At 38.3% G+C, this 72,089-nt stretch overlaps 2 protein-coding genes and 2 pseudogenes across 3 annotated transcripts; 2 read left to right on the forward strand and 2 right to left on the reverse strand.

Moving 5' to 3' along the window:
* Positions 1-922: 922 nt before the first annotated feature.
* On the forward strand, positions 923-2,084 carry LOC143887212 (heavy metal-associated isoprenylated plant protein 39-like). Its single transcript, XM_077391319.1, has 3 exons — positions 923-1,057; positions 1,389-1,464; positions 1,558-2,084. Exons 1-3 carry the CDS (start codon positions 1,052-1,054, stop codon positions 1,869-1,871), a joined length of 396 nt encoding a protein of 131 aa, XP_077247434.1. The 5' UTR covers positions 923-1,051; the 3' UTR covers positions 1,872-2,084.
* Positions 2,085-16,864: 14,780 nt separating this feature from the next.
* LOC143887213 (heavy metal-associated isoprenylated plant protein 39-like) lies at positions 16,865-18,714 on the forward strand. Of its 2 annotated transcripts, XM_077391320.1 has the most exons (4): positions 16,869-17,032; positions 17,726-17,812; positions 17,921-17,996; positions 18,091-18,714. In XM_077391320.1, the coding sequence occupies exons 1-4, from the start codon at positions 17,027-17,029 to the stop codon at positions 18,408-18,410; spliced, it is 489 nt and encodes a 162-aa protein (XP_077247435.1). In that variant the 5' UTR covers positions 16,869-17,026; the 3' UTR covers positions 18,411-18,714. The 2 variants fall into 2 exon arrangements, with proteins under 2 accessions (XP_077247436.1, XP_077247435.1); XM_077391321.1 differs by lacking the exon at positions 17,726-17,812 and having other exon boundaries at positions 16,865-17,032.
* A 5,749-nt stretch (positions 18,715-24,463) lies between these two features.
* On the reverse strand, positions 24,464-39,102 carry LOC143888737 (uncharacterized; annotated as a pseudogene).
* A 3,534-nt stretch (positions 39,103-42,636) lies between these two features.
* Positions 42,637-44,267, reverse strand: LOC143888738 (beta-amylase 8 pseudogene; annotated as a pseudogene).
* Between the last annotated feature and the right edge of the window lie 27,822 nt (positions 44,268-72,089).

Below are 72,089 nucleotides of genomic sequence, written 5' to 3' on the forward strand. Positions count from 1 at the left end.
ATGGTAGTGCAATTTTAAGTCCAATCTAATATAACAAATAACTAAAGTAATGTCCAAAATGATCAGCTAAGAAATTAAAATGTCCAATTTCCAATTGAGGTTTTTGTAACAACAAACGGGAGTTCTAACTTCTGAGGACCCAAACTGACAAATTCGAGGGGCTGCCGCAAGTGGGGCTGCTAGATCTCCCGTGTTCTTAGCTTCATCTTACTTAGGTCATCTTTAGCATTTATTAGGGTTTTCCCTTTCTGCTTTTGAGGCTATGAGGCCTGCCATTGGCTTATATATATATCCCTTATCATATATATAACTCTGGAGGTCGGCCTTCATTCGAGTGCCACGTCAGCAGAATATTTTGTTTAGTTGCTAATGTAACATTGAAATCCCTAAAGACTACCAAACAAGTTTCACGTGTGATTATTGCATGTCTCGTGGCATGCCATCTATGTCAAAAAAGGTGGAATTTGGCTCGGTGAATGATGATTTTTCTCTTCCCACTCCCATACGAGGTGTGCAACCAAACACTACTTTCCATCTCGTAAAGTCTTGGTAAATCAAATGTTTGTCTCCTCCCTGTTGACTAGTTTTACCACTAATCTAGAAGGTAACTACCTGCAGCCAAACAGAGCCTTCCGGGTTAAAACAAAACTGAAAAATTGTAGGGAGAAATCAAGTGGGGAAATGATATCAGCACTTCAATGATTTAATATTATTTATTATTTAATGGGCTTGTGAGAGCTTTAGAGTGCTGATATCATTTCCCATCAAGTATTATCAAGATAATATTAGAGGAGGGTAACTATTAAATATTATTTTGCGTCAACAGAGCGATGTTGGCAGATGACGACTTGCAATGCGTCAGTTCCTTCTCACAAACTACTTTCCATTCATTTAAATTCATTCTCCCCCTCTCTCACCAATCTATTATTTCTTCTTCTTCTGCTTCTAAATTTTACTAAGCATTTACTTTCATCCTTCATATTTTCCCACATTTTGCTTGTTGATTTGTTGCTATTGCTTGATTTGATTTCGGAGCAGAGAACCAGAAGAAATGAGGGTTAGATTTACTTTTCCTTTTTTTGTTTGTTTTAGCTAAACCCAATTCAAATTTTCTAAGAAGTACAGTTGTTCATGGGTTTCTCTCTATTTTGAATTTTTTTTAATAGTCTTAAGATATATGACAAAATTTTTTGATTGATTTGGGTTTTTTTTTTTTTTTTTTTCTGTTTTATTAATTTCAGAAGATTGGAGATTGAATTATGTCTTAAGTTTCTTACTTTTCCCACTTCAATGATTTTCAGAAGCTTCTTTAGTGTGGGGTTTTTCTTTTCCTCTGATTTAACTGTCTTCAAATGCTTAATTCTTATGGGTTTTTGTGATTGTTTCAGAAAGTGGTCTTGAAAGTAGATTTATATGACGACAAAGAGAAACAGAAGGCTATGAAAGCTGTCTCTAGCTTCTCCGGTATCTTTGTTTAAGAAGTAGGAATTCATTACCCATAAAACTATATTGAGAATGCAAGTAAATGGCTGTTTTTTTTTTCTTCTAATTTTGTAGGGATTGATTCTATCACCACGGATATGAAAGATAAAAAATTGACAGTGATCGGAGACGTGGATCCCGTCGATGTGGTGAGCAAATTGCGGAAAACTTTTCGTACAGAGATCCTCACCGTCGGGCCCGCTAAAGAGCCTGAGAAGAAGAAGGAAGAACCCAAGAAAGATGCTCCGGCTAAACCCAATGTGAAGAAAGATGAATTAGCCGAGATTACCAAGTTCTACAACACCTATAATCCTCATAATCTCTATAGTACTGCACATTACTATGTCCAGACTGTAGAAGAGAACCCAAGTGCTTGTGTTATACTGTAAGGAGTGTAAGATTTGATGAAGAAGAGATGGAATTTTTGTCATGGTCCCCAAGGCATTCCAAGAACAGAGAAGGTCCTCTGTACAGTGGATATTGGTTTGCTATTCATGTTTATGTTCAAGGGAATGTAAAGAGATAATAAATCTCGACTTAATTGAGATTATGTATGACTAGAAGTTGAAACTGAATTTTTGAGGATAAGCTATAATAAGGCTTGAATACGTTGGAGTCTCATGGGTCACTTGGATTTTCTTGAATGGCATCATCTTTCTGCAGGTTTCAAAGGAGAACAAGGTGAAAGTATAGTAGTTCAGTTAAAAAAAAAGCAGAGAACAAAGCTTTAAATTCTCCGAACTTGTTTCTACTTCCATCATCCATACTCTCTCATCTTGTTAGTTATAATGTCAGTTGTATTAGCAGTCAATTTGTCTTTTTCTTGAAAATGTTTTCATTTCTAAGAAAAGCCAAATAAAAGAGATGAAAATAGAGTTAAGTTTTAAACAGATGTTGAAAATTTTGGAAGGGGCAGTGATATTTCCCCCCCCGCCCCCCCCCCCCCCCCCCCTAAATTTTCAAAGTGATTTGGCATTGAGATCCAGAGAGACCGACCTCTTGAGAATCCAAAACCTAATTGGTTTGTTGTTACAAGAGTTTGGCAAAATCCCAATGCTTGGTTTGTGGCAATTAACAAGATCCAAGGAAATGTAAGTTGGAAGGATAGAAAGATGACCTGACAGAAATTGAAGTACAAAAAGAGTGGTAGACAAGATCTCTAGTGCGTCCAGTTATTTACATTGGGGCTATCCAAATGTCAAATGAATGATTCAGATCCTTGAATAAGGTGGGCCCCACCTGTACTTCATAGAAGCTCTGTTTCTTTAACTTAAAATGGGTATAAAACAAATTTTATGTATATTTTTAAGTGAAAAAATTAATTTTTTTCCACACATCTTATAGATATAATAAGTAAAGCAGAATCCTCTACACCGTGGTGGTGCCACGTGTCACCCCTCTCCATAAATATTTCTCCATTCCGTATATTAAATTCCCCTTATTCCATTTCAAACGTTTTTGTTTGGATTTTATTACTCCTTTAATTTCTTAATTAAACCTTTATTTTAGCAGTTAATTACCCTCAATTAGTAGAGTTTGAATAGAGTAGGAAAAGCTACAAGAATCCCAAACGTTGTTTTCATTTCAAAGAATCACATACCTAAAAACCAGGACTTCCTGTGTGTGTGTGTGTTTGTGTGTGTATATATATATATATATATATATATATATTCCCCCCTATACGTATGGGAAGTTTATCAAAATCTTCTTAATCTCTCTCTCTCCCCCTACGAACTAAAAAAGCACATCTAATGTTCCAGGTTTCTTTCTGTCCTTGGCTTTTTTTTCCTGATTAATATGGTTTTTTTGATGGGTTTATCTTCATAGCTCTGTACAGTAACTCTCTCTCTCTCACCTATTGTTTCTCTCCATGTTCTAGGTTTTTTTCTTCAAGTTTTCACAGCTGATGTTGAAAGTGAGAGTATGACACCGCCCTATTTTTAATTGGATTTGGATGAGGATTCCTAATACCAATAGGTTTTTATCTCTCTTTCTCTTAGGTTTCACTGATTTCTGAGGTTTTCTTAGTGTTTCTACAATTTCACCCTCTATGTTTTCTTGAACAATTTTTTTTAACAGTATATTTTCATGTACGTTGGTCCTTAGAAAACACAAAATAATAAAAAGGATTATTTTTATTATAATAACCTAAAAAAATAAGAAGAGAATTGGAACAGTGAAGAAATACAAAAAAAAGTTTTAATTAGAGGGATATAATTATGAATTGAAGGTCCCCTAATTAAAATTTGAACTGTGATAGTTCACGTTACAAGTTAATCTCTCTCTCTCTCTCTCTCTCTCTCTCTCTACCTTGAAATCTAAATCACCGTTTTCTATTTTTTCTATTTATAAATAGAAAAAATGATGTCTATTTGTTGTCTTGTGGTTTTACTTTTCATTTAGATGGAATTTTATAAATGATACTATTTATTGATTTGTTTTACTCAAAGTTTTACAGATATATAGTCTAATGGTTATGTACATATTTTACTACTCAGCGCTCTATGGAAAACATAGATGTTTGTCAGCCTATACTATGCTTCCAAATAATATTTCACAATCGCATGGATAAGGAATACAACTATAATATTTAATTTCTTTTGCCGCCCCGTGCATCGCACGGGACTGCAACTAGTTTTCAGTCTGAAAAGAAACGGAGCCCACAGATTGATAGTGGGCCATAACTATATATCAATCTTTTGATAAACAGACCAGGAATAGACAATAGTGAATATGTGCATGTGTTTCACGAGTCAATCCAAGTATCTTTTACTCGCTCATTTAGAATTTTACAACTGACATGATGATGCAAGTTACGGTCCTAAATCACATCAGCCAGCCTTGCAAGTTACGGTCAAACTGATTAACAAAGAAATTAAAATGACCAAGATATTTATCGAGGATAGCTAAATTGACCAAGATAATCAAAAGATGTATTTCTTGGATTAATCTCTAGACATCTATGATTAAGTCATTTGACGACAAGGGATGGTATCCAAAAAAGTAAAAATAAAATGAAGGATTTAATTTTTTTTGGTGGGTTGAAGGATTTAATTTGACACCAACTCGGAAGTAAAGTAGCCAAAAAAATTTCTTGGTTTTGCTAAAATTTCCAATTGAGGTTTCTATCATAACAAAGAGTTCTGAGGAACCATATTGATAAATTCAAGTGGCAGCTAGATCTCCCCGATGGTCCTTAGCTTCCTCTTACTACGGTCATCTTTAGCATTTATTCAGGCTTTCCCTTTCTACTTTTCAGGCTTATATATACCTTATCATATATAAAATTTGAAGAAAACTCACAAATTTGAGGGAGAAACTAAGCATTGGTCCATTTAAGATCAAGACCAATTCCGAAAAAGTTGCCAAAAAGGACCCCGGTCGACCAAATAAATTGTAAAGAGAGGGAAAGTACACAACTGGTTAGAAGATTGGTCCATTTAAGATTAAGACCAATTGCAAAAAAGGTTGTTGAAATAAAGTCCAATTCAAAGTGTTGTAGGCTTTTTCTAATAATAATTTTCAAACAATGGACTTTTTCATTGTTATTAGATCGATCACCTCTTCTATAACCATCATTCGGCTTATTATTTTCTGTCACTTCTGCTTGCTATTCACCGCAAGCGCTTCCTCACTCTCTTTCACAGATAATCCGGCCATCTGGCTTGCCAACATCTCTTAAGTAATCAAGAGATTCTCCAACTCCAGTAGAGACGATTGCGTTGGCCAACCACAAATAGCAGTGATAAAACCGCTAAACTCAGGCCATGGATAATCATTCTCCGCATCCCGCTTTCAGTAATCTTAGACTCCTCTTCTAATTGAGATATCTCATTACATAAGTTTTTAACTTTCATAAAATAATCAGAAACGGATAAATTACCTTGTGTTAATGAGCAGATCTCGTTCTCCAATAATTGCAATCGTGCATCGTTCACCCGTGAAGTAAGAAGAGAAGATACTAGTGATAGACATGTCCCAAATTTCTGATGGCACCTGTCTACCTCTAAGTAAGAAGAGAAGATTAATTCTGGATTTTCAGAGAGCACATCCTCGGGCCATGAAGAAGGGGTTTGGCAACTGGTCACGAAAAGAAAAGAAAAGTCTCATTCTCTTCTTTTTCTAGCATCTCCATCATGTCAGATCCCATTTTCCAAGCTGACTAGTGGCCATAGTTGAGGGAGCCCTCAGCCCTCTGTCTTGCTGTGCCTTGTATGGCTTCCCTAGCTTCTTGGCTCTTATGATTTGTAGTTTTTTGGTCTATTTGTCTCCTGTGTTGGGGCAATATATAGCTCTCTTGCACTGTTTGTTTTTCTGTTCTTGTCTTCATTTTTGATAATTTTGTTTTCTTGTTTTATGTTTTGTGGATCTTTTGTTCCCCCATCCAAAGGGTTGTCTTCAAGCTTCATGTATATCTTTCCCACTTCTCTAAATGAAATGAAATCTGGTAGGGGTCTTGCCTAAACCCAGCTTACCCATAAAAAAAATAAAAACATAGACATGTCCCTAACAGCTCTCCCTACTTTGCCATGTGTACAATCACATCTTTAGATTTTGTGCGATCTTCATTTGCTCATCAAATCGGTCCCAACCACATCCACACGGCACACTTGAAGTCCAAATGTGGTCGTTAGAAAAAAAAATATTAACAATGATTTTGAAGCATTCTTCTAATTATAATAATAGATGTGGTCTAAAATACAGCTGCATTTTTTGTTACAAAAAAAAATAAATAAATAAATAAATAAATTGGAAAACCTCTTATTACTACTAGAAGTTTCTAGCCTAGACTACCCTGGAGGAAGCTTCTCGAATAAACTCGGCCTCATTACTTTCTTTTTTTTTTTCAGATTTTCACCGAGGCTACCAATATTGGCACTACTAAGTGATTTGCTAGCGTCCATCGCAAAAGGCATTTCACATATGGTCTCTTGCATGTCAGACCAGCCACCTCGTGAATGAAGACAAAAGCTGCTGAAAAGTGAGAGTGAAGACAAAAGCTGCTGAAAAGAGAACCTGTGTGGCTGGTCTGACATGCAACAGTCCATCTGTGAAATGCCTTTTGTGATGGAAGCTAGCAAATACCACTATGTGATTGCACTAACTCACCTTATCTTTTACTATTTAACCCGCTGTCAAAGGTTATCATTTTTTCCAAAAAAGAGTCTTGGTGGGCTCACTCCACAACGTTCACTCTTCCATCATTGTGTTATATTGTAAGATTTGAAGAAGAAAAGACGTATTTTTTTGTCATGGTTTTGAGTTCTCTGTAATGTCGAAACTGATCCCCTGAGACGCACAAAGAACAGAGAAGGTAATCCGTGCAATGGCTGTTGGATTGATATTCATGTTTCTGTTCAAGGGAATGTACAGAGATAATAAATCTCCTGACTTAATTGTGTCTACGTATGAAGAGAAGTTGAAACGGAAATTTGCATTTGATAAGGCCCTCCGCATGAATAATGGTGTACTTAGTAGTTTATTGATCTTACGGTTTCATCATGAGCTTTGGACGCTATACTTAAATATGTTCTAATAGGTGATTGATTTTTGAAGATTGAACAATATATAAATATTTCTGTAAGAGTGTTTCATGGTAGGCCATATTCATTTATGGGAAAAAATTGATGAATTGAAATAGTGAATTTGCCTCTTAAGATACAATGAAGTCCATTCACTATGACTTATGAGTTATGTCGGTTAGTGTTATGCTTAGAAAACAAACCCGAATACCTTTGGATTTTGGAAATATGTCAAGACACTAGTTTATGTAGAAAACAGGCTACCAAATAGGTAAAGCTAAACAGTAGAGGGTGAGACTATAGAATGTGTTGAAATTAAGGGTGGCAATGGTTCGGTTTCTGTTCGGTTCGACCCCCAAACCGAACCGAACCGAACCGAAATTTGAATCGGTTTCGTTTACCAAACCAAACCGTAACCGAACCGAAACCGAAATTTCGGTTCAGTTTCGGTTTGGTTCCGCCAATTTTGCCAACCCTTACTCATAATAATTGAAAATATTCGGTTTCGGCTCCGTTCCAGTTCGGTTCGACCAATTTTGCCACCCCTAGTTGAAATCCCTTGAAAACCCTTTTTATTTGTATTTATTTCCACTAGTTGGGTTTTGGGTCTTTAAATAGACCTATTGGTGACTAGTTGTGTGGATTTAAACTGTGCCTTTTCACAAGTCTGTAACCTAGATCAAACTCAGGTGATTTTATGACCGTCAGATCACACAAGGTCTCTAGCGCACTAAAGTCTATCGCCATGCACCATGTGTGCGTGTTTTGAGTGGAGAGTCTTTATAAATCTTTTTCAACACTTCTAACTTTTTCATGTCGGACTAAATTTTTAAGTTTTCCACAAGCTTTCACAAACCTTTTACAAACAATCATTTTTTAACTAATAATGAGTATCCCTATTAAAAAAATCCTACATATCAGTATGATATCTGCCCATATATGAATCCTATTGTCCAATACAGTTAAAAAAAAACATTTCTTTTTGGTTGAATTTGTGATCTCTACCTGTTTGGACCACAGGAACTTTTTGGAAAAGAAAAACTTTTCCAAAATTTCATGATTTTCCATTGTTTGATTACACAGGAAAAAAGTAGTTTGAACTTTGAACCACCCCAGTCCAAGTTTTATGGACCTTTAATTTATAATGATATGCCTAAAATTTAAAACTTCCCTCTACATTGTGGAAATAAAACAATTTTCCTAGGAAAAAAGATTTCCTCAAGAAATATTTTTCCTACAATACAAACCAGGCCTTAATTTATGACTATGTTTTCTAAGGGTGCAACCCGGGTCGGGTTGGGTCGGAAACCTCAACCTCCAACCCTAACCCAACTCAACCCAACCCGACTCTTAACCCGGTTTGGTTAACCCGACCCAACCCGGATTTGTTTTTCCCGAACCAGAACCCGAACCGACCCGACCCGACCCGACCCAACCCGATTTCCGAAGTCGGGTATGGTTGGGTCGGGTTGACCCGCTGAGCAGATGCTTGTTACCTAGAAAAGCAAAGCAACATATCATTGTTCCACTCTACTGGCACCATACATCATTCATTTTCAAAGTCTATATTTATTTTGTCTCTTTTTTTTACATAATACAATTATCAAATCTGAATATGCGATACAAAATGAATTAATGAATCAATTATAGATTGTGGTTTCCAACTCAGCAACATTCGAGAAACCCCCAAAACAGCAAAACTCATAAAAAAAAGGTGAAATCTCAGTACATATTACTATATTAGTCGGGTTACGGGTTGGGTCGGGTTGCCCGATACCCCAACCCCACCCAACCCGATTTTCGGTCGGGTTGACAATTCCTAACCCGGACCCGAACCCTACCCGGAAAAGTTCAACCCAACACGCGCAAAAAATCGGGTTGAACCCGTCGGGTTCGGGTTGACCCGACCCAAGTTGCACTCCTAATATTTTCTGGGAGGAAACATCATTTATATATTATATTCTCATTCTCTAATAAAAGAAGAATAAAACATCTTAGATTGAAGCTTCAATTGATAATTTTATGTCAAAGTATCCGTTTGAGGTTTTTTTTATTTAGGCATACACTAGAAGTTTCCCTTCATATGTGATTGCCTGCTTTTCATAGACCATATACATGATTCTGAATTTACATATTTTTTGTGAAACCTCTGCTGTTATTACCCTTTCGGGGAAATGATTTCTATACCCCTCTTTTAATCTAATTATAAACTAAAAAGTTCTTGTTCATTTTTATGGTTCAGAGTTTTTTCTATTGCCATTGGGATGTATTTTAAAAAAATTCTTAACATTTTTTAGGTGCTGTTATTTGATTTGTTTTGAACTATACACTTCCCTATTTTCTTTTGCATTAGAAAATAGTCTTTTTTATGAAATTTTCTTAACATTTGTTAGGTGTCTGTTAGTTGAAATGTTTTGTATTATACATTTTGACTCCAATTTTCTCTACGCATGCACTTTGAGAAAGGTTTTAAATTTCGGTTTCGTAAAGCGTTTCGGTCCTCACCCAAACTGAAATTTTCAGCCGGAATTCGGAAATTTTGGGCGAAATCCACGAAACCAATTGAACGGCTATTTTTTATCCTATTTTATTTCGATCGAAATTTTAGCTGAAATTTCGATATAATATTAAATAAATATAAAAAATCCTTATTTTTGGGTGAAATCCCTTAAATTTCGGGATAAATTTCGACCCAATTTCAAAATTTCGTCCGAAATAAACTACTGTTTCTTGTATTTCAAATTTCGTTTTTGTTCTCGACCGAAACCGAAAATTTTGGGCCAAAATTTCGGATTTCTGTCGAAATTTAAAACCTTGACTTTGAGTCCGATAATCAAATTTGGATTCAAAATCAATTCTCAAAATCCCAAACGAACATGCCCGCCTAGTGTAGTTTTCTCATTGATTTTGCAAACAGGGCTGTCATTTCATTTATATATTGTTTAGAGTTTATGTCAATTTAATGAGTTATTCCTTCATAAGGTTTTGATTAATTATGTTGATCTATGAAACTTGAAATTTAATTATTTGCTTGGTTTAAAATGATATGTTCTTTCTTGTCTTTACGAGTTTATGCCAGTTTAATAAGTTATATTGGTAACGATCTAGCAAGAATATATTGGTAAGTAAAAGCCCATCAGGTGGTCCCTACGCGTAGGACCCGTTTATCCTCTTCTCATTTACAAGATAAGAAGAAGTGGATCTATATATATATCTCCACTCAAACTTCCCATCTGGGACTAAAGGTTTTTCACTTTACTTCAGAGATTTGGAGGGAACTCTAAATTTTGGCTATACAAACGTACCACTAAAATATAAAGTACATAAAGTAGTTCAGAAAGAGAGAAAAACATAAGAAGACAAAAAAAAAAATCACCACTTTGTAATTTTGACAACATGAATTTTCCTCAAAGAAAATTCAACAAGGGCAAGGGAAGCCATATATAGAGCCCATATGAAGTTAGGGAAGGATCCTCCCATCATACTTGTTTCCCTTCCTCTTCTCTATTCCGTTTGTTTAAGATTAGGACGACCGATTATTGGACTCAAAATTACGTTTAAATTTGAGTCCAATAATCGGTCTAACACTCACAATCGGTTGTCATAATCTTAAACGAAGAGGGACTAAGTAAATACATTTAATGAATCATGGCCCATATGATCTAGCCCATAAATTGAAATTTGTAATGGCCATCTATTATTGGGATTTTTTTCACAAAGGAGAAGACATTGTATGAAACCCATCATTCAAATTCAAGGGATCTTGCAGCATCCGTCTTCGGTTAAATGGGGTGTCTACATATGTCTAAAAGCCCATCAAGCCTAATAGGTGGTACCTACGCGTAGGACCCCGTTTATCCTCTTCTCATTTACAAGATAAGAAGTAGTATGTATATATATATATATATATATATGCCCATTCATCTCCACTCAAACTTTCCATTTGGGACTAAAGGTTTTTCACTTTACTTCAGAGATTTGGAGAGGGAACTCTAAATTTTGGCTATACAAACGTACCACTAAAATAAAAAGTACATAAAGTAGTTCCGAAAGAGAGAAAAACATAAGAAGACAAAAAAAAAAAAAATCACCACTATGTAATTTTGACAACATGAATTTTTCTCAAAGAAAATTCAACAAGGGAAGGGAAGCCATATATAGACGAAAGTGAAAATTACAAAAATCAAAATCATCAGTCATTTTCACAAGTGGTTCTTGTGGTTAAAATTACAAAAATCAAAATCATCAGTCATTTTCAAAATCATCAACCAAAATTTCCAGACGAAATTGCCCTTCTCACTGTGATTTTAAGCTGTAAAGACACGGCGTCACCAATAGAGAACATGGGGCCACATCATCATGTCAGTTGTAAAAGTCTAAATGAGCGAGTAAAAGAGACTTGGATTGACTCGTGAAACACATGCACATACACCTTAGAAAAATATGGCCCACCAAAGACCTTGCATTTAGGGTTATTGAGTCAATTGATCTAGTGGGCCATAACTAGTTTGACCTATTGGATTTAGTCTAAGTGTAATTGAATGATCCTAGCCATCGAGAGCTCTAATTACCCGATCAGGGATGATCCAAATCCAACCCAACAACAATAATTGGACATATGTCCATCTGCCTGATCAACATTGACTGTCAAACACACGGCGTAGCATTTAGGTTTGACGTATTGGATGTGTTCTCAGTGTGATTGAATGATAGCTGGAATGCACACAGGTGTTAGAGATCTTCACGTCTCTTTAGATTTTGTGCGATCTTCATTCGCTCATCAAATCAGCAGTCCCAATCACATCCACCCTAATCTCCCACAAGAAGATCTAACAGTGAGATCTACACCTAATCCAACCGTTGGATCCCTTGAACTCCATGTTTTGGTAATTGCACTAACTCACCTTCTCTTTAACTATTTATCAAAGGTCTTCATTGATTCTTAAAAAACCGTCTTCCCGGCTCTAGGCTCCACAACTTTCGCTCTTCCATCTTCAGCTTCTCTATTGGGAATTGGGACAATTACCTTATCTATTCTTTCTTAATTTGTTTGTGACAGCTTTTTTAAATCGATGATAACCTTTGAACGCTAGTTGAATAGTAAAAGACAAGGGAAGTTGGTGTAATTATCAAAACATGGTGGTGTGATTAACAGTGTCCATTTCAATGGTACACTTCTTGATAAGAGTGTTTATTTCTTCTTTCTTTCTTTCTTTTTTCATTTTTAAGATGTCTCTACCTTGGTCTTACAAGTAGTTTTCAGGGCAAGGTCACTGGTCAAGTAGGTTATAAATTATGGGCCAAGTGGGCCAAGGTTTGAAATTGGTTTAGGGTCCGAAGAGTCTTCACAAGTGGGAAGTAATATATGCGTAGGGGAGTGAGGGTAGTGGGCCACAGGTAGTGATGTGGACATACCCACATCTAAGCCTCAGGATAAACCCTCCTTCTACTCCACAACTGGTACAACACTACTCCAAACCAGTCTTTCTCTCCAACATGAAAGGTTGGTGGGCCAAACAATTAATTTGTTTAAATCTTTGAGCGAGGTAGGTCCCACTCATGTTTTTCAAAATGAACTGTATGGACCACACCCTAGGATGATCCAAACTGTCCATTTGATGGGCCACATTGTAAATAGGTTGTGTCCCAAAAAATCATTTCCACATGATCATTCTAGCCCTCCGATCTAAAGAGAAACTGCATATTATGGAAATGATTTTAGGGGCACAACATATTTACGCCGTGGCCCATCAAATGAACGGCTCAGACAATCCTATGGTGTGGACCGAACATAAAAATAGGTATCTTCTCGGCAAGGTCATGGACCAAGTAGGTTATAAATTATGGGCTAAGTGGGCCGCATGTTTTAAATTGGCTTAGGATCCTTTGAGTCATGATAAGTGATCAAGTAAGAAATACAGACGGGTACGGATAGTGGGCAACAGGTAGTGATATGGACATACCCACATCTAAGTCCAATCAAATATGACAAATAACTAAAATAAAGTGTATAAATAAAATAAAACAAATATGACCAAAATAAAGTAACTAATAGTAAGGCTAATGCCCTATTCATTTAAGATTTTGACAGCCGATTGTGATACTAATACCGATTATTGGACTTAATTTTGAGTTCAATAATCAGTATCGGTGTCGCAATTGGTTGCAACAATCTAAAATGAATAGGCCCTAAATCACATCAGCCAGCCTTGCAAGTTACGGTCAAACTGATTAACTTAGAAACTAAATTGACCAAGATATTTATCGAGGATAGCTAAATTGACCAAGATAATCAAAAGATGTATTTTTTGGATTAATCTCTAGACATCTATGATTAAGTCATTTGACGACAAGGGATGGTATCCAAAAAAATAAAAATAAAATGAAGGATTTAATTTTTTTTTGGTGGGTTGAAGGATTTAATTTCACACCAACTCAGAAGTAAAGTAGCCAAAAAAATTTCTTGGTTTTGCTAAAATTTCCAATTGAGGTTTCTATCATAACAAAGAGTTCTGAGGAACCATATTGATAAATTCAAGTGGCAGCTAGATCTCCCCGATGGTCCTTAGCTTCCTCTTACTACGGTCATCTTTAGCATTTATTCAGGCTTTCCCTTTCTACTTTTCAGGCTTATATATACCTTATCATATATAAAATTTGAAGAAAACTCACAAATTTGAGGGAGAAACTAAGCATTGGTCCAATTAAGATCAAGACCAATTCCGAAAAAGTTGCCAAAAAGAACCCCGGTACACCAAAGAAATTGTAAAGAGAGAGGGAAAGTACACAACTGGTTAGAAGATTGGTCCATTTAAGATCAAGACCAATTCCAAAAAAGGTTGTTGAAATAAAGTCCATTCAGTACAAAACAAACCTCCCCCTCAAAGTCATATTCAGTAGCAGTCTCTCCCATTGCCACATCACATGCAAAAGAAGCTTGCATGTCCATTCACCATCGTCATCATCATCCTTCTCTTTGGATTCGATGGCAACATTCCCATCATCGGTCTCAATCCTAGCCCGACAATTTCTTCTAAAATGACCAGGCTTACCACATCCATAACAATAAAAATCACATTTTCCATGTGATTTTTCTTTGTTATTAGATAGATCACCTCTTCTATAACCATCATTCGGCTTCTTATTTTTCTGTCACGTCTGCTTGCTATTTACCGCAAGCGCTTCCTCACTCTCTTTCACAGATAATCTGGCCATCTGCCTTGCAAACATCTCTTGATTAATCAAGAGATTCTCCAACTCCAGGAGAGACGGTTGCGTTGGCCAACCACGAATAGCAGTGATAAAACCGCTAAACTCAGGCCACGGATAATCATTCTCTGCATCCCGCTTTCAGTAATCTTAGACTCCTCTTCTATTTGAGATATCTCATTACACAAGTTTTTAACTTTCATAAAATAATCAGAAACGGATAAATTACTTTGTGTTAATGAGCAGATCTCGTTCTCCAATAATTGCAACTGTGCATCGTTCACCCGTGAAAAGAGAGAAGAGACTGCATCCCACGCTTCTTTTGGAGTTTTCGCATCTCTAATATGCTCAATCAACTCCTTCTCTATTGACACCTTCAATATGTACAACGCTTTTCCAGCACGGATCTTCCACTTCCGTAGCGTATCCACTCCTCCCTCTTCTGGTGTTTCGGTGTCGTTGCCATTCACTATCTCCCATAGATCCTGGCCTTGGAGATATGACTCCAAACATGACTTCCAATAGATGTAGTTGGTATTATTGAGCTTTTCGATCCCTGCCAACATACCAACACTTTCCTCCATCTCTTCTTCCAACCTCGATATCACCTCGAAGTAACCAAAGAACAAACCGGTATTCCCACTTCGATATCCCCTCGAAGCAAACTCAAAAACAAACCGGTATTCAGATCGAACACCTTGCTCTGATACCACTTGTAAACCTCCTTTGGTTAATCTTGAAGAATAAACCGTGGAAGATAAAAACTTTATTCACGTCCAATCGTTTTTATACATGAAGTTGCTTGTTCGGTTCTAATAGCCATGGCCCACTCCACATAAAACAAAACTCCTCATCAATACTAATCACCTACAGCCCTATGATATAAAAAACTCTAACTAATAGTTATCTAAAAAAATATACCAAAAACAAGAAAAGGATTCTTGAAGAGTCGGTGGTGTACACACGTTCACAGAAACCATCCGGAAGATTGTGCTTAGGTTCTTGAAGCAAATCATATGTATGGAGGCGGACCGTTCATTTTGCGAAAATGGTCACCGGAGATGCCTATGGAAAAATTACAGCTCACATAAATTCCGGTTTAGATTCATTTACCAGGCCTTCCCCTTGCATTTTGGAATCCAAAAGGCCTAAGTAAAATCGCTAGTGGTCTGGGCAATCCCCTCACACAGGCACACAAACTCCAAAAGCTTCAAGATTCTATTATGCTTGTTTGCGCATTGAAATGGAAGTAGATTCCCACCTCCCATAGTCCATCACTATTCAAACTCCAAATAGACTAGTCAACCAAAAAGTAAGTAGCGGCTTCAACCATTCATCGACAGCTTGCCCAAACAAACAAATAGCGAGAGACAAGAAGTAGTATCATGAATGGTGGCCCTAACTCAAATCTCATGGACAAGCCCCAAAAATAAAGGAAGATGACCAAGAAAAAGGAGGCCCGTCCCAAAAAATCGAAGAATCTCAGGTGATCCACAAAAGCATTCTGAAGACGAACAATTACTCTATCCTTGAAGATATAGAGGATGTCGAAGGAAACCGGAAAGATCAAGACTCCAATGCTTCTTCAAAGAACTCATCTACTGATAGTGGATTAAACCAAAGTCCATTCCAAAATCCCCAATGAACGACTTCGGGATTCTGTTGTCAACTACTCTTCTAAAGACAACAACTTACAAGATGAAGCGTGGCAGGAGGGTGAGAAGAAAGAAGTACACTCCCATTCCTCAATGAGGAATCACCCCTAATAGTGGGTCAAAAGCAAAAGCATTAGAAACGTAGGACAAAATACTAAGAAAAAACCACTAGAAGTCGAGGAAGAGCCAAAGAATCAAGAAGTCGAGTGAGAAGATGATAGGTGTTCTTTAAGCTTAACTTCACTCAAGTTATCTGTCAAGACTGTCATTCATGAAGGATAGCAGGAAGTTGATTTTGATGAACTTTAAATATGTTTCTCCACCATCGGTTTGCTCATAGGTCACTTGTATTTTTCGATCATTTGAACCCTTTGTTTTCCTTGTCTAGTGTACCTCAAGGATAGGGATGATGATTTTCATTACTAAATTTATCATCTTTCTTTTAATTTAATAAAATGGTTAGGGTTCCTGCTGAGCCCCAGCTTACCTACCAAAAAATGAAAATAAAAAAAATAAGGCATACCTACCAAAAAAAATAAAATAAATGAGGCAACGGAACAGATTCTTTTCTGCTTACGGGTGCAACTCAGGTCAATGTTTGGGAATTCGGGCCATACGGACCCAAATTTACTCTTATCAACCCGACCCGACCCAAATTGCACCCTTAATTCTGTTTGGTTGCTACGGAAATAGTATTTCCTAGGAACAAAAAGTAAGGGCGGGCGTGCAGCGCAATGCTTCTCATTCTCTCCTGTAAAATCAAGTGTAAACCGTTGGATGAGAGCTGAATTTTAAAATTCCCGGGAAATAACATTCTTTTTTCTGGTTGATTGTATAAGAATTTACGGTTAGGATGGTTTGCCGTCCTGATTAAAAAAATGGCTTAATTGGAACAATAAAAGACTTGACGCTGACTGGCTGAGTCTTCGTAGATGACGTCGAAGCTTACCGGTTCCTTCTCTCCTTTTCTTACCTTGACTCATTTTCCATTCATTTTAAATACATCATATTTAGTTCTCTCCGTCTCACCACAATCAATCATTCTTCTAAATTTTTCTTCCAATACTCTTTCATCCTTCATATTTTTTTCAGCCTCTGTTTTGCTTGTTGATTTGTTTCCTTTGTTTAATCTGGTTCAGGGAGAGGAAATTAGAATAAATGAAGGTTAGATTTCTTTTTCCTTTCTTCGTTGAGTTAAAAAGAATGGTTCTTTATGGGTTTCTCTCAGTTTTGTTTTCTTTATAGAGATTTAGATGTATGAGTAATCTTTTGGGTTTCTTTTATACCTTTTCTGTCTTTGATTCTGAGGAATCTGATGTATAATTCTTGGTGTATGTTGATTCCTTTCTACTTTTTCCGTTAGTTTTTCCTTTGTTAGAGTTTAAAAGCATGTTTTTGTTTTTCCTCTTCTTTTTTTATTGCTTGTTTTTTGGCTATTCAGAATTTCAGATGCTTGACTGTGGTTGGAGATATTCCCACAAATGCTTGATTGATTTGGGCTCTTTTTTCTCTGCTTTAGTGTTTTTTTTTCTATAGTTTTAGAAGATTAGAGATTGAATTCTCTCTTTAGATTGCAAGAGTTTTTTGGAAAAGTTTGGAAAATAACTTTTTTCAAAATTTCATGATTTTACGTTGTTTGATTACAAATGAAAAAGTGGCTTGAACCACCAAAGTTCAATTTTTATTTACAGGGATCTTTGCTATATAATGATATCCTTACAATTTATCATTTCCCTCTAAATTGTGGAATTAAAAAAAATATTCTTAGGAAATAAATGACCGTTTCGGTTTTAATTGATTTCGGATATACCGGTCAGCCAAACACATGGGATTTTTATTTTACCGGGATACTTTCAGGGAGGTTTTTTTTTTTCCACCAATCTCCCATGCAGTTTTTTGTTCCACAGAAATCCCAAGAACCAAAGAACTTCCGGCAACCAAACGGTAATGATTTTCATAAGCTTGTTTCATGTTGGGTTTTTATTTTCCTCTGATTTAACTGTATTCAAATGCTTAATTCTCATGAGGATTTTGGTGTTGTGACTATTTCAGAAGGTGGTCTTGAAATTAGATTTACATGATGAGAAAGGCAAACAGAAGGCTATGAAGGCTGTCTCTAGCCTCTCAGGTATCTTTGTTTAATAAGTATGAATTCCTTACTAATCAAATTATATTGAGATTGCAAGTAAATGATTGTTACTTTCCTTTTTCTAATTTTGTAGGGATTGATTCCATCTCCATGGACATGAAAGATCAGAAATTGACTGTGATCGGAGACGTCGATCCCGTCAACGTGGTGAGCAAATTGAGGAAAGCCTGGCATACAGATATTGTCTCAGTCGGGCCGGCAAAAGAGCCTGAGAAGAAGAAGGAAGAACCCAAGAAAGAAGAGAAGAAAGAAGAACCCAAGAAGGATGATGATAAGAAGAAAGATGAGATAGCTGAGCTGGTCAAGGCCTATAAGGCCTTTAACCCCCATATGACTACACATTACTATGTCCAAAGTGTAGAAGAGAACCCAAATGCTTGTGTTATATCCTAAATTATTTTTTTGGTAGGTTATATCCTAATAAGATTTGAAGAAGAAAAGATGGCTTTCCTGTCATGGTTTTGAGTTTTATGTAATGTCGAGGCGCTCCAAGAATAGAGAAGGTCCTTTGTTTAGTAGATGTTAGATTGGTATTCAAGAGAATGTACAGTGATTAATAAATCTCGACTTAATTGAGTCTATGTATGAAGAGAAGTTGAAACTGAAATTTGCAGGAAAACTTTTGTAGGTCTTGAATTTTAATTGGAGAGAGTAGTGGAATAATGAAATTTGAAAATTAGAAAGCTGGGTTTATTAATTTTGGGGTTCTAATTCGCATGGTTCACTTGGATTTTCTTGAATGGCACCATCTTTCTGCAGGTTTCAAAGGAGAACAAGGTGAAAGTATATTCGTTCAGGAAAGTAAAAGAAAGAAAAAAAGGAGGTGAAAGGGGGATATAGCATTTCCTTGTAGAAAAAGCATATGGTGCTCTATCTTATTAAGGGCCGAATGGTAATTAAAGAAAATTTTAAGCCCTTGTAAATTTAGGGCCCGTTTGTTCAAGATTATGTTAACCAATTGTGAGTGCTAAACCAATTATTGGACTCGAATTTAAACATGATTTTGACTCCAATAATCAGTTTGGCACTCACAATCGGTTGTCATAATCTTAAATGAACAGGGCCTTAATTGGATGTAGATGTCTCCTTAGTGTTCTGTTTGAGCCATTGGGGATCCAACCTAGGGATATAAGATGGACGTTCTAGATCAACGAATGATGGAACCCACTTTATAGATGTTAGATATACATGTGGCACTATCATATACTTGGCAAGATTAGTGCCTTGATTTGTTTAATTGTCCATGGTGTTATCCTTATTGGCATTACATGTGGTGTAAGCTCTATGTCCTTTTCTTCTTTATTTTATTTCAATTAAACCATTTTTTGTTTTTAGAGCCTAATTAACCATGATCTTAGTTAGATAAGACCGATGTGTTTTTTTGGACATTATCGTGAAATGACGTGATTTCGCCCACAGTTTGTAAGCTAACCCTTGATTTATTCGATCTGGTGGGCTCTACCTTGAATTGACAGCCTCTTGCTTAAGTTCCGGCACATGTATTCTATAAACTGAATATGTTCGAATCTGAATTTTATTGCCTTCTTTAGCCCTTACTTGATACTAAAACTCTGGCTGAATAGGACCTAACGACATATTGGGGGAAGCATTTCGCAGCTCACTTTTTCCGCAAAATACCTTTTGCCATGAACCCTAACAAATCCCTTTTAATGCTATTCACACTAGAGGAATCAGTAGTTTTTCATAATTGATATATTTTTTTTAATAATCAATTTACCTTTGGATCTCTTCAAAACAGATGACCAAGATACTTAACCACTCTCGAGGGTAGAGCATTTCCACTTAATATAGGAATTTTTGTGCCAGAAACAATGGTATGTCTAATTATATATAGTCCTCCTGGGATGTACAATATATCTCAACTCGCCTATGGGACAAAAAGAAAATTTCAGGGTAGTAAACAATATCTAGAATTTCTCTTAGAGTCGAACCATTAGATGATGATGGAACTCGAATAGAGATTTTTTTGTTTCCTAAAGTAAAGGACTTGACGGGGATCTGTTTTGACATGAAATGGATATATCCATATATCTCTGACTTGTTTATGAGATGATAAAACCTATCAATTCAATCTTTTTTCACCGACAAATAATGAGAGCTTAATCCGGGTTCTAATTCTACTGAGATATACCCTAGAGATCTGAAATTGTTGAAGAAACAGCAAGATGTTTATATAGTAAAAGTAAACAACTTTATTTGATAAAAGAACAAATATGTTTCTATAGCAAAAGTAAACAACTTTATTGACATTACATATTTTTTGTCTGGTTGGAAGAGTCCAACAAATATTCTGTTATGATCTTGTATCAGTTTTGATATTGTGGAAAACAAACATAAAAGAGAGGGTCGGCATAAATAGGAATATCGCAAATCGAATAACTAATCTGTGTGTGAATGGCGGGAATTGAACCGTGCATGGATTCACAATCCACTGCCTTGACCCACTTGGCTACATCGCCCCTCCTACAATTAGTTGTTTTGACTAACATATTTGGTTTACGGAAGAAAGAGACCTTGTCTTGCGCATTTCGACTTAGAATGCATCATGTGGCGATCAATACGAACACTACTTAGTATTCCGGGCCACAAAAGGATTCTTAATTCTGTGCCACGTAGGATGGACTTGATGGGGAGCGTGCCCATGCCTATTAAATTGGGTTTACCGAAACATCACTATTAAATTTGTTATAAGGTATTTAATAGCTAAAGTAAAGTTAAGCTACTGGGGGCTAAACATGGGAAAAGAAAAAAAGACATATAATTGTATTGTACATCATTTATTGAAAACTGTTAACATATATCAGATCTATGATCTGACCGTTGATCATATTGGTGGTAGATAAGTTGGTTAGTTGAAGTATGTAGGCCTGCTTATGAATCTTTTCCCATTCTTATCTTTTTCCTTTTTATGTTCATCTGTAAATGCTTATTTAAGCACCTGTTACGAATAATGAAAATGATCCGAAATTAGTGAAATCTCTTCAAATTTATCAAAAACTACACTACAAACTCTATATTCTTTTTTAAAATTTGGTAAGAGATTCATCGGCTCATTAGAAAGAGAACAACTGACTGTCATTGAAACACAACCAAAGCAGCTGATTACCATTGAAACACAAGCTCGGGGTGGCATTTGTTTGGTCAGACAATACAAAATGAGGTCTCTATACTTAGTTACAACAACAATACTTACAATATGCTGCTCTGTATGACTAAACCATATTCGCCCTAGTTCGCACTATCACCATTGGCTCTCTCTCTCTCTCTCTCTCTCTCAACCCTATCTCCCTCCCAGAACCCATGTTTTAATGGAGTACACTTATGGGTTGACCAAAATAGTTTTTGGCTTAAATCTCTAAGTTTATCTTTGAAAACTATACTACTAACTCTATTTTATTTTTTAAAATTAGTTAAGAGATGCTTCAGTCATTTGAAAGAGAACATCTGACTGTCATTGAAACACAACCTGTTAGGTTATGCAATACAAAATGGGGGTCTATACTTAGTTACAGGGCATGTTCGTTCCCCTTTCATTCTTAAGACAGCCCCCACTAGTGTATTTATGTGCCTACTCTTTTACACTAGAAGGGACAGCCCAAGAAAAAAAGGGACGAATATATCATTCCCCTTAGTTACAACAAGAATACTTTCGATTTGCTGCTCTTTGTGACTGAGAACCGTAATATCCTCTGAAATCCCTTTAATACTACACGACAAACACGTGAAGCGCTTGTTTATCGAAACACCTTGGCGCAGATATCATTTCCTTTCCCAAATGGGTTTTGCTAACGAGTGCCCTAAGGGCATGTTAGAGGAATTAGGTCAAGCAAGAGGTTGCTTGAAGCATTACACCCAAGGTATCTAGTTTGGAATACCAAGTTTGTTGCCTCCAGCCCCTATATATATTAGATACACTAGGGTTTTAATAGGTTAGTGGGTTCTAGCTCAAATAGGCCCACTACACCGGTCCATTATCTTATTGGGCTTATATTAGAAGTTATACTATATACCCAATAGGGCACTCGTTACGGAGCATTTAAAGCACCTATTTTCATGTACCCACGCTTTTATCCTCGAAACACATTTATTATTAGAGAACCGTTTCCCTCAATTTCATTTATCTAGGGAAACATTAAATTTCTTGTTTATATGACGGAAATACAATTTCAACATAAGAGGTATGTGCATTGGGGGAGCGTCTGATTTTTACAAAAATACCCCCATTATGAGAAAATAACAAGAATGCCCCTATCTCATAAAAGATAATAGCCAAAGTATCTTAACCCATTTTCCATGAGATTGAAATATTTTATTATTTTATATGAGATAAGTTTATTTTTGTCATTTTTATGAGATAGTGTTGTGGACCCCGATCCGAGAGAGGGGCGGGGGACAAGCCCCACACCGAGTCTCTGTGGATCATCCACGTGAATGGAGAGCTCTACCAAGGAACTCTCGAAAGAAATGCCCCTCACAGCATGTGTGGCGATACAAAGGTGAGATACCTCTCGATTCGGGGACTAGCCCAGATTCGAGGCGTACCTTAAACAAAGAAGAGTCGCCGTCCAAGGAAGTGGGCCAAGGATCCTATACTACGCTCTGTTGCAACAGATAACCAGAGATATAAAAAAAAAGGTTCGTGCCTGGTTACGAATTTGGAAGGTCTGAAATGCACCTCGTCCGCCCAAGTGCAAGCATCTGGTCTCTTATGCCATTTACTTATTGATTTTGAAGAGTTTTGGGCGAAAGTCATATGAAATGGGAACGAATATCTCCGAGAAGACGTCTATCTAATCATGCATGTCTCGGAGATGAATAATAAGCCCACATGAAAGAAATGAAAGAAATGTCGCCTAATAATAGCTAGGTTATGAGTGTCATACCTAATTGGTGTCTGAGTTCTGGTGTGCAAACACATGTATGCTACAACTAAAGGTATAGGATCTGTACATGAAAGTAAGAAAATACAGCAAAACATACAACACAAATGAACTATATATATGACTGGACAAGATGAGTCCTAAAACTCTAATGCGACTTGACTCGGACCAAGATGACCGTCCATCCTAGCTGCTCTACATATCCCGGCCTCGGGAAGAATCGGAGTCAACGTAGTTCGATGCCCTATTCTAAACTACTATGCCTAACCATCTAGAACCACTATCCTAGACTCGATCCACTAGACTCGACTGATTTTTAAAGCTTTTTGCACGATTGCTTAAGTTTATGTGAATTGTAAATTTTAGAACTCTCTATATGCCCTAACTAATGCAAGTTGATTAGCCTTGAGCTAATGCAGATGGGTCCTACATCCTATGTGTAACTAAGCTGTACATCATAAGGAAAACCATGGGCTAACTATATGCTTCCTAGTCTAGCCATCGGTTCAACTAAATGTCTAACCGATCAACTTGAGGCCTCCTAACTCTAGGGACACTCACACGACAGGACACACCATATCAATACAAATCAGGACAGACTCCTAACTCTAAAACACCCCAAACAGCTAAGACAGACTCCTAACTCTAGGGAAAGATCTTTTTGAAAAGGTTTTAAAGTATTTTTATATTTTTGGAAGATTTGAAATGTTTATTTTGAAAGGTTTGGCTGGACTTGGCATATGAATCCCAAGCTGCACTACGTACCTCGTGGAAGAGGATTAAGCCAACGTAGTTCGAAAACATAAATTCCTAACTACTCCTAATGACTCAAGATTTTTGGTTTTTCAGATGTTTTTGATATTTTTGACACAAGAGGACAGAAGCCTATCATCATAAGGGTATAACAGACTCCTGATATCCCGCAAAGGTTGGACAACATCCTATGCTTTGCGGGGGGAAAGAACAGAATCGCAGCTCTGCAAGGGTTGGACAGCATCCTATACCTTGCAAGAGTGGATAAAAATCACATGATTTGACAAGAGGTTGGACAGAATCCTAACTCCTATGATGATAAGACTGACTCCTGAAAGAAGGATTGACTCTCTAGCTAAGGACAGACTCCTATGCTAATAGAAAAAGACTTACTCCTAGCGCATAAACTTAAGAGGGGAGTGCTAATGAGACTAGGTTAGTCTCCTAAAAGAAGAAGAGATAAAGAAGGGTGCTAGTGAGACTGGGCGAATCTATATGAGAATGACCACCTAATGAGACAAAGCATGTCTCCCTAAAAGATATGACGAGAAAAGCAAAAGAGACAAAGCCTGTCTCCTCAAAAAGATGATAACCACTAGGATAAATGAGACAAGGCCTGTCTCCTAAGAAGGGCTCTAGATAGCTCTTTTATTGCCCTTGCAATGATAAGGCTCCTAATGCTTAAGGATATCTAAAAGACTGGATAAGTCTTAAAAATAAACAATGGGACGGCTACTTGGACTGTGCAAGTCCCCTAAGGATGGGCTTGGGCTAGCGCCTTCATCGCCCTTATTCAACAACACTACCGCATCGAATTAGTCTACTTCCCCATGCATGCATTTGACGAAATAATCCAAATCTGAGAAGCAGAGTTCCCTCTGCATTAAAGCTGGAGACGGCTGTTGGTATGCAAAGAAAAATAGGTGGCAACGATCGGGATCCTTTCTTAGCTTTGCTATCTACAGGATTCTTGTGTATCCTTCTCTATCATAACATGGAAGAGCATTCTGACCAGCTACAGTTAGTCCATGATCCCAAGCAGAATTCAAAACCTGCCAACTCAGAGCATCTGAATCAGCCAATGCTTCGTCATTTTTCAGAGCACAGATGGGCAGTCCTGAGCAGACAAACTTAAGAGTCACCGAATACTTCTTAAGCATGTTGAAAACCGGTGAATAGCCGTCCTGATTAGTAGGATTATAATATCCAGCTGTGAGCTCTGCCGCATGGCTACAAGTCTTGTACCACCAATAAACTGCGGGAATCTTTACAACTATTTGTGTCTCCTCAAATGCAAGGTTTGCAAGAGACAGTACATTCTCAGCATGGTCTATTAGTGTTTGGGAATACCAATGGAGGAAAAATCGCCGATAGTAGCTGTCATAATCACCCCGGTCGCAGAAGAATCCAGTTTCATTGGGCCTAGAATTATAGTGACCAGCATTATCAGGCCCCCAGCCCAGAATGAGTGCCCACGCAGTTTCGCTGCTTTTCGCAGACTCTGCTGTGAATACTTGTCATAGCACTGAAACTCACCGATACCAGGGTATCGCCATCCCGTCCTTTCTGCAAACGATGGACCTCTGCAAATAAGTCATCAAATTCCATCCAGAAGCTTCTCATAAAATCAAAATACACCTCTAATTCCAGTTCTTCCTTTTAGTATTCGTTCTTTGTCGATACTCCAGGAAAGACATTCTGTACTTCTCCTCCCTTCACGGTCCGTGAAAAATATATCTTGGTTATTTTTTTCAATCTCAGAATCCACTTGGGAAGGTAGACTGGCATATCATCAGAACCATTTCCTCCACACTCATGAAATGCCATTACAACCTGCAATTTCAGCTTGAACTCTCGGACGATATTAAACAGTTCTCTATAGCCAGACCATAGATATTTCTATGGGCTCCAACCTTCTACAATGCCCCACCAACAATCTACAACCACCCCATCTATATTTAAAGACTTCAAATGCCTTAATTCCTGCCGCACACCTTCTGGATCAACCAATTGGCAGTAATTGTTGATAATGCCATTAGGAAGCATCATGTAAACAGGAATACGAGGAGTTCCTGTAAAATTGTTCTCGAGATCCCCAGTACGAGTATCACGCATAAGCTGATCAGGATCCATACATTCAGGTGAACTGATGGGGCTGGTATTTGCATATTTCTCGCCCTTTGTATCCCTCTCTGCAACTACAACTGAATCAAGCGATACAGGAGACAAGCTCTCATTAATTCGAAGAACAGGTGGTTGGCAGTCTAATGATGTTTTGATGGGGCAATTTTTCAAAGTAGTAGCAGATAGGGGGCTTTCAACAGACCTTACAGGATATGGTGCCAATTGAGGAGGCAGAGCAAGAGGAGGAGAGGGTTGTCCATATACAAATGCGATAGGGGCTGTGCATATCAAATGGGGTATGAGGGCTGTAAGCTTTGGCTTAATGAGAATATGGTCTGTCGGGGGAGCAAGATGGAAATGGTGTTGAGAGAATAATTTTGGGTATTGTGAGGCCACAAGAAAAATGATCCAAATGAGGCCTGTTAGGGTGAAAATGAAGGTGAAGGTAAAGATGATGGTTGCAAATGCAGGGTCTAATGGTATTAACACAAAGAGACAACCTCTAATACACTTCTCTAATATGGAGCTTATAAATTACGCATCATGCAATTGGAATTTCAACTTCAGCAAACAACAAATAGAAAGCATACAAATTATGTGTTTACAGCTCACAATATTATCGTCACTTAACTAAAAAAAAATGCAACAAAGTATCCAAAATTCAGAGCACAAAAGGGGGGGGGTGGATCAAATGTTTGATTCACTATTTTGGATCTACACAAGACTCTCTAAAGATCCATGATATAAAAAAAAATCCTTACTAGAAGCGATAGAAACAGGTTATAAAACATGTACTAGTCCCCACAGCACTATTGATATAATGATTAAAACTAAAAAAAAAGAATTACAAAAAAAAAGTATTCACAGGTATGAGCAAGCTTCCTGAACAAACCATCTCTTAAACTAGAACTTTTGCATTGAAGAAAGAAAAAATGAAACAAAGCTGTAAAATAACAGAATTCCAAGCAAAAAATAAAAAATAAAAATTAAAGATCAACACAAACATCATCTACTTTCAAAGATTTTTGAAATCAAGATTCTGCAAGAGAAAGAATATCTTGAAATCCTAGCATATGCATTTGGTCTAATTCCACGAATTCTCAAAAATAAAAATAAAAATTCACATTATCTAGAAAGAACAACTGATTTTTAATTACTTAGAAGCTCTAAAAATGATCAGCAAATTGAAAAATTAAAATAAAGATACGAAATATCTAACTTGAATTTTTAGTCTCTTTGCTTCCCTTTCAAAACTCTCTACAAAACTCCATTTCCTTTACTTTTCTTCTTCCTTCTCTGCAACTCCTCTAGAATTCTGATCTGCTGAAACAAAATCCATCGGAGTGACTATATCTAGCCGGAGATAGTGATAAACAAGGAAGCTTTGCCGGATTCAATGGAGGTTGACCGGAGTTTTAAAATGAGATAGGATTTGAAATTGAGAAACTAGGGTTTCAAAACGAAATATACAGATCTAGTAAAAAAAGAAGAAGAAAATAATGGCAAGGAAACTAATGGTGATCGGAGACCGGTCGGAGTATCGATCGAATGGCCGGAGAAAATGATCGGATTAAGGTAGGGTTAGGATGAGATCCGAGATTTGAAGATGAGATCTAAGGTTTGAAGTTTTTGCAAAAGCCAGATCTGATGAATTAGCTTATAAATGGAGAAAAATAGCATGAAGAAGAAGCTAAGAGTAAGGACGACCAGAGGAATGGTCGAATTCCGGCTAGATCTACCGATGAAGAAAGGGGAAAACTAGGTAAAAAAAAACCGAAAGAGATAACGTGAAGATCTGTAAAGGTATTGGAGGTGGAGGAAAGTTGACCGGTGGTGCGAATTGGCCAGCCGGAGCTCAAGTTCACCGGAGAATGGAGATCGGAGAAGGAGGAGGAGAGGAAACCCTAGCTCTATCTCTCTCTCTAACAAAGGAAAACGAAAATTTTTTTTTCAAAGCTTATGTTCGTATTTATAGATGATTTTGGGGAACTGATATGGGCACTCCAATTTTTGATATGCGCACGGAAATTTGATGAGCGGGCGAAATTTTGATAGGCGTGCGAAATTACGTGTCCTATTCGGCTCAGATTTGGCACCATTCCAGGATAATTCACTCCCCTTTTCTGAACTTGCACTACGACCTTGCTCGACTCGTTCGTTAGGCAAACGCGCTCGGATTTCGACGAAATTTGGCAGGGACCCTAACCTACCTTGGAGTGAAATTTGGAGTTTTAAAACATTGGTCTGGTTAGGTTTTGCTCAAACATGGGAGGTTTAGGGTACGGTCAAAATGGGGTGTCTACAGATGCCCCTCTTTGGTAGAGCGTGCTTGTCACACCAATGTCAAAGCTGAACAGACAATCCATTTTGGCCGACCCTAAACAGAAAGCAAATCAAATTTTGATTTTTGTTTTTGAAAAATGATATTCACAAAGATAACACGGTGAAATAGCCTTTCAACGGACTCTGACTCTGCAAACGCTGGTGAGATAGCCTCTCTCCAACTCGTAACTCAACAATTGATATATGGGCGAGATAGCCTCTCTTGCAAAATATTAAATGATAGATTTGATTGTAAATGATCTTGAAATTTGGAGAAAAAATGGATTTGAATGCCGTGTAGAAACGGACTTGAATGCCGCGTGGGAACGGACTTTGAATGCCGTGTGAAAATGGACTTGAATGCCGTGTGGAAACGGACTTTGAATGCCATGTGAAAATTGACTTGAATGCCATGTGAAAATGGACTTAAAATGACTTTGAATGTCGTGTGAAAACGGACTTTGAGTGCCATATGAAAATGGACTTGAATGCCATGTGAAAATGGACTTGAATGCCTTTGAATGCCGTGTGAAAACGGACTTTGAGTGCCATGTGAAAATGGACTTGAATGCCATGTGAAAATGGACTTGAAATGACTTTGAATGCTGTGTGAAAACAGACTTTGAGTGCCATGTGAAAATGGACTTGAATGCCATGTGAAAATGGACTCGAAATGACTTTGAATGCCGTGTGAAAACGGACTTTGAGTGCCATGTGAAAATGGACTTGAATGCCATGTGAAAATGGACTTGAATGACTTTGAATGCCTTGTGAAAATGGACTTAGAGTGCCATGTGAAAATGAACTTGAATGCCATGTGAAAATGAACTTGAAATGACTTTGAATGCCGTGTGAAAACGGACTTTGAGTGCCATGTGAAAATGGACTTGAATGCCATGTGAAAATGGACTTGAAATGACTTTGAATGGCGTGTGAAAACGGACTTTGAGTGCCATGTGAAAATGGACTTGAATGCCATGTGAAAATGGACTTGAAATGACTTTGAATGTTGTGTGAAAACGGACTTTGAGTGCCATGTGAAAATGGACTTGAATGCCATGTGAAAATGGACTTGAAATGACTTTGAATGCCGTGTGAAAACGGACTTTGAGTGCCATGTGAAAATGGACTTGAATGCCATGTGAAAATGGACTCGAAATGACTTTGAATGCCGTGTGAAAACGAACTTTGAGTGCCATATGAAAATGGACTTGAAATGACTTTGAATGCCGTGTGAAAACGGACTTTGAGTGCCATGTGAAAATGGACTTGAATGCCGTGTAAAAACAGACTTAAAATGTCATGTGAAAATGGACTTGAAATGACTTGGAAGGCAAAGTGAGAATAAATGCTGTAGAAAGCAAAATGTTGGATGATTAAGAAAATTGGATTGGATTCAAAATTAGAAGAGGATTTTGACTGACTTAACTGGGGATTGATTGATCATCTCTTGCCGAGAAAAATAAAGAGTACGTGTTCCTTGCTGAGGATGAAACACAAGTAACTTGACAGGGGTTTTCGGGTTTTGACCCTTTTTTAACAGGTAAAAAGCATTATGCTGAGGTTTGAAAATTGTGGGAGCAAATTCTAGACTCCACCGAAAAATTGATTTTCTTTGAAAATTGACTCTTTTTAAAAAAATTCTTATAGAAAGAGGGCTCATTTGAAGAGTTCAAAGATTTAGCTTAAGACATGCTCGTATCTCTCTTATCTCAACTTGTTATAAACATTGACACTGATTGCCTTTGTGTAATTGACATCTTTTATGACGTAAGTCATAAAAGATGCCCCTAGTGGATTGTACTTCCATGACAAGAGTCCCAAGAAAAGCAAAACAGGGTAGGTAAGAAAATTTGGGTTTGCATGGGTTCTTTCCTTGGAATAAAGATAGGATGATGGCTGAGCCAGAAAATTTCTCTTTTCATTGACTATTATTTGAGGTTCTTTCCACCACTCACTGATTGAAACTTGACATCGTCGCCATGTCTGAACAGGATATTTCTCGCTTTTCTCTGGTACCTAAACCAGGGTCTATTTTGAGAAAGTTTTTTTTTTTTTTTACTTTGGAAAGTATACACCCATTCTCCCAGTGCCAGACAACTTTGGACCTTGAAAGAAAAATGGATAAGAATGAAGAATAGACTTCCAAGACTCTATAAAAAAAGATGTACATTATTCAAGGAACTTGACTCACTTTTGATTCACCCTTAGACCTGATGTGTATTTTTTAAATGGTAAGGCTAGCCGCTCTCAGAATAATTTAGAAAACCATGTCAAGAGGCACTAATTTCCTCCATCAGGATTTTTGTCATGGTTATTACCCCTTTGGATTGCTCAGTTTCAATGCCCCTAGTTTAGAAAGGTGTCAAAGTAAATCTTACTGACACTATTTGGATTCTAAGATCCTACCCTGTGTAGTGATGGCTTCTTCATCTCTTCGAGTCTCCTCTGGTGGGAACTCATGATTATTGCATTCTAGGTTTCTGGTCTAGCAAACCATTTGCCTCAGCTTTTGCCTGGAATCCTCATACTATTTAAACTTTAAAGTTCTCTATAATCGATGAACTCCTTCCATGTCTTATCAGCTCACTTTTTGGAAAGTCTTTGCCGTTGACTGGATTGCCTCTTCAGTTCTCAATCCATCAGACTGCTACCCCCATTTTGCATAAGCCAGCTCATTTGATTATCGACTTAGCAAACGCATGACTCTAGGCTGCCCTTTCAGGTTTTCAACCTAGTGGGTCTTCAGACTCTCGCTCTTTTCATTTCTTTCTGTTTTTGTTTTCAATTGCCTTGAACCTTTGCTCGTTTCACCAGAAGAACTTTATAGGTAGGCTCGGGTTCAAAAGGGTTAGATATCAAAAGTTCAAACGATTTGGACCGAATCTGGTCTTGCCAGACTACCTACGTACCCCAAAAATGGAGGATCAGATCCGCGCAGTTTGCTTTGGGGTTTAACAAAGAATGGTTTAGCTTTTTAGCTTCAAAATTTTGAAAAGGGGATGATTTAGCATTTATCCCCAAGGTTTTTGACCGAACCTGAATTGATCAGGTTGCCTACGTACCCCTGAAGAGGTGGGGATCAGGTCATGACGTAGTTCAGGTGCATAAAATGCCCCTGGTTTATAATGTGGTTGAAAGAATTGTTTGGTTTTAAAATGTTGGCTCAAAAGGCACACAAAAGGATTTTTTAAATGTTAAGATTTTGGCTATAAAGGCTCAAACGTCCAATGATGGCCTCCTGGTGTTTTGATGTTCAAGCTTTTGAGGAATAAGGTTCAACAACTTTGAATATTTTTTGTCGAGGAGTCTGGCTGTACTCTTGGGCAAGACTTCCATCACGATGCTCCATTTAAACTTGTGCGCTTCTCGAATATCTTGAATTTATACTCAAGGTTATACAACTTTCAATAGTCTCCAAATGTTGGAGACAATTCTGATATTCAATCTATCTCATAGACTCCATCACTTGGGTCTTTGATTTTTCTAAGATGTTGTGTTAGAGACACATTCCCTTCTCTTTCTTGTCTTTCTTTTATATTCTTTTTTTTAGACATTAGGAATGCCCTTACTCTTGAAGTATTCCACCTCGGAATCTCATTGAAAACATGTAGCTCAAATGCTCTTTTTCGGGCTCAAATTGATGACTTCATTTTCTGAAAGTCTTCGCTAAATTTCTCATTAGCTTGATTGGGTGTCTGATGCTTCACTCTCTTGAATTTTGCTTTTTGATTGATATCTAAAGCCGATGGAGTTTTACTTTTCATTACAACAGGACGTTCACTTGGTTTATCCTTATAGGATCAAGCAAGACTATCTCAAACCCTTCTAAATAGGTTTATCAATTCCTCGCTCTCCTCGGGAGATAAAGTTTTGCCAATCCATCTTTCCTGAGTTTCGGATTTCAATACCATTATCAACAGCTTTGATTTCTTCTTTGAGTGGCTATACTCGACGCTCTTCCTCTCGTTTGATCATGTTTCAGATCTCGAGGGGAATTTCGTCTGCATTCTCATCCGAGAAGGGTGTCTTTAGTTATTTTAAACATTAGATCCAAGAGTGAATCATAGAACATCAAAGATATAAAATGAACAACTTTATTGAATTGAAAACTGTATGTACAACGGTAACACTCTTTTTCTCTTTCTTTTCTTTTTTGACTCGCCTCAATGGGCTCTTGTAAGCCCAATGGTTTTTACCTTGGCATTCCCATCTTGTTTTGATGATTCCAATACACAAGTGATCATTTATCACTAATGTGTTTGATTGTCTAAGTTGTAGATCATGATAAAGAAAGATCAAGGATACTTGGATTGAAGGCCAAGAAGCCCACATTAGACCACTAATTGGAAGGCCAAAGTCATCAAGCAAGAAGTCATGAAGACTTGTAGACATGAAGAAATTCATATTGAAGACCATTTCTTGTCTTTTAGAATGTAATTGATCCAAACCTAGATTAGGTTTTTAGAGGCATAATTAAGGTAATCTCACACACCCTAAATAAACAAGTGATTGTATTTGTGGAGTTCCAACACCTTGGAACCCTCATAGCAATCCCATCTTGGTTGAGAACTGGAAGCCCAAAAATAGAATTGAAAATCTGCTCTGCATAGGCTTCTCGGAACTCCGAGAATTATTCTCGGAACTCCGAGAAATGGTCCAGTAGACTTTTTCCAATTTCTGTGTGGCTTCTCGGAACTCCGAGATTTTTTCTCGGAACTCCGAGAATTATTCTCGGAACTCCGAGAACACTCCAACGGTCTGAAAAAGAGCCGTTTGGAATTTTGCTGGAATTACCGTAATGCCACTGAACGGTCATATTTTGTTTTTCCTATAAATATGGGTGTTCTAAACATACAAACCATCAATCCTAACACTCTTAAACTTCATTTGAATATCAAAGAGTGAATCAAGCTTCAATTGTGCCTCTCATCACCAACTCTAGGATTTGGATCATAGGCTCTCAAATTGTACATCTTTTGTAACCCTTGTGAAGGGATCTTTTAGTTCTTTCTTTCATCTTTCAAGATTTGTATTCGGGCGAGTATTCGGAGAAGCGGAGCCCTTTTTTTCTCCGTGGTGAGGATTGCCACCAAGGTTAAAGCAATTGTAATTGGCACCGATCTTCGCCAAGGTTAAGAAGATCAAATAGTGAAGCCATCAACGGGTTTGGTTGGTGGAGTGGAGTAGGCCTCGGGTTTGAGGACCGAACCACTTTAAATCTCGGGTGCACTCTTTCTATCTCTTTGCTCTTTCATTTGCATTGCACCATTAGATTTAACTTGTATGCTTAAATATTGTTTTTGATCTCTTAATCGGTTTAAAGGTTTTCAAATTGGTAAATTCTAGTTTTCTTAAACAACCGTATTCTCCCTCCTCATAGTTGCCATTTCTATTTCAACTTGGGACCCCCTATATCGGATTTTCACTTGGTATCAGAGCCTTGGCTCTTAAAAGATTTTAAAATTTTTGTGAAAGTTATTTCAAAATCTAACTAGGGAAAGATTTTATTTGGCAACTTCTAATTGTGAAATGGCACACCAAATTGGAACTGGACTTCCGGAAGGCCATTCCACAACTAGACCTCCTTTCTTCAATGGGTCAAACTATGGACATTGGAAAACAAGGATGCGCATCTATCTTCTTTCGATAGATGTGGAACTTTGGTACATTGTTGAAAATGGATACAATGTACCTTCCAAACCATTTGAAGAATGGAATGTGGTAGAGAAAAGGCAAGCTAATTTGAACTACAAAGCAATAAATTCTTTGTTTTGTGCCTTAGCTACCGAGGAGTTTAATAGAGTTGCTCTTTTTGATTCCGCCAAGACTATTTGGGATACCCTTGCGACTACCCATGAGGGAACATCACAAGTCAAGGATTCCAAAATAAACTTGTTAAAGAGCAAGTATGAAATGTTTAGAATGAGTCCAAACGAGAGTATTTCGGAAATGTATACTCGTTTTTCTATTATTTCTAACGAACTAGCTAATCTTGGTAAATCTTATCCTAACGATGAGCTTGTGAGTAAGTTACTTAGGTCTCTTCCTCCCCATTGGGATCCAAAAGTGACCGCGATTCAAGAGTCAAAAAATCTCAAGACGCTAACCATAGAGGAGCTTGTAGGATCTCTCATCACCCATGAGATGCTCCTTACTAGCCGACAAGAGGAAAAGAAGCCAAAGGAGAAGGAAAGGGAATTTAGATCCCTAGCACTCAAGGCTTCCAAGGAAGACTCATCAAGTGAAGCGGATAGTGACGAAGAAGAAGCTTTACGAAGATTCAAGAGCTTGTGGAGAAAGAAGCATAAGAAAGATAAGAAAAAGAAAGACGAAAGTGATGTTGATGGAGCCTTAAGATGCTTCAATTGCAAGAAGATTGGACACAAAAGACCGGATTGTCCTCTTCTAAAATCAACTTCCTCTAAGTACAAGGGTAAGAAGGATTGGAAGAAGCATAAGGCTCTTGCCGCCGGTTGGGATGCGTTAAGCACATCGGGCAAAAGCTCAAGTGAAGGGGAAGAAAATAAAAAAGATGATCTTTGCTTCATGACATTCACCCATGAAGTTGAGGTAAACTCTAACCCCTCATATTCTTCATCTAGTAGTAAAAGTGATAGCATACCTTATGATGAATTATGTGAAACCTTGCATACCCAAATTTCCAAAAACAAGGTTCTTAAAAAATCCATTTTAAAATTAGAAAAAGAACTTGATTTTTTGAAAAAAGATTTATCTTCTTCCATATCTCAAGAACAAGTTAATCTTGCAAATCATAAACTTGAGATTGATACCCTTAAGGGTAGTTTGGATGAGAAAACTTGCCAACTTTTAAAATTTCAAAATATGGCAAGCTCCTCCAATTCTTATGAAGATGAAAGAAATGAGCTTTTAGTTCAAACATCCTATCTTCATAATGAAAATGAGAGACTTAGATTATGTTTACATGGATTTTTAAATGGAAATAAAATTATTGACATAATCCTAAGTAAAACTAGTCTTAGACCTCAACATGCTTATCATGATAGGACTAGTGTATCTAACCCTCTTGTTAGATGCCATTTTTGTGGAATGAATGGTCATTACCAATTCCAATGTGCATCCAAGAGTAGGGCTAGATGTGGGATCAAGAAATCTTGGGTTCCCAAAACCCCCATATGATGTTATTCATATTGTGTAGATTAGGGGTTTTTGAACTTAAAATTGAATATATTTCATTTGTATGTTTTTTTTGATAACCCCTCTTGTATTGTAAAATTATTTTAACTAGGGGGAGTTAAAATTAAATTTTTCTTTGAAAAAGGGGGAGCTTTAAAATTGTAAATTTTAAACCCTTTGTTTTTCTTACCCCTTCTTTTTGTTGATGACAAAGGGGGAGAAGAATCTAGAGAAAAGTCTCTAGAGTAAGAAAAATGTGAAAAGAGTATATGCTTTGAATTGTAAATCTCTTGTGCTTGTCATCATCAAAAAGGGGGAGATTGTAAGCCCAATGGTTTTTACCTTGGCATTCCCATCTTGTTTTGATGATTCCAATACACAAGTGATCATTTATCACTAATGTGTTTGATTGTCTAAGTTGTAGATCATGATAAAGAAAGATCAAGGATACTTGGATTGAAGGCCAAGAAGCCCACATTGGACCACTAATTGGAAGGCCAAAGTCATCAAGCAAGAAGTCATGAAGACTTGTAGACATGAAGAAATTCATATTGAAGACCATTTCTTGTCTTTTAGAATGTAATTGATCCAAACCTAGATTAGGTTTTTAGAGGCATAATTAAGGTAATCTCACACACCCTAAATAAACAAGTGATTGTATTTGTGGAGTTCCAACACCTTGGAACCCTCATAGCAATCCCATCTTGGTTGAGAACTGGAAGCCCAAAAACAGAATTGAAAATCTGCTCTGCATAGGCTTCTCGGAGTTCCGAGAATTTTTCTCGGAACTGAAGAATCTAGAGAAAAGTCTCTAGAGTAAGAAAAATGTGAAAAGAGTATATGCTTTGATTTGTAAATCTCTTGTGCTTGTCATCATCAAAAAGGGGGAGATTGTAAGCCCAATGGTTTTTACCTTGGCATTCCCATCTTGTTTTGATGATTCCAATACACAAGTGATCATTTATCACTAATGTGTTTGATTGTCTAAGTTGTAGATCATGATAAAGAAAGATCAAGGATACTTGGATTGAAGGCCAAGAAGCCCACATTGGACCACTAATTGGAAGGCCAAAGTCATCAAGCAAGAAGTCATGAAGACTTGTAGACATGAAGAAATTCATATTGAAGACCATTTCTTGTCTTTTAGAATGTAATTGATCCAAACCTAGATTAGGTTTTTAGAGGCATAATTAAGGTAATCTCACACACCCTAAATAAACAAGTGATTGTATTTGTGGAGTTCCAACACCTTGGAACCCTCATAGCAATCCCATCTTGGTTGAGAACTGGAAGCCCAAAAACAGAATTGAAAATCTGCTCTGCATAGGCTTCTCGGAACTCCGAGAGTTTTTCTCGGAACTCCGAGAATTCTCGGAACTCCGAGATTTTTTCTCGGAACTCCGAGAATTCTCGGAACTCCGAGAATTATTCTCGGAACTCCGAGAATTATTCTCGGAACTCCGAGAATTATTCTCGGAACTCCGAGAACACTCCAACGGTCTGAAAAAGAGCCGTTTGGAATTTTGCTGGAATTACCGTAATGCCACTGAACGGTCATATTTTGTTTTTCCTATAAATATGGGTGTTCTAAACATACAAACCATCAATCCTAACACTCTTAAACTTCATTTGAATATCAAAGAGTGAATCAAGCTTCAATTGTGCCTCTCATCACCAACTCTAGGATTTGGATCATAGGCTCTCAAATTGTACATCTTTTGTAACCCTTGTGAAGGGATCTTTTAGTTCTTTCTTTCATCTTTCAAGATTTGTATTCGGGCGAGTATTCGGAGAAGCGGAGCCCTTTTTTTCTCCGTGGTGAGGATTGCCACCAAGGTTAAAGCAATTGTAATTGGCACCGATCTTCGCCAAGGTTAAGAAGATCAAATAGTGAAGCCATCAACGGGTTTGGTTGGTGGAGTGGAGTAGGCCTCGGGTTTGAGGACCGAACCACTTTAAATCTCGGGTGCACTCTTTCTATCTCTTTGCTCTTTCATTTGCATTGCACCATTAGATTTAACTTGTATGCTTAAATATTGTTTTTGATCTCTTAATCGGTTTAAAGGTTTTCAAATTGGTAAATTCTAGTTTTCTTAAACAACCGTATTCTCCCTCCTCATAGTTGCCATTTCTATTTCAACTTGGGACCCCCTATATCGGATTTTCAGCTCTACATTAGACTTGACAAAGAACGGAAACAACAAACTCTTGAATGAACAAGACTGACAAACATGACACTCTTTTTATTGACACTACAAGACGCACCAACTCTCAACACGAGAGCTAGTATACACTTGACGGAAAATAAATTTTGAAATATGACACTTGACACATGACATTTGAAACATGACACTTGAACTGAGACAAGGAACTAGCACTGATGTTCATGAGTAGCACGCCTTCCTCCATGATAATGACTACTGAGTCCGATCTCGGAGTAAGAATCTCGGAAAGGGTAACCCCACAAAGTCCGGATGACCTGGCTTGTATTGATCTCCACTCTTTGACCTCCCCGAAGTCTCCTTAGTCATGACAGAACTTTCCCGAATCTCAAACACTAACTCTTTTCCTTTCACAGCTAGTTTACCACTCGATATCGGGGTATGAGCAATAACAGTTGGCTTTGCAGACAGCTGAACAGGATCATCATCTTCGATTCCCAGAATATATGGAACATGCTTCGGTTCACTTGACCCTGGAAAGTGGGAGGTAGAAATAAATGGTTTTGCGAGAGGCTGAATGAATCCATCATCCTCATCCAACTTCAAAACATACGCATCCCGTCTCAGAGGTCTCTGATAAGTACTGAGCTCATGTAGAATATGGAGGTCCTCATCTATCAAGTCTTGGATCTTGTGCTTCAATGCAACACAATAATTGGTACTATGGCCAAGCCATTGGTGGTACAAACAATAGCATTTACCATCATTCTGCTTCTCCGAGTTTTTCAACAGATTTGAACACGGCGGTAAGGTTAACTTTCCCATTCTGACCAACTTCTTGAGAGCTGCTGCTTGTGTACAAGGTAATCTGGAAAATTTTCTTTTCAACTCCTTGGCTGGTTTTTCTCTTTGAACAAAAGATCTCTTTAAAGGTTGAAGGGAGGTTCCACTATAATTCATTTCCTTTTCAGCAATAAAGGATTTCATTCCATCTGGTTTCCACTTGAATGACCATTGCTCATAATGGATGATTTCCTCTACATTTCCATAAGAGAACCGATCAAGAAACCTGTCAACTTAATCTTTCAAACTTGTGATATCCCTCAAGTTTAAAGTGAAGAACCATTTCTTAGCTTCACCAGTTAAAGAGAGTGAAAACAACTTGGCTATCTGCTCTGGAGATAGGCCTTTCATTTCTAATACAGGAATATATGACCTTAAATGACTCCTCGGGCATCCCATCCCGTCATACATGTCAAACTTAGGAACTTCAAATTCAGGAGGGAGGATAACATCTGGAAAAAGAACATAGTAATTAAGGTCAAACTTCTTTTTGTTCTGAACCCTCTTATTTTCACCATCGCAATCCGATATCCCAAGCTCTTCTAGTAATGATTTTCCTTTGTCTAACTTGGTCTTACGTTCACAAAATTTCTCCTTGATATGTGGTCCATTATCAACATTATGCACTGATGACTTCTCAGACTGGTCTAGGCTTGTAATCAGATGAGAGTTTACAATAGGCAGATTCTCAAAAATCATGGGTGCCTTCTTCTTTTCTTGAGCCTTCAAACGGGTCAATTCTTCTTTCATATTTGCTACCTGCAGGACGAGAGTCTTCATCATGTCTATTATCTCCATTTGCATTTCATCAGATTCAGCCATTTAGTACGAACCGCGTGGAACATGTGAGGGTTGTATAGAAATAGGTACTGCAAATGAGTGAAGTCAACAAGGTCAGACTCCCGCCATGGAATTGACAAACACTATAGTTCAATATAGGGTAATCAAATGAAAATCTCATATGCAAGTTGAGACAAGAGATGATACGAATATATCCTCCCATGGATAAAATCCGGCAGCATAACATCTATGCAAAGAGATATGGTAAGATAAGCTCATAGAGTTTGTCAACAAGTCTACAGGATAATGACCAAACTCAAGGTATTTGCAGAAAATTCGATAGCATAACGGCAATATAGAGAGGGTCTAAAGCTGCTAATCATAAAGGGTATGCCAACTGGGTTAAGATAAAGTAAGGCTCTCAGCAAGAACACACACTCAAATGAATGTCAGCAAGATAAACTCGCAATCAAACAAGTGGAATATAATCAGATCAGAATCAATCACAGGAGAAGGATATAATAGGCAATACTGAATTTTTCATCCATGATCAGAGATGATCAGTAGATCAGAAAGAAGACCACGACCACAAAATGACAGAAGTAGGTCATAGACCGGGTCTAAATCTTGAAGATTGATCGATAGAATTGATCGAATTAGATAAGAAAACCTCACTGAATAAGAAGGCCCAAATCTAATAATCAATATAAATAGGTATATATACATATATACACACTAACCAGGGGCACCAGCCCTAATTCTAATCTAGTGGAGTCGAGAGAGTCTCGACTCAATGACAAACATGTGAGTATACTAGGACTGCGTCTGTAGCCATATAAAGTAAGCTACCCTAGTCTAAGAATAGGATAAGACTTCTAAATCTAGGCTCCAACATGTATAAGCAACACATGTTCGTCCTTATATGAATGCAATATATATATATATATATATATATATATATCTATATATATATATATAATCACATGCTGATCCTAATTGGGTTTTACTAAATCAACAAGCATATCCAAGTACATAATATATGTAAAAATGAAAGTAGAGCTCTAGACTTAATATATCGGGCACTATGCATATGATCCATACTTTAAGTATATAACACAAGTACACCGAGTGTTATATACAGTATGCTTCATTGCTCACCAGCTGCTGTAAACACAAGTACACCGAATGTTTACGACTGCAGCACTGGCGCATAGCTTGGAAATAAATACAACAACACCAACAGGGTAATGACATCCCATGTGGCACCCATTGTATCTATCCCGTGGAGCCAATAATAATAAAATCAATAAAAGAAAATAAAGAACAAAATGATGCATGTTTGAAGTGTGTGAATCTCTTGTTTTAAACACCAATTTGGTGCCCCTGGATTCTAAGCGATTAAATTTTCATTTCATATGATTTTCGCCCAAATTTCTTCAAAATTAGTAAAAAATTGCATTTTAACAGAGTTAGGCAATATCTCGAAAAAGATCCCCAGCAGAGTTGCCAGCCTGTGGACCCCGATCCGAGAGAGAGGCGGGGGACGGGCCCCACAAGAACAGTCTCAGGATCATCCACGTGAATGGAGAGCTCTACCAAGGAACTCTCGAAAGAAGTGCCCCTCACAGCATGAGTGGCGATACAAAGGTGAGATACCTCTCGATTCGGGGACTAGCCCAGATTCGAGGCGTACCTTAAACAAAGAAGAGTCACCATCCAAGGAAGTGGGCCAAGGATCCCATACTACGCTCTGTTGCAACAGATAACCAGAGATATAAAAAAAAAGGTTCGTGCCTGGTTACGAATTTGGAAGGTCTGAAGAGCACCTCGTCCGCCCAAGTGCAAGCACCTAGTCTCTTATGCCATTTACTTATTGATTTTGAAGAGTTTTGGGCGAAAGTCATATGAAATGGGAACGAATATCTCCGAGAAGACGTCTATCTAATCATGCATGTCTCGGAGATGAATAATAAGCCCACATGAAAGAAATGAAAGAAATGTCGCCTAATAATAGCTAGGTTATGAGTGTCATACCTAATTGGTGTCTGAGTTCTGGTGTGCAAACACATGCATGCTACAACTAAAGGTATAGGATCTGTACATAAAAGTAAGAAAACACAGCAAAACATACAACACAAATGAACTCTATATATGACTGGACAAGATGAGTCCTAAAACTCTAATGCGACTTGACTCGGACCAAGATGACTGTCCATCCTAGCTGCTCTACGTATCCCGGCCTCGGGAAGAATCGGAGTCAACATAGTTCGATGCCCTATTCTAAACTACTATGCCTAACCATCTAGAACCGCTATCCTAGATTCGATCCACTAGACTCGACTGATTTTTAAAGCTTTTTGCATGATTGCTTAAGTTCATGTGAATTGTAAATTTTAGAACTCTCTATATGCCCTAACTAATGCAAGTTGATTAGCCTTGAGCTAATGCAGATGGGTCCTACATCCTATGTGTAACTAAGCTGTGCATCATAAGGAAAACCATGGGCTAACTATATGCTTCCTAGTCTAGCCATCGGTTCAACTAAATGTCTAACCGATCAACTTGAGGCCTCATAACTCTAGGGACACTCACACGACAGGACACACCATATCAATACAAATCAAGACACACTCCTAACTCTAAAACACCCCAAACAGCTAAGACAGACTCCTAACTCTAGGGAAAGATCTTTTTGAAAAGGTTTTGAAGTATTTTTGTATTTTTGGAAGATTTGAAATGTTTATTTTGAAAGGTTTGGCTGGACTTGGGATATGAATCCCAAGCTGCACTACGTACCTCGTGCAAGAGGATCAAGCCAACGTAGTTCGAAAACGAAAATTCCTAACTACTCCTAATGACTCAAGATTTTTGGTTTTTCAGATATTTTTTATGTTTTTGACACAAGAGGACAGAAGCCTATCATCATAAGGGTATAACAGACTCCTGATATCCTGCAAAGGTTGGACAGCATCCTATGCTTTGCGGGGGGAAAGAACAGAATCGCAGCTCTGCAAGGATTGGATAGCATCCTATACCTTGCAAGAGTGAATAAAAATCACATGATTTGACAAGAGGTTGGACAGAATCCTAACTCCTATGATGATAGGACTGACTCCTGAAAGAAGGATTGACTCTCTAGCTAAGGACAGACTCCTATGCTAATAGAAAAAGACTTACTCCTAGCGCATAAACCTAAGAGGGGAGTGCTAATGAGACTAGGCTAGTCTCCTAAAAGAAGAAGAGATAAAAAAGGGTGCTAGTGAGACTGGGCGAATCTATATGAGAATGACCACCTAATGAGACAAAGCATGTCTCCCTAAAAGATATGACGAGAAAAGCAAAAGAGACAAAGTCTGTCTCCTCAAAAAGATGATAACCACTAGGATAAATGAGACAAGGCCTGTCTCCTAAGAAGGGCTCTAGATAGCTCTTTCATTACCCTTGCAATGATAAGGCTCCTAATGCTTAAAGATATCTAAAAGACTGGGCAAGTCTTAAAAATAAACAAGCGGACGGCTACTTGGACTGTGCAAGTCCCCTAAGGATGGGCTTGGGCTAGCGCCTTCATCACCCTTATTCAACAACACTACCGCATCGAATTAGTCTACTTCCCCATGCATGCATTTGACGAAATAATCCAAATCTGAGAAGCAGAGTTCCCTCTGCATTAAAGCTGGAGACGGCTGTTGGTATGCAAAGAAAAATAGGTGGCAACGATCGGGATCCTTTCTTGGCTTTGCTGTCTCCAGGATTCTTGTGTATCTTTCTCTATCATAACATGGAAGAGCATTCTGACCAGCTACAGTTAATCCATGATCCCAAGCAGAATTCAAAACCTGCCAACTCAGAGCATCTGAATCAGCCAATGCTTCGTCATTTTTCAGAGCACAGATGGGCAGTCCTGAGCAGACAAACTTAAGAGTCACCGAATACTTCTTAAGCATGTTGAAAACCGGTGAATAGCCGTCCTGATTAGTAGGATTATAATATCCAGCTGTGAGCTCTGCCGCATGGCTACAAGTCTTGTACCACCAATAAACTGCGGGAATCTTTACAACTATTTGTGTCTCCTCAAATGCAAGGTTTGTAAGAGACAGTACATTCTCAGCATGGTCTATTAGTGTTTGGGAATACCAATGGAGGAAAAATCGCCGATAGTAGCTGTCATAATCACCCCGGTCGTAGAAGAATCCAGTTTCATTGGGCCTAGAATTATAGTGACCAGGATTATCAGGCCCCCTAGCCCAGAATGAGTGCCCACGCAGTTTCTCTGCTTTTCGCAGACTCTGCTGTGAATACTTGTCATAGCACTGAAACTCACCGATACCAGGGTATCACCATCCCGTCCTTTCTACAAACGATGGCCCTCTGCAAATAAGTCATCAAATTCCATGCGAAAGCTTCTCATAAAATCAAAATACACCTCTAATTCCAGTTCTTCCTTTTAGTATTCGTTCTTTGTCGATACTCCAGGAAAGACATTCTGTACTTCTCCTCCCTTCACGGTCCGTGAAAAATATATCTTGGTTATTTTTTTCAATCTCAGAATCCACTTGGGAAGGTAGACTGGCATATCATCAGAACCATTTCCTACACACTCATGAAATGCCATTACAACCTGCAATTTTAGCTTGAACTCTCGGACGATATTAAACAGTTCTCTATAGCCAGACCATAGATATTTCTGTGGGCTCCAACCTTCTACAATGCCCCACCAACAATCTACAACCACCCCATCTATATTTAAAGACCAAATGCCTTAATTCCTGCCGCACACCTTCTGGATCAACCAATTGGCAGAAATTGTTGATAATGCCATTAGGAAGCTTCATGTAAATAGGAATACGAGGAGTTCTTGTAAAATTGTTCTCGAGATCCCCATTACGAGTATCACGCATAAGCTGATCAGGTTCCATACATTCAGGTGAACTGATGGGGCCGGTATTTGCATATTTCTCACTCTTTGTATCCCTCTCTGCAACTACAACTAAATCAAGCGATACAGGAGACAAGTTCTCATTAATTCGAAGAACAGGTGGCTGGCAGTCTAATGATGCTTTGATGGGGCAATTTTTCAAAGTAGTAGCAGATAGGGGGCTTTCAACAGACCTTACAGGATATGGTGCCAATTGAGGAGGCAGAGCAAGAGGAGGAGAGGGCTGTCCATATACAAATGGGATAGGGGTTGTGCATATCAAATGGGGCATGAGGGCTGTAAGCTTTGGCTTAATGAGAATATGGTCTGTCAGGGGAGCAAGATGGAAATGGTGTTGAGAGAATAATTTTGGGTATTGTGAGGCCACAAGAAAAATGATCCAAATGAGGCCTGTTAGGGTGAAAATGAAGGTGAAGGTAAAGATGATGGTTGCAAATGCAGGGTCTAATGGTATTAACACAAAGAGACAACCTCTAATACACTTCTCTAATATGGAGCTTATAAATTACGCATCATGCAATTAGAATTTCAACTTCAGCAAACAACAAATACAAAGCATACAAATTATGTGTTTACAGCTCACAATATTATCATCAGTTAACGAAAAAAAAATGCAACAAAGTATCCAAAATTCAGAGCACAAATTGAACCTGTAGAACACTAAAAATATATTACAAAAGACCCAAAATTCAGGACACAAACTAAACATATTCAACACTTTCTGACTAGGCATTCAAATGTCTGTCAACGAATTTCTCTTTCAATGATCTTCGGGGGGGGGGGGGGGGGGGAGTGGATCAAATGTTTGATTCAATATTCTGGATCTACACAAGACTCTCTAAAGATCCATGATATAAAAAAAAATCCTTACTAGAAGCGATAGAAACAGGTTATAAAACATGTACTAATCCCCACAGCACTATTGATATAATGATTAAAACTAAAAAAAATGAATTACAAAAAAAAAAGTATTCACAGGTATGAGCAAGCTTCCTGAACAAACCATCTCTTAAACTAGAACTTTTGCATTGAAGAAAGAAAAAATAAAACAAAGCTCTAAAATAACAGAATTCCAAGCAGAAAATAAAAAATAAAAATTAAAGATCAACACAAACGTCATCTACTTTCAAAGATTTTTGAAATCAAGATTCTGCAAGAGAAAGAATATCTTGAACTCCTAGCATATGCATTTGGCCTAATTCCACCAATTCTCAAAAAAAAAAAAAATCACATTATCTAGAAAGAACAACTGATTTTTAATTACATAGAAGCTCTAAAAATGATCAGCAAATTGAAAAATTAAAATAAAGATACGAAATATCTAACTTGAATTTTTAGTCTCTTTGCTTCCCTTTCAAAACTTTCTACAAAACTCCATTTCCTTTACTTTTCTTCATCCTTCTCTGCAACTCCTCTAGAATTCTGATCTGCTGAAACAAAATCCATCGGAGGGAGTATATCTAGCCGGAGATAGTGATAAACAAGGAAGCTTTGCCGGATTCAATGGAGGTTGACCGGAGTTTTAAAATGAGATAGGATTTGAAATTGAGAAACTAGGGTTTCAAAACGAAATATACAGATCTAGTAAAAAAAGAAGAAGAAAATAATGGCAAGGAAACTAATGGTGATCGGAGACCGGTCGGAATATCGATCGAATGGCCGGAGAAAATGATCGGATTAAGGTAGGGTTAGGATGAGATCCGAGATTTGAAGATGAGATCTAAGGTTTGAAGTTTTTGCAAAAGCCAGATCTGATGAATTAGCTTATAAATGGAGAAAAATAGCATGAAGAAGAAGCTAAGAGTAAGGACGACCGGAGGAATGGTCGGATTCCGGCTAGATCTACCGATGAAGAAAGAGGAAAACTAGGTAAAAAAAAAACGAAAGAAATAACGTGAAGATCTGTAAAGGTATTGGAGGTGGAGGAAAGTTGACCGGTGGTGCGAATTGGCCAGCCGGAGCTCAAGTTCACCGGAGAATGGAGATCGGAGAAGAAGGAGGAGGAGAGGAAACCCTAGCTCTATCTCTCTCTCTCTAACAAAGGAAAACGAAAATTTTTTTTTCAAAGCTTATGTTCGTATTTACATGATTTTGGGGAACTGATATGGGCACTCCAATTTTTGATATGTGCACGGAAATTTGATGAGCGCGCGAAATTTTGATAGGCGCGCGAAATTACGTGTCCTATTCGGCTCAGATTTGGCACCATTCCAGGATAATTCACCGCCCTTTTCTGAACTTGCACTACGACCTTGCTCGACTCGTTCGCTACCCAAACGAGCTCGGATTTCAACGAAATTTTGCAGGGACCTTGATGGGACCCTAACCTACCTTGGGGTGAAATTTGGAGTTTTAAAACATTGGTTTGGTTAGGTTTTGCTCAAACATGGGAGGTTTAGGGTACGGTCAAAATGGGGTGTCTACAAGTGTATTTTGTCATTTTTATGAGATAGTGTATTTTGTTCATAGGATCGATGATCTTAACCTTCCAATCTCTGCATTTTTTAATATTGTGGTGTCCATTTTAAACTTCCTCAAATCAAAGAGTTAAGATCATTCTATGGAGAAGATTTTATGGGCCCACACTATCTACATTAGGGCCCAACAAATGAATGGTTGGATCACCCAAACAATGTCGGCACTAGTATTTTTTTTATTTGTTGGGGGTTGTAGACACCCCATTTTGACCGGACCCAAGTTCGTTGTGCTCGGGCGAAGCCCCATTTAATCACCAAGCTAGGATCCCGAATTGCATCGCAGGTTAGGTTAGTGTCTCATCAGGGTCCCTGCAAAATTCCGTCTAAATCCGTGGTCGTTTGCCTAACAAGCGAGTGTCGTAGTGTACATATTGGATGTGGAGCAAGGGGAGTGAATCATCTACAAGGGGGCTGTCCAGGGTAGAATAGAGGGGTCAAATTTATCATTTCGTTTTTGATAAAAAACCACCGAAGGAGAGGAGAGGATTTTCGTTGAAAAAAAAGGGGGGAGAAGAAGAAGGAGAAATCTCAAATCTGGATCTGAGATTTTGAGAAAAATCTCAGATCTAGATCTGAGATTTTCATAAATTAAGGGGGTTTTTCCATCTTATTTTCAAGAAGCACGAGCAGATAGAGAAGGAGAAAGGGATTTTTGGGGATTTTCTTCTCGAGGATCATCTCCGGCCGGCCACCTTTGTCACCTCCGCCCATCTCTCCATCCCAAACCCCATTCCATTTCCGCCCAATCCACCACCTCCATCTCCACCTTGCCGCCGATCATCTTCAACCCCAATCGCCACCTTCTTCCTCCGGCTGATCATCTTCCATCTATTCAAACCTCATCTCCATTAAGATCAATCACCACCGCCACCACCACTTCCATCTTCATTCTCTACAAGCTCTAACCCTCACATCTGCAGAGAGAAAAGCCCTAGCCGAAATCAACGGAGAGAGAGGAGAAATTGCAGAGGGAGCTTGAGCTCCACTCACCGGCCAATCCCCTTTTCCTCCACCCATTTTCTGCTTCTATTTCTCCACCTAACCTTCATCTCCTCCACCTCCAAACGGTTCCAACCCCGATTTCCACCCCTACCACCATCGTCTTCTCCAAATCCCCAAACCCATCTCCACCCCTGTTGAAACCCATTTCATCACCCTCTACTTCCAAACCCTCTCCACGACAGTAGCCACCACTCCGGCCGGCCATTGAAACATTATCTTCTGTTTATCTTTTCCGATTAAAATTCTCTTCTCCGGTATATTCTTCGGTGAAATGAAATTCTTCGGCGAGCTCCGATCGGTTTTTTGCAAGAATCTCCTGCACATATTGTTGTTTTTGGCCTTGAGTTTCATTTGAAGTATACCGAGCTGGATCCAAAGGATTTCTAGTTGTTCCTTGTGATCAAGATGGCAAAGGAAGATAATCAGAGATTAAACTTCAGGTTTCAGTTTTTTTTTATATTATGAATAGACTCTAGTTATCTCTGTCCTCATGCATGAATCATGTGGTTGTTGTTGTGTTCCAATGTTGGCATGCTCGAATTGAATCTAGTTTGGCACCATCTTCTGTGGCTTTAAGCTAATACTTCCGGACCTTGAGAATATGAGAACACGAATTGTCTGGGTTTAATGAGATTTGCAATTTATTTTGTTACCATTAAATTCCTGTGTTAATATGCTAGTATTGAGTGATTTTTTTTAAAGTCTTTCTTTCACTACAATTTTTCTCAATAACCATCCACTTTGAGAGGCATTTGAACTGGTTATGGTTGTATCCATTGATTGAAGAGGAATGGAGGAATGGAAAGTTAGTACACGCTTTATTCACAAGGACTTGAGGATGTGTATGCTTTTGATTGGATTTTTATCCTTGTTCCTGGTCCTTAAATTTCAGTGATAATCTGTGAACAACCCTCTTTCTCTAATATTTTCTTCAGGTCTGCTATAACAGTGAACCTTGAGAATATGCATCCTTAGATAATGGGACTTCCCTGTTTTGAATGTTTATATTATGGTTTTACATATGGCAACCCTCATTATAGCCCCTGTTTTGCACAAGTGCAGTTCATGAATATGCTCCCTGTTTTAGCATTTCAGCCATTGGATATGCTCCCAGTTTTAGCACATTTCAGTCCATGAACTAGCTCATGTTTCAACCTCTATTTTGATACAGTTCAGCCCTCACCCCTTGATAATGTCAACCCTCTCATTTGTATAGCAGCTAGCAGCCCTAATTTAGTTATTGTGTCATAGGAATGTCCATAGCAACTTTGTAGAGCGGTCCTTTGACCCCGTTTATTTCATCTCCTCTGTCCTCATCTTTGGCGGCCATGGATTGTACAGGAAACAAAGCTTGAAATGATTAATGCGTTCCCAATCAAATCAGTACTTCCTTAACATTGTAAGCCTTGTATGTCTACTTTTCCATGTTAGTAAGTAGAAATTTGTTGGTGTGTTTTGTAAGAAATGATGCCAATGCAATCATGTTTTGTTGTGTGCAATACTTTAACCTTTGTTTGCTTGATCAATTAGAAGTGGTAATTAATCTTGACATGATCTGTGTCGCAGTTGAGAGTGTTTTAAATGTGTAGGAAGCCCTTGAATCTCGCATCGGCGCCTAAGACTTTTATAAGGTTCTGGTGGCCTTCTCGGGCTTTTGGTTTGTTAGAAGTTTTTAGAGTCACCTCCATATTTCGCAACCTGTTTCGATCCTTTGAAAAAATTTCTTTGCATGTTCTTAGGGATCGTCTTGGAATCTAGAGATTTCATCAGCTTTTAGGGAATTTTCTCTTGCGGAAAGGGCGATGAAGGCGCTAGCCCAAACCCATCTTTAGATGACTCGCTCAATCCAACTAGCGCTCCCCTCTTTTGTTTAGTAGGCCTACCCAACCTTTTGGATTTCTTTTAACTATTTTTTTTTTAAAAGAACCCTTCTCTGGGCAATGATAAGGTCACTTGGAGCCCGTCTTTGTGTTTTATGGCTCACCGTTTTTTGCACTTGAATCTGCACACGTTGATGCCTCCTGTTATGCACCAAAATTTATAAAAATTAGAAATATCATTGCATGTATTTATATAATTTGTTGAAAATTTAAGATTCTTCTTTTATGTTAAGTTTTGAGTTAGGTTCTGAAGATGAATGGACTGTTCAGGTGAGACTATCTTGAAAGCTTATCATAATTAATTTTATTTAAATAAATTGTTTTAAGAAAGAAGGAGATCAGGTAACTACTCTATTCGATATTATCGACATGAGTACTGTCTGATTTCAAGGCGGGATTAAAAATATTATCATGTGTATTATGATATCAGATGATTACTTTAGCATCATCTGATTTCATCCCCATATTGGGGTGGTGTTTGCGTTTGGGCATAGAAGTGTTTGATATTGTTTTTGCTTTATTAGGCTATCCAGCGGCTGGTCTGGACTAATTAATGTTGTTTATCATTTTATGATTGCTACAGGTTGTGCACTCTTTAGTTGTAGATCATATTTTGCTGATATTTGATTTGTTTTTATAATAATTGATTGAAAATTTGAGATTATCTGGTATCCTTTTTCCTCTCTCTTTGGATAGACTAGCGCAGTCTTCTAGACTTCTTTAGATACTAGAACCTGTACTAGGAGGCATATTCTGTCTCATTAGGAAGTCCTCCTTTGGAGGCAAGCCTCATTTTTAGCTTAACCTCAAGGAGGTTGCTTTGATTTTGATAAATGGTGTACCCATAGGAGGCATGCCTTGCCTCATTTAGAGAGCCTTTGAATCATTCGTTTGTGTGATGATGTTATCAGGGGAGTCTGTGACTCATTTGATCTTTATTGTTGTTATTAGGGAGTCATCTGTCTTGGCTTTATAAGTAATTAGCCTTTAGAAGGCCTGCTTGGCCTCATTTGTAGAATCCTCTCTGAGGTTGCACCTCAATTTGTTCCTCTGTTAATTAGAGACCAATTTGGTCAATTAGTTGTCCTAGCCTTGCTTACCCCTTGCAAGGGCAATGATAAGGTTACTTGGAGCCCATCTTTGTGTGTGTTTGGGAGACCCGCCCGGTCTCATTCTCTCGCTAGTTCTCCTCTTTGTGCTTCGTTTGGTTTTGGAAGAACACCCTACTCAGCTTGGCTTCATACCCCTACCCTTATGGGTATTGGGTTGCACATTTGTTGCACCCTAGGGCTAGGTAGCTGTCCGGCCCGGCTGGGTGTTTTACCTTTGCCAAATATGCACAGGGTCTCTTTTTCCTTATTACTTGTGAGCTTCTCCTTATTCGATAGTCCATTCGCATAGGAGTCAGCCATTGATTAGAGAGTCTTTGACTCATTCATCCTTTAGATAGTGTTATTAGAGAGTCTTTGACTCATTCGCCTTTTAGGTGATATTATAGGAGAGTCTTTGACTCATTTGCCTTTTCGGTGGTGTTGTAGGAGAGTCTTTGACTCATTTGTCTTTCAGGTGTTGTTATTAAAGAGTTTTTTTTGACTCAATCTTTCTCTTATTGGTTTTTCTAGAGAGTCATTGACTCATTTATCTTTTTGTTGGTAATAGTGGAGTCTTTGACTCATGTTCATTTTCTTTTAGGGAGTCTTTGACTCGTTTATTCTTTAGTTGGTGTTAGTGGAGTCTTTGACTCGTGTTTCCATTTCTTTTAGAGAGTCTTTGACTCATTTATCCTTTAGTTGGTGTTATTGGAGTCTTTGACTCGTATTTCCATTTCTTTTAGAGAGTCCTTGACTCATTTATCCTTTTAGTTGGTATTGTTAGAGTCTTTGACTAATATTCCTTTTCTTTTAGAGAGTCTTTGACTCACTTGTCCTTTACGGTGTTATTAGAGAGTCTTTGACTCATTTGCTCTTATAATGGTATTATTAGAGCCTAGTTTCCCCTTTTAGCCCTAGGATTTGGCCGTAGGTTATTGTTTTTTGTATTTTCCCTTAGGTCTTTGGCCAAAAGGGTGAAAACTCTCTAAAACTTCAAAAACATTGGAAAAGTTTTAAAATCCAAAAAACATTGAATATTTTAAAACGCAAAAACATTAGAAATTAAAAACATCAAAAAAATACTTGAAAAACCTTAAAGAAGTCTAAAGTGTTGAGTGTTTTAGAATTAGCAATTAGGAGAGTTCGTTTCGAACTACGTTGGCTTGATCCTCTTCCACGAGGTACGTAGTGCAGCTTGGGATACATATCCCAGGTCCAGCCAAACTTTGTAAATAAATGCTTTAACCTTTTTTTTTCAAAATCTTGTTTTCAACAAGATCTTCCTCTAGAGTTAGGAGTTTGTCCTAGATAGAGAGTTTTAGAGTTAGGAGTTTGTCTTGGATTTGTTGTGTGCTTGTTTATGTTTGTTTTAGAGTTAGGGGTTTGTCCTAGAGTTATAGGAGCGCCTCCGTCCGGTCAGTTGGCGATTCACATCGTCGACTGATGACTAGGTCTAGGATGCGTTAGTGATTCCTTGGTTTTCCTTAGGAAATACAACCTAGTTACACATAGGTTGTAGGAACCACCTGCATTAGCTTAGGGCTAATCTGCATTTAGTTAGGGCATATAGGGTGTCCTAAAATCCACAATTCACTGGAATTTAAATAATCGTACAAGAAACTTTAATAACTAGTCCGGTCTTTTAGATCGAGTCTAGGATAGAGGGCTAAGTGTCTTAGGCATCATAGCTTAGAATAGGCGTGAAGAACTACGTTGCCTTGATTCTCGTGGAGGCGGGGATACGTAGGCTTGTTTGGATGAATACCAGACCATCCGAGGACTCGGGCTAATAATTTAGAGTCTTAGGATTTGTTGTGTATTTATTGTATGATTTGATATGTTTTCTTACTTTTTTGTACTGATCCTATACCTTTAGCTATGCTTGCATGTGTTTGCACATCAGAACTTAGACACCCATTAGGCATGTCACTTATAACCTAGCTATGCTTAGGTGGCACATCTTTCATTTTATTTTATGTGTGTTTATTATTTGTATTCTCAGGAAATGCATGCTTAGGTAGACGACTCCTGAGGATTGTTCCCATTTCACATGATTTTTACCCAAACTTCTTTGGAGTTAATAATAAATGGCATAAGAGACCAAGTGCTTGCACTCGGACGAATCGGGGGTGCTCTCAGACCTTCCCCATTCGTAACCAGGCACGAACCCATATATATTTCTGGTTATCCATTGCACAGAGGATTTGATTTTAGGGTTCCATGGCATATCCATGGATGGCGACTCTGAGTTTATTTTAGGTATGTCTCGGTTTTGAACCTCGGTTTCGGATCAAGACATATCTCTTTCTTTTTATATCGCCACTCGTGCTATGCTATGAGGGTGGCATCCGTTTCGAGAGTTCCTTGGTAGAGCTCTCCTTCACATCGTGGATGATCCAGAGGGTGTTACGGACCCGTTCCCTCGTCGCCTATCTCGGATCGGGGTCCACAGGCTGGCGACTCTGCTGGGGTTTTTTTGAAACATTGCCTAACTCTGTTAAAATGCCATTTTTACTAACTTTGGAGGAATTTGGGTTAAAATCATTTTAAATGGGACCTTTTCGCTTAGAATCCAGGGGCACCAGATAGGTGCATAATTAAAACAAGGGTTCACACACCACTTTCATCCATGCATGTATTATCTGTTTTGTGGTTACTTTCTGCTATGGTTTGCTGTGGATATACTATCAGATGACCTATTCGAGATACTATGAGTAGGAGCCGTGAGGGCTATACCCGCCTTCTAGTGCCACCGCACCAGTAGTATACTCAGCACCTGGACACTTCGTGTGTAAAACGGACATAGTTCGTACACTGGACTCTATGTCACAGTGTACAAGTAACTATGCACCCGGCCAGGTGGACCTCGCAGCGGTACCCCTTCTATATATTGCATTGTCAATTTTTTATTTTCTTTCATTGTTTTTCATTGTTTTTCATTATTGGCTCAACGGGATAGATTCAATGCGTACCCGACTGGGATATCTTTACCCTGATGGTACTGTTGAATCTATTTCCAAGCTATGCGCCAGAGCTGCAGTCGTAGACATTGGGCATACTTTTGTCTACAACAGCCGATGAGCAATGAAGCATACTATGTATAACATGGGGCGTACTTGTGTTATACATGTTAAGTATGTTTCATACGCATAGTACCCATTAGATTGAGTCCGGAGCCCTACTTTGTTTTTATATATTATGTATATACTTACTGACCTAGTGAAATCCAACTAGGAAATACCCGTGTTTATATAAGTATATTGTATTCATATAAGATCGAACATGTGTTGCTCACACATGTAGAGCCTAGAGTAGGGAGCTTTGCCCCATTTTTAGACTAGGGTAGCTCATTTTACATGGCTACAGCACGGTCCTAGTACACTTATCAGTTTGTCTTGAGTCGAGATTTTCTTGACTCAGCTAGATTAGAATTAGGGCTGGTGCCCCTGGTTAGGATTTGTGTGTATGTGTATATACCTATATATATTGATTATGTATATTAGGGTTCTCCTCTTAGTCAGAGATTCCTTATTCCTTTCAGTTGGTTATATCTTTTCCATATTCAGATCTAGATCTAGTCAGTGGCTTTTTGCTTGCCATTACCTTGGCCAGGTTTAGTCCTTGATCTGTAGATTATAGGGTTTGACCCGTTGTTGTATATTCTCACCTTTGGTTAGTCCATTAGTTGATCACCTTTCTCTGGTAATCCTTATTCATATACTTTTGATTGAGCTATAGGGATCTCTTGTATAGCTGTTATACTACCGGATTTTATCTGGAATATTTTTTAGCATAACCGCTATTTCTTAGGGTTAGTTAAACCATGAGTTTACCTTACCTTGACTTTCTTGTCTAGTCGTTATGCTGCCGAATTTTTCGCAAAATATTTTGAGCATAACTGCTATCTTCTTAGAGTTAGTTAAACCATGTGTTTACCTTGCCTTGACTTTCTTGTTTAGCCGTTATGCTGCTGAATTTTTTGTAGCACATTTTGAGCATGACGGCTACTCTTTAGAATCAATTTACTTAGTATGGACTTTGACCTCCTCGTATAGCCGTTGTGCTGCTGGATTTTATCCAAAATATTTTGAGCATGATTGCTATCCTTTGGAGTCAGTTTACTTTGTCTTCATTCCCATATATACATTGATCATTAGGATTAGATCCCTACCTGTTTTATCTTGAGATCTGGCCGATAGCTCGTTTGCTGTCCTTATGACCATGGTCTATCATTTCTGATCATATTGATCGTACAGTTGTTGATATCCATCATTTAGATTTTAGATTTGGTCTTTGACCCTACTTTTGTCATTCTTATGGCCATGGTCTATTATCTGAGCCATTGATTTTTCATTGATTCATGTTTACCTATCATATATCTTTTACCCTTGGATCATATCGAAATCATTGATGAAAAAGTTTGATCTTACCGGTATTCTTTGAGTGCATGATCATTGCTGAGATCGAAACTTATTTTGATTAGGGATGTTTATCGTTCCTGACTCTTTCATTCCAAAAAAGAAGAGCAGTTATACTCAAATGAGACTTAAAGGTGTGGATTGAGAATTCATTGAGACACTGTTGATGTAGGTCATATTATCATTGTCTATTTTTCTTTAACCTTCATAGACAGTATTTCTTTGATTTTCAGAATAAAATACCCTTTGGTGTGTTTCAATTGTACTCATATCTCTATTTGTTCAGAATCTTTATCCCATGACTATTGATTTAGTGTGTGTGCTTCCAAGTCAACAGTCTGTGTTTAGCGAAAGACCATTCTTTCAAAAGACTGACCATATCCAAAATCATTTGATCCAGGCAGTCTATTACTTCTCCCACATTGTCAACATTAGCCTTTTGTTGCCCCATTTAACCTAGACATTGTGTAGTTGCCTTTTCTGGGATTCCTACTTCGGGATTGAACTTTACAGTTATCATTATCATGAGGAAAGGTGTATCACCTATAAACTTTTAATGTCAGTTCACTATCTTTGAAGGAGTGTCCTGTGTTTTTAGATTTGTCTTTCATTGAGTGTACATCAACTGTCTTCTCTCTAAGTTGAAAAAAGTTCAGTTATGTAGATGTAAAAAAAAAGAAGAAGAAGAGAGAAGTGTCATATCTGTCAATCTTTCTTATATAGAGTCAGTGTTCTGTTTTCTATCAGAACTGATGAAGATCCCATTGAGGTGTGTCAAAAATCATCAATGTACTTACAGTCTTCAATTCTATAAAGTGGTTGATTTCGTATCTTTGATACTCTATGATTCACTCTTAGATCTAATGTTTAAATAACTAAAGACCCCCCTTCTCGGATGAGAATGCAGACGAAATTCACCTCGAGATCTGAAAGATGGTCGAACGAGAGGAAGAGCGTCGAGCATAGCCACTTAAAGAAGAAATCGAAGCCATTGATAGTGGTATCGAAATTCGAAACTCGGGAAAGATGGAGTGGCGAAACTTTATCTCCCGAGGAGCGCAAAGAATTGATAAACTTGTTTAGAGGGGTTTGAGGTAGTCTTGCTTGATCCTATAAGGATAAACCAGGGGAATGCCCTGTCACTGAGTAAAGCAAGACTTCATCTGCTTTAGACATCCAATTGAAGAGTAAAATTTTAAAGAGATAAGCGTCAGACATCCTGTGGAGCTGATGAAATATTGAGAGAAGATTTTCAGACAAAGTTGTGGTATCTTGAGCATAAATTCAAGATCTTCGAGATGGGAGTGGAGCACAGTGGTTGAAGTTTTGCCAGAAAACCGCCAGACTCCTCGAAAAAAAATTTCAAAGGTTTTGAACCTTAAGCAAAAGAGCTTGTACATCAAATACATCAGGAGGCCATCCTTAATCGTTTGAGCTTTTATAGCCAAAATCCCAACGTTTAAAAATCCTTCTACAAACCCTTTGGGCCAAAAGCAAAATTAAACAATTTCTTTTCAAACACATTATAAACCCGGGGCATTTATGCACCCGAACTACGTCGGACCTGATCCCCATTTCTTCAGGGGTACGTAGGCAACTTGATTAATTCAAGTTTGGTCAAACCTTGGGATAAAATCCCTTTTCAAAATTTTGAAGCTAAATGCTAAACCATTCTTTGAAAAACCCCAAAGCGAACTACGCGGACCTGATCCTCCATTTTTGGGGTACGTAGGAAGTCTGGCAAGACCAGATTCGGTCCAAATCCTTAGAACCTTAGGTATTCAACCCTTTTGAACCCGAGCCCACCTAGAAAGTCCTTCTGGTGAAATAAGCAAAGGTTCGAAGCGAATGAAAAGAAAAACAGAAAGAAAAGAATGAGAGTCTGAAGACCCGCTAGATTGAAAACCCGAAAGGGCGGCCTAGAGAAAGGTGAAAGTTGTTTTTCTTGCTAAGTCAACAAGCAAAGGGATTGACTTATCAGAAAGTAAGGGTAGTGGTATGCTGGATTGAAAACTTGAAGAGACAATCTAGTCAGAGGTAAACACTTCCCATGAAAGAGTTGAATAAAAGCAGAAGGAGTTCATCAGTTACGTAGAATTCCCAAGTTTGAGTACGAGCAAAAGTTGAGATAAGTAGTCTTTTAGACTGAAAGCTTGGAAGGCAAAAGTTGATATAAGTGGTCCTTTAGACTGAAAACTTAGAAGACATTAATTTTGACTTCTTCCGAAAAGAGAAATCAAGGAGACCGAGAAGTAACCTCTACACAGGGCAGGATCTTGGAATCTGAATAGTGTCAACGAGACTTACTTTGACACCTTTTTAAACTAGGGGCATTAAAACCGAGCAATCCGAAGGGGATATAACCATGACGGAAATCCCGATGGAGGAAATTAGGTCATCTTAACATGGTTTTCGAGAGTACTCTAAGAGTGGCTAACCTTACCATAACAAAATAACACATTTTATCTAAGGGTGAATCAAAATTTAGTCAAGTCCCTTGAATATTGTAAGTCTTCTTTGAAAGAGTCCTTAGGAGTCTGTTCCTTGTTTCTCATTGTTTTCTTTTAGAATCAAAAGTGTTTGGCACTGGAGAGAATGGGTGTATACCTTCCAAAGTGAAAAGAAAATTCAAAGTAGATCCTGGTTTAAGAATCAAAGAAGGGCAAGAGATTTGTTATTCAGACCTGCCTGAAACATCAAAGCCTCAAGCACTGAGCAAAATGAAGAATTCTTACGTTCAACCTTTGTGGAGATGGTCTTACCATTATACCAAAGAAAGAACCCATGCAAACTCAAATTTTTCATACTTACCTTGGTTCTGCTTTCTTAAGACCTTGTCATGGAAGCACATCATACTAGGGGCATCTTTTATGACTTATGTCATAAAAGATATTACACAATGATAATTGGGATATCTATTCTTAACAAATAGAAACCAGAGAAGCTTGAACATACTCTTTGAGTTGAATTCCTTAATCAAGTTGTTTCTTTTGGAGTCAGTTTCAGAAACTTCAATTCCCAGCGGAGTATAGAATCTACTCCTGCATCCTTCAAACCTCATCAGAATGCTTTTCACCTGTTAAAGAGAGTCAGCACCTGAAAATCTCATCAATCTATTTGAGTTTTGCTTTCAGCAAAGATCATGCGCTCCCAGTTATTCTTGGTAAGAGATGACTGACCCATTAGTGAAATTGATCAAAGATGGTAAATTTTTCATTCCTTTTGAAGGTTTTTAATAGAGATAGAAATTACCGAACCTGTGTTACACGGTTTGGTCTTTTTGAAAAGTTTTAATAGGGAGAATCACCGAACCTGTGTTACACGGTTTGGTCTTTTCTTCAATCATTCTGAAAAGTTTTAATAGGGGAAAATTTCTGATCCTGTGTTACACGGATTAGTCTTTTTTTCCTTCTCCCGGGTATTTAGTACCCAGATGATTAGTAATGTAATGTCAAGAAGTGACTTACCTAATCATCGTTCCGCAATGTGCAGCTTCCTAACGTGTTAGGAGTCATGCGTATCTGTGAAGAAGTTTGTATGGGACTGTTTAGCAGGACATACAAATTTGGGTTTACTTAGAACTGTTTAGCAGAACCGCGTGATCCGGAGTGATTCGCTACCTTGAAAGAGAGGAGTCAGAATTACTCGGATAGTTAAACAGATTTATTTTCAGCAATGATCTGTATAACTATCGCTGGGCTTGAGACTTAGTCTCGCCTCGGGTATTAGAAGTTTGAGTTTAGCTCGAATATTCGAGTACCCTAATAAGTGGTCGAGTAAGTTTTAGACTGATCGACGAGATAAATTACCGAACTTGCGTTACGTGGTTTGGTCTTTTTGAAAGATTTTAACAGAGTTTGAAATTACCGAAGTTGCGTTACGCGGTTTGGTCTTTTGAAAGATTTTAACAGAGTTTGAAATTACCGAACTTGCGTTACGCGGTTTGGTCTTTTTTTGAAAGATTTTAACAGTTTGAAATTACCGAACCTGTGTCATACGGTTTGGTCGTTTTGAAAGAATTTAATAGAATGAGAAATTACCGAACCTGTGTTACACGGTTTGGTCCTTTTTGAATTTTTTTTTAACAGAGATGGAAATTACCGAACCTGTGTTACACGGTTTGGTCGTTTTTGAAAGATTTTTAACAGAGATAAAAATTACCGAACCTGTGTTGCACGGTTTGGTCTTTTTGAAAGATTTTAATAGAGATGGAAATTACCGAACCTGTGTTACACGGTTTGGTCTTTTTGAAAGGTTTTAATAGGGAAAATATTTCCGATCCTGTGTTACACGGATTTGTCTTTTCTTCCTTTTCCCGGGTATTTAGTACCCAGATGATTAGTAATGTAATGTCAAGAAGTGACTTACCTAATCATCGTTCCGCAATGTGCAACTTCCTAACGTGTTAGGAGTCATGTGTATCTGCGAAGAGGTTTGTATGGGACTGTTTAGCAGGACATACGAATTTGGATTTATGTGGAACTGTTTAGCAGAACCGCATAATCCGGAGTGATTCGCTACCTTGAAAAAAAGGAGTCAGAGTTACTCGGATAGTTAAACAGATTTATTTTCAGCAATGATCTGTATAACTATCGCTAGGCTTGAGACTTAGTCTCGCCTTTGGTATTAGATGTTTGAGTTTAGCTCAAATATTCGAATACCCTAATAAATTGGTCAAGTCTTAGACTGATCCGCATGATATATAAAAAAAAAAAACTCTTTGAGTCTTTGGTTTTGAAGTTGTTTTGGACGAGTTTCAATACATTGGTCTTTGGCCTATTTTTACAGGTTTCTAAAAAGGAAAACTCTTTGAGTGTTTAGATTTGTGCTTGTCTTAGACAAATCGCAACGTGGTTTCTAGAAAAATAAAAAAAAAATGAAAACTCTTTGAGTGATTGAAATGATTTGTTTGTTTGTTTGGTTGGTGCTCTTTGAGCAATTGTTATGTTTACTTTGGCTTAGCCCGAAAAAAAATAAAAATGTGTGTTTGTGTTTTATAACTGTTCGTTCATCTTTGTTAACTAGTTTAGATATTTGATTCATTAGTATTAGGGAGAGACTATCTCTTTGAGATGTCTTAGTCGCCGAGTTAAGAGTCGGTGAGAGGCTATCTCCCTATTGTTGGTAGAGTTTTACCCTTGTAAATTCCGTTCTTAAAAAAAAAAAAAAAAACCAAAAATTTGCTTTGCTTTCGGGTCAGTCAAAATGTGTCGTCTGTTCAGCTTTGCCATTCGCGTGACAAGCACGTTCTACCAAAGAGGGGCATCTGTAGACACCCCATTTTGACCGGACCCAAGTTCGCTGTGCTCGGGCGAAGCCCCATTTAATCACCAAGCTAGGATCCCGAATTGCATCGCAAGTTAGGTTAGTGTCTCATCAGGGTCCCTGTAAAATTGCGTCTAAATCCGTGGTCGTTTGCCTAACAAGCGAGTGTCGTAGTGTACATATTGGATGTGGAGCAAGGGGAGTGAATCATCTACAAGGGGGCTGTCCAGGGTAGAATAGAGGGGTCAAATTTATCATTTCGTTTTTGATAAAAAACCACCGAAGGAGAGGAGAGGATTTTCGTTGAAAAAAAAGGGGGGAGAAGAAGAAGGAGAAATCTCAGATCTGGATCTGAGATTTTGAGAAAAATCTCAGATCTAGATCTGAGATTTTCATAAATTAAGGGGGTTTTTCCATCTTATTTTCAAGAAGCACGAGCAGATAGAGAAGGAGAAAGGGATTTTTGGGGATTTTCTTCTCGAGGATCATCTCCGGCCGGCCACCTTTGTCACCTCCGCCCATCTCTCCATCCCAAACCCCATTCCATTTCCGCCCAATCCACCACCTCCATCTCCACCTTGCCGCCGATCATCTTCAACCCCAATCGCCACCTTCTTCCTCCGGCTGATCATCTTCCATCTATTCAAACCTCATCTCCATTAAGATCAATCACCACCGCCACCACCACTTCCATCTTCAATCTCTACAAGCTCTAACCCTCACATCTACAGAGAGAAAAGCCCTAGCCGAAATCAACGGAGAGAGAGGAGAAATTGCAGAGGGAGCTTGAGCTCCACTCACCGGCCAATCCCCTTTTCCTCCACCCATTTTCTGCTTCTATTTCTCCACCTAACCTTCATCTCCTCCACCTCCAAACGGTTCCAACCCTGATTTCCACCCCTACTACCATCGTCTTCTCCAAATCCCCAAACCCATCTCCACCCCTGTTGAAACCCATTTCATCACCCTCTACTTCCAAACCCTCTCCACGACAGTAGCCACCACTCCGGCCGGCCATTGAAACATTAGCTTGTGTTTATCTTTTCCGATTAAAATTCTCTTCTCCGGTATATTCTCCGGTGAAATGAAATTCTTCGGCGAGCTCCGATCGGTTTTTTGCAAGAATCTCCTGCACATATTGTTGTTTTTGGCCTTGAGTTTCATTTGAAGTATACCGAGCTGGATCCAAAGGATTTCTAGTTGTTCCTTGTGATCAAGATGGCAAAGGAAGATAATCAGAGATTAAACTTCAGGTTTCAGTTTTTTTTTTATATTATGAATAGACTCTAGTTATCTCTGTCCTCATGCATGAATCGTGTGGTTGTTGTTGTGTTCCAATGTTGGCATGCTCGAATTGAATCTAGTTTGGCACCATCTTCTGTGGCTTTAAGCTAATACTTCCGGACCTTGAGAATATGAGAACACGAATTGTCTGGGTTTAATGAGATTTGCAATTTATTTTGTTACCATTAAATTCCTGTGTTAATATGCTAGTATTGAGTGATTTTTTTTAAAGTCTTTCTTTCACTACAATTTTTCTCAATAACCATCCACTTTGAGAGGCATTTGAACTGGTTATGGTTGTATCCATTGATTGAAGAGGAATGGAGGAATGGAAAGTTAGTACACGCTTTATTCACAAGGACTTGAGGATGTGTATGCTTTTGATTGGATTTTTATCCTTGTTCCTGGTCCTTAAATTTCAGTGATAATCTGTGAACAACCCTCTTTCTCTAATATTTTCTTCAGGTCTGCTATAACAGTGAACCTTGAGAATATGCATCCTTAGATAATGGGACTTCCCTGTTTTGAATGTTTATATTATGGTTTTACATATGGCAACCCTCATTATAGCCCCTGTTTTGCACAAGTGCAGTTCATGAATATGCTCCCTGTTTTAGCATTTCAGCCATTGGATATGCTCCCAGTTTTAGCACATTTCAGTCCATGAACTAGCTCATGTTTCAACCTCTATTTTGATACAGTTCAGCCCTCACCCCTTGATAATGTCAACCCTCTCATTTGTATAGCAGCTAGCAGCCCTAATTTAGTTATTGTGTCATAGGAATGTCCATAGCAACTTTGTAGAGCGGTCCTTTGACCCCGTTTATTTCATCTCCTCTGTCCTCATCTTTGGCGGCCATGGATTGTACAGGAAACAAAGCTTGAAATGATTAATGCGTTCCCAATCAAATCAGTACTTCCTTAACATTGTAAGCCTTGTATGTCTACTTTTCCATGTTAGTAAGTAGAAATTTGTTGGTGTGTTTTGTAAGAAATGATGCCAATGCAATCATGTTTTGTTGTGTGCAATACTTTAACCTTTGTTTGCTTGATCAATTAGAAGTGGTAATTAATCTTGACATGATCTGTGTCGCAGTTGAGAGTGTTTTAAATGTGTAGGAAGCCCTTGAATCTCGCATCGGCGCCTAAGACTTTTATAAGGTTCTGGTGGCCTTCTCGGGCTTTTGGTTTGTTAGAAGTTTTTAGAGTCATCTCCATATTTCGCAACCTGTTTCGATCCTTTGAAAAAATTTCTTTGCATGTTCTTAGGGATCGTCTTGGAATCTAGAGATTTCATCAGCTTTTAGGGAGTTTTCTCTTGCGGAAAGGGCGATGAAGGCGCTAGCCCAAACCCATCTTTAGATGACTCGCTCAATCCAACTAGCGCTCCCCTCTTTTGTTTAGTAGGCCTACCCAACCTTTTGGATTTCTTTTAACTATTTTTTTTTTAAAAGAACCCTTCTCTGGGCAATGATAAGGTCACTTGGAGCCCGTCTTTGTGTTTTGTGGCTCACCGTTTTTTGCACTTGAATCTGCACACGTTGATGCCTCCTGTTATGCACCAAAATTTATAAAAATTAGAAATATCATTGCATGTATTTATATAATTTGTTGAAAATTTAAGATTCTTCTTTTATGTTAAGTTTTGAGTTAGGTTCTGAAGATGAATGGACTGTTCAGGTGAGACTATCTTGAAAGCTTATCATAATTAATTTTATTTAAATAAATTGTTTTAAGAAAGAAGGAGATCAGATGACTACTCTATTCGATATTATCGACATGAGTACTGTCTGATTTCAAGGCGGGATTAAAAATATTATCATGTGTATTATGATATCAGATGATTACTTTAGCATCATCTGATTTCATCCCCATATTGGGGTGGTGTTTGCGTTTGGGCATAGAAGTGTTTGATATTGTTTTTGCTTTATTAGGCTATCCAGCGGCTGGTCTGGACTAATTAATGTTGTTTATCATTTTATGATTGCTACAGGTTGTGCACTCTTTAGTTGTAGATCATATTTTGCTGATATTTGATTTGTTTTTATAATAATTGATTGAAAATTTGAGATTATCTGGTATCCTTTTTCCTCTCTCTTTGGATAGACTAGCGCAGTCTTCTAGACTTCTTTAGATACTAGAACCTGTACTAGGAGGCATATTCTGTCTCATTAGGAAGTCCTCCTTTGGAGGCAAGCCTCATTTTTAGCTTAACCTCAAGGAGGTTGCTTTGATTTTGATAAATGGTGTACCCATAGGAGGCATGCCTTGCCTCATTTAGAGAGCCTTTGAATCATTCGTTTGTGTGATGATGTTATCAGGGGAGTCTGTGACTCATTTGATCTTTATTGTTGTTATTAGGGAGTCATCTGTCTTGGCTTTATAAGTAATTAGCCTTTAGAAGGCCTGCTTGGCCTCATTTGTAGAATCCTCTCTGAGGTTGCACCTCAATTTGTTCCTCTGTTAATTAGAGACCAATTTGGTCAATTAGTTGTCCTAGCCTTGCTTACCCCTTGCAAGGGCAATGATAAGGTTACTTGGAGCCCATCTTTGTGTGTGTTTGGGAGACCCGCCCGGTCTCATTCTCTCGCTAGTTCTCCTCTTTGTGCTTCGTTTGGTTTTGGAAGAACACCCTACTCAGCTTGGCTTCATACCCCTACCCTTATGGGTATTGGGTTGCACATTTGTTGCACCCTAGGGCTAGGTAGCTGTCCGGCCCGGCTGGGTGTTTTACCTTTGCCAAATATGCACAGGGTCTCTTTTTCCTTATTACTTGTGAGCTTCTCCTTATTCGATAGTCCATTCGCATAGGAGTCAGCCATTGATTAGAGAGTCTTTGACTCATTCATCCTTTAGATAGTGTTATTAGAGAGTCTTTGACTCATTCGCCTTTTAGGTGATATTATAGGAGAGTCTTTGACTCATTTGCCTTTTCGGTGGTGTTGTAGGAGAGTCTTTGACTCATTTGTCTTTCAGGTGTTGTTATTAAAGAGTTTTTTTTGACTCAATCTTTCTCTTATTGGTTTTTCTAGAGAGTCTTTGACTCATTTATCTTTTAGTTGGTAATAGTGGAGTCTTTGACTCATGTTCATTTTCTTTTAGGGAGTCTTTGACTCGTTTATTCTTTAGTTGGTGTTAGTGGAGTCTTTGACTCGTGTTTCCATTTCTTTTAGAGAGTCTTTGACTCATTTATCCTTTAGTTGGTGTTATTGGAGTCTTTGACTCGTATTTCCATTTCTTTTAGAGAGTCCTTGACTCATTTATCCTTTTAGTTGGTATTGTTAGAGTCTTTGACTCATATTCCTTTTCTTTTAGAGAGTCTTTGACTCACTTGTCCTTTACGGTGTTATTAGAGAGTCTTTGACTCATTTGCTCTTATAATGGTATTATTAGAGCCTAGTTTCCCCTTTTAGCCCTAGGATTTGGCCGTAGGTTATTGTTTTTTGTATTTTCCCTTAGGTCTTTGACCAAAAGGGTGAAAACTCTCTAAAACTTAAAAAACATTGGAAAAGTTTTAAAATCCAAAAAACATTGAATATTTTAAAACGCAAAAACATTAGAGTTAGGAGTTTGTCTTGGATTTGTTGTGTGCTTGTTTATGTTTGTTTTAGAGTTAGGGGTTTGTCCTAGAGTTATAGGAGCGCCTCCGTCCGGTCAGTTGGCGATTCACATCGCCGACTGATGACTAGGTCTAGGATGCGTTAGTGATTCCTTGGTTTTCCTTAGGAAATACAACCTAGTTACACATAGGTTGTAGGAACCACCTGCATTAGCTTAGGGCTAATCTGCATTTAGTTAGGGCATATAGGGTGTCCTAAAATCCACAATTCACTGGAATTTAAATAATCGTACAAGAAACTTTAATAACTAGTCCGGTCTTTTAGATCGAGTCTAGGATAGAGGGCTAAGTGTCTTAGGCATCATAGCTTAGAATAGGCGCGAAGAACTACGTTGCCTTGATTCTCGTGGAGGCGGGGATACATAGGCTTCTTTGGATGAATACCAGACCATCCGAGGACTCGGGCTAATAATTTAGAGTCTTAGGATTTGTTGTGTATTTATTGTATGATTTGATATCTTTTCTTACTTTTTTGTACTGATCATATACCTTTAGCTATGCTTGCATGTGTTTGCACATCAGAACTTAGACACCCATTAGGCATGTCACTTATAACCTAGCTATGCTTAGGTGGCACATCTTTCATTTTATTTTATGCGTGTTTATTATTTGTATTCTCAGGAAATGCATGCTTAGGTAGACGACTCCTGAGGATTGTTCCCATTTCACATGATTTTTACTCAAACTTCTTTGGAGTTAATAATAAATGGCATAAGAGACCAAGTGCTTGCACTCGGACGAATCGGGGGTGCTCTCAGACCTTCCCCATTCGTAACCAGGCACGAACCCATATATATTTCTGGTTATCCATTGCACAGAGGATTTGATTTTAGGGTTCCATGGCATATCCATGGATGGCGACTCTGAGTTTATTTTAGGTATGTCTCGGTTTCGAACCTCGGTTCCGGATCAAGACATATCTCTTTCTTTTTATATCGCCACTCGTGCTATGCTATGAGGGTGGCATCCGTTTCGAGAGTTCCTTGGTAGAGCTCTCCTTCACATCGTGGATGATCCAGAGGGTGTTAGGGACCCGTTCCCTTGTCGCCTATCTCGGATCGGGGTCCACAGGGGTGTGCCTAGAAAATATTTTTCATAGGATGATCCTACCCCCCCCCCCATCCCCATCTATGTAGTTTTTTTTATATTCAAAGAGAAATGTGTATTTAACACTTTCTATGAGATATAAGTATTTTTGTCAGTTTTCATGAGATACAAGTAGGGGTATTTTCGTTATCTTTTATGAGATAGGGGTATTCTTGTTATTTTGTCATGGTAGCGGTATTTTTGTAAAAACCAAACCCTCGCCCACTCAAGTCTCTTTTGTTGAAATTGTAATTGTGGAAATAAAGTCTCGATTACAATCGTTGCTCCAGTAATAAATGTGTTTGAGGATATAAGCGTGGGGGTGCATGAAAATAGGTGCTTTAAATGCTCGTTAGAAAAACCCCATGGGACACCCAGCAGTGTATCAATGACTATAGAGGGGCTGATGTACTTTAAAATGGGGCTGATTGCCACGTACACTGCTGGGTGTCTTTGGTAAAATTCTTTAATTCTTACAGGGATACAAAGGCAATTATTGTACTACATCATCTTCATGACCTGGGATCATTATTTTTTTAGAATAAAATTCCAAAATGGAACTCTCGTCTGAATACAAAGATGAAAGCGAAAACGACCCACAATTTGGTCTTTTTCACAGGTGCTTCGTATGTGGTCATCCTGCTATGATAAAGATATTGCGTCACATTAAAGATCTTGGGCCCACAGTCATGATTTCAGTAGTGAAATCGCTAGTAAAAACAGACTTCCATTGACTCGTGGAACACACCTTATAAGATATGGCCCACTAAAGCCCTAGCATTAAGCGTTATTGGGTCATTGATCTGGTGGGCTTCAAGGTGGCAAACGGGTCACGAAAATTCTCGGCCCAGCGTGGCCCGTGGGCCATGCGGCACGATTTGGTCAGGGGCCGTGCTGTGCCGGCACGCCAAAGGGTGGGGGTTAGGCACAGCACGGCCCGCGGCCCACTCGTGGCGTGCCTTGGCGTTCCGTGTCGTGCCGGCACGTTTCTCGGAACTCCGAGAAAATGAGAAAAAACATGTTAGAAAAAATTGGAAAAATTTACAAGTCATTTATGAAAAATTTGCAAGTTAAATTGCAAGTAATTTAAAAAACAAAGATCGATTGTGCCAGGAATATTTATCCAAGAACTCGGGCGGCTGTGGACCCCAATCCAAGAGAGGCGGGGGACGAGCTCCCGAAAGTCTCTAGATCATCCACGTGAAGAAGAGCTCTACCAAGGAACTCTCGAAAGAATATCTCTCACAGCATGAATGGCGATGTAAAGTGAGATACCTATCGATTCGAGGACTAGCCCGGATTCGAGACGTACCTTAAACAAAGAAGAGTTGTCATCCAAGGAAGTCAGCCCTGGATCCCATACTATGTTCTGTTGCAATGGATAACCAGAGATACAAAAGGTTCGTGCCTGGTTACGAATTTGAAAGGTCCGAAGAGCACCTCATCCGCCCAAGTGCAAGCACCTGGTCTCTTATGCCATTTATTTATTAATTTTGAAGAGTTTTGAGTGAAAATCATGTAAAATGGGGACATATATCTCCAAGAATGCATGTCTCGGAGATGAATAATAAGCACACACAAAATAAATGAAAGAAATGTCACCTAAGACTAGCTAGGTTATGAGTGTCATGTCTAAATGATGTCTAAGTTCTGTTGTGCAAACACATGCATGCTACAGCTAAAGATATAAGGTCTGCACAAGATATAACAAATACGATAATCTAGAAAGATAAATGAGCTACAACTAAGCATATGATCAAGGTAAATAAGCAGGTAAATACTACAGCTAAGCATGTAATCAGAACAACTAAGCAAGTGAATGCTACAGCTAAACATATGAGTAAGTAAAGAAATGATCACACACTATCATAATCCTATGCAAGAAATCATAATCAATATAAAAACACAAGCCTTAAAGTACTAACAACAAACCCTAAGACTTTAAGGCCTAAACCCGAGTCTTTAGATGATCTAATGTTCATCCAAAGAAGCCTACGTATCCCCGCCTCTTAGAGGAATCAAGCAACGTAGTTCTTTGCCCTATTCTAAACTACGATGCCTAATCCATTTAGGACTGTTATCCTAGACTCGACCTAGAAGACCTGACCTGTTGTTAATAGCTTCTTTTGCGATTATTTAAATTCAAGTAAATTATGGATTTCAGGACTCCTATATGCCCTAATTAGATGCAAGTTAACCTAGTCTAATGCAGGTGTGCCCTACATCTTATGTATGACTAGGCTGTGTCCCTAGAGAAAACAATGGGTTCACTAATGCATCATAGTCTAGTCATCAGTTGGCAAAAAGTATCGCCAACTGACCGGACAGAGGCGTAACCTACTCCTAGCTAGGACAGACTCCTAACTCTAGGGGAAGATTTTTTTGAAAAGGTTTTGAAGAATTTATGTATTTTTGGAAGGTTTGAAATGTTCATTTTGAAAGGTTTGACTGGACTTGGGATATGGATCCCAAGCTGCCTACGTACCCCGTGAGAGGAATCAAGTCAACGTAGTTCGGAAACAGACTCTCCTAACTACACTCCTAATGACTCATGACCTTTGAGAATGATTTAAATTTTTTCGATGTTTCAAATTTCTGATGTTTTTTGAATTTTTAAGAGTTTTAACCCTTTTAGCCAATGGGAAACAAGGAGATAACCAGAAAGAAAAGAACACTCCTGTGATCCTTAGCCTGGAGAAGTGTCAGATGAAAAGACAAAACCCTTTTATCCCAAAGGTTGTCCTAAACAATCAAATCGGTGTCTCAAATAGATGATAGAATGGATGAAATTCAGAGGAGGTGTGAAAACCTAAAAAGACTGAGTTAGACCCCAAGAGAAAGGAGAAGAACTAAATCAACATGAAGTCTTACACTGCTCTTCTCAGAAAGAGTGTGCAGATGTGATAAGGCATGTCTCTCAAATGAAAGATCAATGAGACATTGCCTGTCTCCTAAAAGATAAGCATCGACAAGAGAATGGGACTGAGCGAGTCTCCCTAAATGAGAATGACCATCTAATGAGACAAAACATGTCTTTTGAAAGAAGGAGAGACAAATAAGGATGCTTGTGAGATTAGGCAAGTCTCATAAAAGAGAGGACAACTGTAACCAATGAGACAAAGCTTGTCTCTTATAGGAAGAACAACTAACTCTAATGAGACACTGAATGTCTCTTACGGAGGGCTCCAAGTAACCTTATCATTGCCCTTGCAATGATAAAATAGGGGTTAGGCAACTAACAGGCTAAATTAGTCTTCCACTAATAGGGGGTGTAACTTTGTGAGACTTGGGTAGTCTCCTGAAGGAGGGTACTCTAATGAGACCGAGCCTGTCTCCAAAAGATATGACTCTTCTACTGAGACATAGCTTGTCTCCTACTTGGGCTTTAGATAACTCGTACTTGGGCTCTAGATAACTCTTTCATTTTCTAATGTTCAAAAGGATACACATCTAAAGGACTTGGCAAGTCTTTTAAATAAAAGAGGGGAGTGCTACTTGGACTGAGCAAGTTCCCTAATGATGAGCTTGGGCTATCGCCTTCATCGCCCCTTACAATGAATGGGGAACCTAAGGTTCAAGGTGACTTCAAATCCTATATCCATACCATTTATATATGTACTAAAATAAAGGCAGACACTCAATTTATTCACAAATCATTTAACACAATGTCTGTATGAAGAGCATGATTTCTATTTAAGTAGTTATTAAGCAAAAGAAATATAGTTGTGCTGAACAAAATGATAGTACATGAATCAGCTCTCATAAAAAAAAATGGTTTACCCAAGAGGAACAAGGAAAACATTACTTCATTAGTCCTAATTTTACCCTGTTATGACCCCCACATTACATTGACTTACCTATTCCTTTACCATCCAAATAGATATCAAAAAGTCATTATAGTTATTACAAGTCTCCCACAAATCACCATAAATGGACGGATTGAAAGAATTTAGTTCCCCTAACATAGTCAAATTAAGTAGTAGTAAATATTAATATTATCACGTCCTAAAAAATATACACAAGTATCTTATCTCTTAACACTCAATGAACTGTTATGAAGACATCATAATTTTTAAAGCCCTTTTGAATTCGTAAAATAATACACTCGAATTTTTTTACAAATCCTATCAAATAATTGAGAGGATATAACAAAGGAAATGAATAAGGCCAAATCTTTATCAAACAACGAATTTTTGCCATATCCTGCTAGTATCTTATAAGATGATCAAATGATGATATCCTTCTTATTATTTTATCAAGTGTTTTACTAAACAAATGGAAAGGCCTAGGTTCCAAAAAAACAGCAAGTTAACATCAACAAACCGAAATTAGTACATCACTTTAACAGCTATCACAAGCTAATTTTCGAGAAAACGAGCATGCTAAGACATATTAAAGCATAACTATACTATAAAAAAATGAAATAAAAAGAATCAGTAGTATTATAACTATTACTATCTGCTCATCTATTCAAAGATTGACTTTGTGAATGACACGATAAATAAGTGAACTAATCATTGAACCTAACAAGTATAAAAGGAAAATAATAACACCATTATCAGTACAACAAATGCAAAAGTTAGCCCTTAGCACATCTCTAATGATGATCTTGAACAGATGGCTCCCCAACATGTAAGGGCAGTTTATAATTCAAGTGTAAGTGAGGTTCACCTATATGAAATCAGAGAGAGTATTTGAATACATGTGAACTAATGCCAGTTAAGTTTTGTCCCCTTTGAATAAGCATCATTATATCATACTGTGGGACCCGATCCCGCGAGAGGGGCGTGGTGGCGCGAGAGCCGCCGCGCACTATCTCTTGGTCTCTCGTACCCACGCGATTGGCGTGTGCCTTTTATTATTAATTTTAATTCATCTTTTATGTGAACTTGGGATCACTAAGGCAATCCGAATTCCACACAAAAGAGACTGACAGAGTCGCCACCTAGATGTGGGATCTAGGACCCATAATTAACCAGAAATCTAGACTCGCTACCTGGTTACAAGAATGGAAGGTATGGGGATTTATCCACCACATGCACCATTCCTGCCCGATAATCGGTCTTCAATTCCAAAAGTTAACTCTTTTAAATTCATTTTTAATGGCTCATTCAACTCTCTGTTAATGTGCTATCTATGTGACATGCATCCTATGATCTAATTTCAATGTGAATCCTAAATGTGTATCTTGATTTCTTAATTGGTTTGGATTCAATCTAAGTGAAAGTTCTCCTAAAATTCTAATTTCATGGAAAATCCTAAGTGATTTGATTGTTTCAACAGTTTTAAAAGTGATTAGCCCGAGTCCTCAGATGGCCTGGTATTCATCCAAAGAAGCCTACGTATCCCCGCCTCCACGAGAATCAAGGCAACGTAGTTCTTCGCGCCTATTCTAAGCTAGGATGCCTAAGACACCTAGACTTCTATCCTAGACTCGATCTAAAAGACCGAACCGGTTATTAAAGTTTCTTGTACGATTATTTAAATTTCAGTGAATTATGGATTTTATGACACCCTATATGCCCTAACTAAATGCAGATTAGCCCTAAGCTAATGCAGGTGGTTCTTACAACCTATGTGTGACTAGGCTGTATTTTCTAAGGAAAACCAAGGGTGGACTAGCGTATCCTACTCTAGTCATCACTCGGCGATATGGATCGCCGACTGACCGGACGGAGGCGCTCCTATAACTCTAGGACAGACCCCTAACTCTAAAAACAAGCACACAACAAACAAACAATCAAACAACCTATCAAAAGAAAAACCCTAACTCTAAAACTCTCTATCTAGGAGAAACTCCTAACTCTAGAGGAAGATCTTTTGAAAATAAGATTTTAAAGGTTTTTGAAGAAAGTTTAAGATATTATTTACAAAAAAGGTTTGGCTGGACTTGGGATATAAATCCCAAGCTGCACTACGTACCTCGGAAGAGGATCAAGCCAACGTAGTTCGAAAACGAACTCTCAAACTA

The sequence above is a fragment of the Tasmannia lanceolata genome, unplaced genomic scaffold, assembly GCF_043159265.1.
Source record: "Tasmannia lanceolata isolate RefF3 unplaced genomic scaffold, GAP_Taslan_0.1 ptg000012l, whole genome shotgun sequence".
Taxonomy (NCBI): Eukaryota; Viridiplantae; Streptophyta; class Magnoliopsida; order Canellales; family Winteraceae; genus Tasmannia; species Tasmannia lanceolata.

Excerpts from the sequence above, each read along its gene's own strand:
- LOC143887212 (XM_077391319.1), top strand. Across the intron at positions 1,465-1,557 it reads AGCTGTCTCTAGCTTCTCCG|GGATTGATTCTATCACCACG; the intron begins GTATCTTTGTTT and ends CTAATTTTGTAG.
- LOC143887213 (XM_077391320.1), top strand. Across the intron at positions 17,813-17,920 it reads GAACTTCCGGCAACCAAACG|AAGGTGGTCTTGAAATTAGA; the intron begins GTAATGATTTTC and ends TGACTATTTCAG. Across the intron at positions 17,997-18,090 it reads GGCTGTCTCTAGCCTCTCAG|GGATTGATTCCATCTCCATG; the intron begins GTATCTTTGTTT and ends CTAATTTTGTAG.